At 36.2% G+C, this 65,229-nt stretch overlaps 4 protein-coding genes across 5 annotated transcripts; 2 read left to right on the forward strand and 2 right to left on the reverse strand.

Moving 5' to 3' along the window:
* Positions 1-13,143: 13,143 nt before the first annotated feature.
* On the reverse strand, positions 13,144-19,091 carry galm (galactose mutarotase). Its single transcript, XM_082153469.1, has 7 exons — positions 18,683-19,091; positions 15,268-15,422; positions 14,949-15,155; positions 14,205-14,286; positions 13,972-14,122; positions 13,711-13,885; positions 13,144-13,331 (listed from the first exon to the last, which is right to left on the reverse strand). The coding sequence occupies exons 1-7, from the start codon at positions 18,861-18,863 to the stop codon at positions 13,254-13,256; spliced, it is 1,029 nt and encodes a 342-aa protein (XP_082009595.1). The 5' UTR covers positions 18,864-19,091; the 3' UTR covers positions 13,144-13,253.
* A 1,928-nt stretch (positions 19,092-21,019) lies between these two features.
* On the forward strand, positions 21,020-36,826 carry atl2 (atlastin GTPase 2). Of its 2 annotated transcripts, none has more exons than XM_082153388.1 (13): positions 21,020-21,178; positions 25,864-26,201; positions 27,384-27,518; positions 27,608-27,712; positions 27,831-27,881; positions 27,964-28,020; positions 29,948-30,040; positions 30,119-30,257; positions 30,347-30,474; positions 32,407-32,463; positions 32,738-32,809; positions 33,168-33,599; positions 35,941-36,826. In XM_082153388.1, exons 1-13 carry the CDS (start codon positions 21,106-21,108, stop codon positions 36,058-36,060), a joined length of 1,800 nt encoding a protein of 599 aa, XP_082009514.1. In that variant the 5' UTR covers positions 21,020-21,105; the 3' UTR covers positions 36,061-36,826. The 2 variants fall into 2 exon arrangements, with proteins under 2 accessions (XP_082009514.1, XP_082009515.1); XM_082153389.1 differs by having other exon boundaries at positions 21,134-21,239.
* A 463-nt stretch (positions 36,827-37,289) lies between these two features.
* On the forward strand, positions 37,290-40,193 carry cccdc110 (coiled-coil domain 110 molecular ruler complex subunit). Its single transcript, XM_082153378.1, has 3 exons — positions 37,290-37,625; positions 37,724-39,513; positions 40,056-40,193. Exons 1-3 carry the CDS (start codon positions 37,525-37,527, stop codon positions 40,106-40,108), a joined length of 1,944 nt encoding a protein of 647 aa, XP_082009504.1. The 5' UTR covers positions 37,290-37,524; the 3' UTR covers positions 40,109-40,193.
* A 90-nt stretch (positions 40,194-40,283) lies between these two features.
* On the reverse strand, positions 40,284-50,016 carry hells (helicase, lymphoid specific). The gene is made up of 23 exons (XM_082153325.1): positions 49,696-50,016; positions 49,514-49,611; positions 49,300-49,403; positions 48,864-48,986; positions 48,428-48,481; positions 48,321-48,345; positions 48,176-48,237; positions 48,055-48,093; positions 46,226-46,450; positions 45,678-45,860; positions 45,408-45,551; positions 44,870-45,066; positions 44,661-44,754; positions 44,353-44,514; positions 42,931-43,082; positions 42,696-42,840; positions 42,524-42,607; positions 41,834-41,953; positions 41,628-41,744; positions 41,349-41,508; positions 41,131-41,227; positions 40,928-41,004; positions 40,284-40,782 (listed from the first exon to the last, which is right to left on the reverse strand). The coding sequence occupies exons 1-23, from the start codon at positions 49,701-49,703 to the stop codon at positions 40,691-40,693; spliced, it is 2,562 nt and encodes an 853-aa protein (XP_082009451.1). The 5' UTR covers positions 49,704-50,016; the 3' UTR covers positions 40,284-40,690.
* Positions 50,017-65,229: the final 15,213 nt, after the last annotated feature.

The following is a 65,229-nucleotide window of genomic DNA, read 5'->3' on the forward strand; positions in this document are numbered from 1 at the left end:
AGTTGCTTCAAGAAATGCTGCTGAATATTGCACTGGGTAAAATATCGCTTTTAATGACCTTTAGATGTTTTGAATCTTCCTGGTTTGCTGGCAGGGTGCACAAACAGCATACAAATATTGCACCTTGTTAGTTTAAAAGCATGTTGTTTTGCTCCTTTTCGATTAAATTAAAGTCCATGAAAATTCAACATCAACAACAGGAATTGAAACATACCTGTGGAGTTTACAGGAATGATTAATACCCCTGACTGTAAAGCTAGTATACAGAGACTGGTGTTCTGTACACACACAGTTGAGGAGTCGGTCAGGCAGAATATTAAACAGAGACACCATCATTGATAAACAAGTGGAGCATTCAGGAGAAACATCTGTTTTATCACTTAGAAACATTCAGCCCAGCAGAGGATTTACCAAGGACAGGGATTAAAGACGGATTGTTGGAAAAGTGTTAAAACTGCTAAGCAGATTTATGCCAAGACTCTTTGTCAATTCTTCTCCTGTGAAGACTATGTTTATACGAGTCTCTTTAGTGTTGAAAATAGCTTCTCAACAACACCCTCATAGTATTTGAGATCAGATTTGATTAATAACTAGACATTTGAAGTAATTTATGCATTTTATATCAAATAAATATCACAAATTAAATCTTAATAATATCTCAATTATCTATAAATCTTAATACTGTCAATATTAAATTGAGAGTAGATTGAGAGCTTTAGGAAGGATCCTAATTTGCATTTCAAAGTAAGAGATTTCAATATGAACTCTTTCAACATTTCTCATCACATTCTCCCACTACCAAATGATCTATCCACATTTATGTTATAGTTCTTCCTTACTCTTATGTCAACTGTCCCATTTGTCTGTTTTTTTTTTAAGAAAGTGGTTTGAAACTAAGTTGAATCACAAATTAAACATAACTGTGGATTTTGTTAAGTCTCCTTATATGAAAAAGCAACCTTTAAGCAGTAAAGCGGTAATGCAGATCAAGAAAAATGGTGACTCAGCAAGAGAAGGATTTTCACAAAGGATTCTTAAAGGAACAGTTCCGCCCAAAATGAATCTCTAACTTCCGTCAAACACACACAAAAAAATTCCAACGTAAATTGTAGTTTTCAAACTTAAAAGTGATGCAAAAGCACTATAAAGGTAGACTATCATTAATACTTGTGTCATATATTTGAAGTATTTGTTCTATTATCGAGACTCGAATGAATCCGAACCATTTGAGTGAACGATTCAATGACTCACTCATGAAGGCAATCCCTTGTTTCATTTATGATTGAATCACTTTTTTTAACTAATCAGTTGAGGGAATGATTTAATGGCTGCATTCGAAATTGCATACTTCCCTACTATAGGAGAAATGTATGTGACAAAAGAAGTGTGTCCGAATTCTCACTACTCATAAAAGAGGCAAAAAGTACCCGAATTACCTACTACTTCCAGTGAGATTCTGAAGTGTGCACACTTTACAATCCCATGAGGCCACTGGAGAGGATTTATGAATGGCAATTAGGCGACGAAACTGACACTGCGTCACGTGATAATGAGAACATGACAAATGTAGTACATTAGGATTACATTCACACTACACACATAGAACATAAAAAATATATAGAATTTTTATATAGACTAGTAACTTATTCAAAATAAGTACCTACTGAAGAGAGTATGCGAGTCATTGACTCATTCATATTGTTCCTGAATGAATCGTTTTATGAATGAACGAATTAATGAATGACTCACTCATAAAGAGCCATTTGTTGCCACCTACTGATGTAACCTGCAGAAATAGTCACTTAAAGAATATTGGTAACACTTTACAATAAGGTTTCATTGGTTAACTACATTAGTTACCATGAACGTATAATGAACTGCACTTCTACAGCATTTATTAATATTTGTTAATGTTAATTTCAATGTACTAATACATTATTAAAATTAAAAGTTGTATTTGTTAACATTATTAATGCACTGTTAAGTAACATGAACATTAAAGAATAACAAATACAGTAACAAATGTATTGCTCATTGTTAGTTAATGTTAGTTAATGCATTAAATATTGCTAACAAATGAATAGTCTATAGTACAGTACACATAGCAAGTTTCTTTTTATTATATATATATATATATATATATATATATATATATATATATATATATATATATATATATATATATATATATATATATATATATGAAGAGTTCAGATGCAAAAGCCTCTCTAAGTGCCATCTGAAATTTTCTTCTAGAATGATCATTTTTATCAGGCTCGTATATTTAAGTTCAATAATTTCACTTAAATGGCAATGCAAATTACCTATTAATTGTCATTTAAGTGAAATCACTTAACCTAAATATACAAGCTTTATAAAAATGATCATTCTAGAAGAAAATTTCAGATGGCACTTGGAGGCTTTTGCATCTGAACTCTTCATATATATATAGTAAGTGTTTGTATTAATGGGTCAAGTGTTGACCCGCTCGGGTTGAGTTAAGCAGGCGTATACACTGGTACTGTTGATCTTCTGGCATTAGTTTTAATGATTGAATTAAAATATATAAAATACTAAAATTACAACAGCTAGCTTGAAACTAAACAATAGTAAGTTTCTTTATAAAGTTGAACCATTTTAAAGCATGTTATTTTGGGCTGCAAAATAATAATCAAATTAGCATCAGCCTTTGTGCGATGATGCCAATGGCTCCACTGGTTTCGAAAGTTAGAAATGTTAGACCCCCTTGGCTTAGATAATGCAGTTTTGTTTATTCATGTACAAACTGCTGTGAGCTGTTCAGAGAGAGAGAGAGAGAGAGAGAGAGAGAGAGAGAGAGAGAGAGAGAGAGAGAGAGAGAGAGAGAAAGACAAGATGGTTGGTGACAGATGCCATAATGGACTGTACACACATGAAAAACACACAGCACTAACAAAACCCCAGTGTTATGACATATGATATCCACATATACATATGAATGATATAATACTGCACTAGCAAAGTTTGTAATTTACACAAATGTCATTGTCTAAATGTCACAAGGATGCGAGGCAAGAAGTGTTTGCAGAGGGATCAGGAAGCTCCTGCTTCAGAATTCTGCATGCAGACCTTAGTTTGAAGAAGATATTTACAGACACGGCCTGATCTGGAATGAAAAGAAAACAAAACATGAGTGACATTTGATTGCTATGTTCCCTCTGAGGGAAAAGATATTTTCGCTCTGGTAAAATATTGTTTGTTTTGATAGGTACACTGTGGCTGTGATTCAACAACAAGTTTGTTCTTTATAGGCTGTTCTCTAAAATGAGGTGAAATAAAAAAAATGCAAATTCCTTTGTAACCATTATTGTTGATAAAAGGCATGTTTTGTGCCGTCCCTAATACATTTTAAATGTTCTAGAGGGGTAAAAGGTCAGTGCGAATTGTCTAATAATGGCAAAAATCATTGCACCACACACAGGAAAAATATCCTGTTATTTTTACAGAATAAAAACTGAAGCTGTGGTTGCCAGAATAATTCTGCAAAATAGTTTTGTAAAAATGTTAACATATTTACCAAACAACTTGTAAATGTAACTATTTAATACTGTATTTTACAAAAAACAGCAAATCCAGCAGCCCTTTTTTGTTGAATTAGCAAGGCCATGCTGCTATTAAACTATACAAATCTGTTTTGTAAATTTTACATATACTGAAAACCACAATAATAACACAGGTGGTAAAGAGAAAGCCATATGATGAATCAAAGGTCATCACTAACAGCTTTACATAAGTGTGCATGAAACTGTGTGCACCTTAATATTTATTATGTAGAAAGTGCTCTCAGTTTCATGCATACAAATACAAAACACCATCATGGTAATACACGACACTAAAATAATGTAAATAATACATATTTATTTAACAACATAGGATGTAACATAAAACCTAAATGTACATAACTGATAAGAAAAAAATAAGTTTACAGTTTTTCCACCATAAATTACTGTAAAACTACTGTTTATTTTACTGTAAAATTACATTAAATGTAAGTTGTGCTACAAATGTTATATATATATTTATTTTTTTTTGCAAGGGAAATTTTTACAGTCTTTTACAATTCCTGCTTTCACTTTTTACAGTACACTTTTTTCTCTCATAACAGAGTTGAAGTATTGAAATGCCGAAGCATAATGGGGTTAAACATAAAGTGAGGGCAAAAAGGCAACTTCTGCCTTTCCAAATGACACTGCTTTCATAATGACATCGAAAGCATGTATAATAATGCTTCAAATGAACAGATTCAAATGCACAAATGTAGGATATGATCCTGTGCGAAAAAATGTAAATGCAAAATTTTAACCAAATGGCAGAAATCAAATTTCATATCCGTTCACGTTGTGCTTTCTCTGCGTACAGCAACTCATCTCATGGTGTTTTCACAACTCGTCTGATGAGGTAAACGTCCATTTAAAATTCTCCTGCACTCGCGGCCTTCAGCTAATGTGTTGAATAAAAGACTTTCAGAAAATGCTTGGAAAGGTGACATGATTGAATAAATTCACATGTGCCCTGAAGTGAGTGTGGCGTGCTAAATTCTATCATGGTCGAGCAGGCATGGAAGATTTGATAATGCATATTTAATTGTGCTGTTTTACCTCGATGCATTTTTAAAATTCCATTTGGTACTGGTCCTGTATATACAGCCACGTGATCAACCCGAATGACCTCAAGTGTTTATTTTGTCCCTAGAGAGAATGAAACAAGAAAACATCAGAAACTACAACAATAACAACACATTGATAGCTTGACACATTGATACACAAAAAATTGATAGCTGCTTTTGATTTTTTTTCTTGAACAGGTAAGATTTTTCTGTTCTCTATTCACTGTAAAAACAACAACAACAACAAAAACCTGAATTGCATGATGAATTCTATGGATCAGTAAAGGATAGTTCGCCCAGTTAACAGCATGCGTCAATTATAAGAGGTCTGATAACTGAGTTTTCAAAGCAACGTGAGGCTAAAGACTGAAGAGTTGGTACCAAATTGTGCAGGTGCACAACTGTATGTGAAGCTGAAATTCTTTTCTATTACGTTTCTACACCTACGGGATTTCTGTGCCCTACATTTCTTACGGTAATCCCTGCATGACAAGATGCTCACATGGGTTTAAATGCTCACAGATGATCCTGATGAAAATCTACGCTTAATAAGAAAAAGAACTCATGAGTGCAGATGTGTGGACATTCTCTGCCAAAGAGATATTTTGGATGACAGAATATAAGATTATGGGATGTAAAATTGGCTGACGTGTGTGTGGAACCTATAGGAAAACATCTATTGTAGGCTTCGAAGGCTACATTGAATATCATTTGTACCGTCTATGCAGTACAAGTTTCTTCACAGTTGCTATGGGGACATGCATTTATATTTTGCCATGTATAAAGGTGCATAAAGGTTGTCAGGTTTTTGTGAAGTTTCCATCTTTCAGCAGTGAGAGTCGGGCAAGCAAGTCTGAACACACATTCACATTCTCTAGTTCAAGATGTTATTAATAGTTATATTTACAGTAGAACATTTCTAATTTACATTTCAAATCAAATCAATTTTTAATTAGCAGTTTGTTGAATGGATACTGTAAGCCCGTTTATAAGTCCAATGGCGGTCTCCAATAATACGGGTGAAGGTTTTTGCGCGTTATGTCTTTCCTTTTACGCAACACAACAAGATTAAAGGAAATACATTTTCTCCTCATGTATTTTCTCCTCTTTCATGTATTACCTCGTTATTTCACCTGACTCCATAAATGAAAAAGGTTTTAATGATATCTGAGCATCATTAAAAGTGAGCGAATGTTTGATTATTCTTTTTAACTCTTTTAAGTATATTTTACCTGTTCCAGATTAGGAAACTATCTCGCTCAGAGGTCTTCTGTTTAATGCGGGTCTCACGTTCACAAGCTCATCAGTTTTGATCATCAAACAGAGGTAATGGCTATATACCTGAGATCGGTCACATTCACATTTACACAATCAAAGATACTTCGGTATAGCCCCCATGGAATTGCATACACTTAAATTTAACTTAACTTTTACTTCAGTAGAGTTATGGCCACTATTACAGATATAAGCTGACCAACATTACTTCTCTTATAATAGCTTTGGATTGGCCATGCCGTGGTTTCCCACGTACACTTATCTAAAGTAACATTAAATTAAAACAGAGGTAAGACACACCCAGATTTAGACTGGTCAAGCAGCATTTGCTGTTATAAACGGAAATTCAGTTCTTGTCTTTGCAAACCAAGTACACCTCAATTGATGCCAAATATTAGTCGTCACTAATCTGACGCAAAACTTGCAGGAACATACGAATCCGTTTAATCTACTTGGGAAAACAATTTCAGAGTCAGTCAGAATAAAATCAAATGTTTACCATTTATTATGTCAGGTAAATGTATCATGCCAATTTCATAATCAGTTCAAAGATAATAAATACAAAACATCAAATGCTCTGGAGTAAAGAGAAAAGATGCGAACCTGACATTAGAAAATACATGATGCTGAGAGTCTTGGCCTTCTTCAGCATCTCCCTAAATATTCAGACCAAGGCAGAAACCTCTTTTCAAATGTAAACATGAGTTCACAGTGGGAATTTGCATTAATCACCGTCCCAGACTTACTGGGGACAGAGGTTGATTTACATAGGGGACCACCCACAGCAGTTAACAAGATATCTCTAAACTCTCCACACCTTATTACCTTTTTGGTTTACTTCTGTGGGAATGAGACCTTTGTACCAGTCGCACTGAGACATTTCAAATGATACCAAACATGTATAATACTGTATGATAATTGTTCATATTAACCTGTTAACTGCCCAAATCCATTACATATTTAAAACAGTAATATCCTATACTAAACCTAAACTAATCTTGGCAAACTATATATCATTTGAAAGCTTACAATCTCTAGTTTTCATATTTGGTGACTGATTTTCAAAATAAATTACAGAGGAGCCGTAATTGATCAATTTGCAACAAGAATATTTTCATATTCCTAAGGCGTGTTCAGACCTTTATTTTGAAATAGCAATGAACATTTTTATGTGTTTCTTAGAGGTTGAATTCATATCAAAATCTGCCAAACTTCCCATATTACTTCTGAATAGAATGTCTACTTCATAAATTGTATGAAAATTGTGGAAATAATGGTTCAGATCACTCAAACCACATATGGAAATGGAGGCGCCCTTATATGGGCAGTAATGGAGTCTGGTTGTCACCTAGTGAAAAAGTTTGGTACTGCGCCCAAACAAAATCTTACTGAAAGCTCATTTTTTGAGATATCAACCTACATTTTGAAAAACAACTTGTTCAGATTTTTGACTTTGATTTTTTTGCAGTTTTAGAGTCACCCAGGTTTTAAAAATATATATTTCATATAAAATATGAATAATTAAATTTTTTACATTGTACATTTCCATAAACTCAAACTTATATAACTTTTTTTTCTTTTTCACTTTCTTAATTTATTTCACTTCTACAAAAATCTGCCAAATGTCTTCTTTAAAACAAGACCAATTGTACGTCTATACTCCAAAGCATTCTTTAATTACAACCATTTAAGTTTGAAATGTGCATTTTCATGTCTACTCAAAAAAAGGGGGGTGACAGTTAACAGGTTAAACCATATAGATTTTTGGGTGAATTCAGGTAGGGATGGGTGAAGGGAATGATGTGTAAATTGGGAGGTGATCAACTCAAGTGTGATCGTGTCTTGAATGGGGATGGTAATATAGCAAGAGAGTTCAAATGTTAATTTCCTTGGTTTTCTCAGAGAGTAGCCCTCTCTTCCAGTTTCTCCAGTCTTACAATACACTGTCATGCAAATAATTAAGTGTGCTGGTATTAGATTAATTATTTGTTGTGGTCAGTATATTTAGAATATGTCCCATTTCCATCTTCAGAGCCTCTGAACATGGAAATGGTTCGGCAACATTTATTGCTAAAAAACTATGAAAGGAACAAATTAAAAGGGGGATTTGTTTTTCTCCAGGGGGATGTTTGAGAGAAATACTTGAGGCGTAAAATATGCACATTAAAATCTAGGCCAAAATTCTAGGAAAAGGAATACGTTTTGTATTCATATTTTCTCCTCAAATAGCAGTGCATTTTGGTTTGTTTTGACACACTTTCTGTTCTTCCAGCAATTACATTCTTCATCTTTTGTCCGATTCCCTGGGCGCTAGATGTGAGGTGTTTCTTAAACTTGGGGCACTTTTAACTCCCAGGAGTTGATTTTAAACAGTCTACTTTATTTATTTTTTATATTTATATTTTTATTGCACACTGTAAAGCCAAATAAGTTGACAAAGCTCAAAGAAATCGAGGTAATCAATTACATCAAAATCTCAAAGTTAAGATTTTTTTTAAAAGTTTAAGTAAGCAGAACTTGCATATTTTTATTTTGTACTCTTTTAGACATTGAGTAAGGTCATTCATTCAACTAAAAATTATCATGTAATCTCAACTTAATTATCTCAACTTAAATGCATAAAACTTAAGTAAGCAGAACTTGCATATTTTTATTTTGTACTCTTTTAGACATTGAGTAAGGTCATTCATTCAACTAAAAATTACCATGTAATCTTAACTTAATTATCTCAACTTAAATGCATAAAACTCAAAGGAATGAAACAATTCAGATTACTTAAAAACTCAAAAAAGTGAATTTGATTGAACTCATTTGTTTAATTTAAGTTTACCCTCAAATCAATTAAATATTTTGTGCGTTGGGGAAACGTTTGTGTGCTGTCCTGAAAATTCACACCATGGATTAGGAGTTGACTTGATGGGCCACTCAATCAGTTTTTTTTTAAGCATTCAAGTAGTCAAGGTTTGGCTGGTTAATGGAACAAAAAGTGGAGTGTGAAAGCCCTTTATGATCCGACGGTCTGCTTGCGTCTCAGCTTGCCTGACACACGTCTTGCTGGATGAAGGACCACCACCTTCAACTCAACCATGCAAAGACAGAGCAGCTTGTGGTCTCAGCCAATCCAACACTTCATCACAACTTCTCCATTCACGCTCATCAACCATAACTCCTAGGACAGCCAGGAACCAGTTGTGATTAATGATCAGTTCAACTTCACAGACCCCATTGCTAGAACTGCCCGGTCCTGCAGATTTGCCTTATTATACAACATTAGGAAGATCAGACCCTTCCTATTGGCACATGCAACACAACTTCTTGTCCAAACTCTTGTTCTATGCAGACTGGACTATTGTAATGCTCTCTTGGCAGGTCTTCCAGCTTGCACTGTCAAACCTCTGCAACTGATCCAGAATGCTGCAAGAAAGTGTGGTCTTTAACAAGACGAAGAGAGCACACATCACACCTCTCTTCATCAATTTACACTGGTTGCCAATTGCCGCTCGCATCAAATTCAAGGCACTGATGTTTGCCTACAGAACAACCACTGGCTCTGCACCCCTATACCTAAACTCACTACTTCAGACCTAGTCTGCTCCAGAAGCTTGAGTTCTGCAAGTGTACAACGCCTTGTGGTGCCATCCCAGAGAGGCACAAAATCACTTTCACAGACCTTTACTTGGACTTTTCCAAGCTGGTGGAATGACCTGCTTAACTCAACCCGAGCGGGTCAACACTTGACCCATTAATACTAACACTTACTATATGTATATATTAAAAAAATGCTATGTGTACTGTGCTAGACTGGGACTGGTCACAGGACTTATACATGTTTGCATTATTGTTGGTTTGATTGCTTATTGTTCTCCTCATTTGGATGTCACTTTGGATAAAAGCATCTGCTAAATGTTTAAATGTAAATAATAACCAATTAAAAAAATTATATTTCCTGCAGCTAATTAGTCAGAATTTATGGTTTATGTGATTGGTTAATATATTTGCACTGAACATCTGTCATGTGCTGATTTATTGACTGCCTAACAAATGTTTTTGTTTAGTTTTTTACATGTGCACTGATCATTATGGTGGTAAAAAATGGAGAAAAACTGCAGGTGGAGAAGAGGGAGTCTTGTTTGTACAGATAGAGAGAGATTTAAACTCGACACATATATTAGGTCAATAACAGAGTGGTGCAAAGAAGACGTCAAAAGCCAGAAGACTAATTCGCCAGTGGTTCCCTAAAGATTTTAATTTACGTTGTAGAGCAAAACATCAAAGTAGCGTCAAGTTATGTTTACCCCATCATATAAGAAAATCTTGAGGGAACCACTGTGTTCCAGATTTTGACGTCATCCCTGCAGGCCTGCACCACTCTCTATCTGCCTGATCCAGTCGTGTGACTGCTCCTGACTCATCAGCAGAGCTATAAATAGATGGTTAAGCCTCAGTTTCGTTTGTTTTGAAATGAAATGTAATCAAGATTAAAAATGTCAACATCATGTTTCATTTCCTTTCACAGTTTATGTGTACTATTATTCCAATAAATGTGTAGAGAGAACATTTTCTCAGTAGCATTTGTCCTCTTTTTAATTTTTCTTTTAAAAAGTTTTGAACAGGCACTTTTGCCCTTTTATTTAATAAAGAAAAGTGGATTGTATATTTCTTGGAGTAACATTCCTTCTCGCACTACTTATCCATGCCCTCTTTTATCTCTGTATTTGATGTTATAAACCACAGGAAAACACAGAGGACACTTCAATTCTCAAATGCACAGTGCACAGCAAATAAAAAAAAAAGAACTGCATAATTTACTAAATAAATGACTAAATAAATGCAACAAACCCATTAATTTAAGTACAGCTTTGTGTGAAAGTATGCCATCACAGCTATGGTTGTGATGGCATACTTTCATACTACTCTTATTTTTGCAGGAATTTTAATATTGGTATTCTTGTATACTAGAAAGTAATTTGCAGTAGGCTTTACAACCAGAGCACTGCATGTAGGCTTTATGCAATGTGCTCAACTCAACCTTCCATTTCCAGTGACAGAAAAGAAGAAATATTGTGATCTCTTGCATGACTCGTTATTTGATAAGATTGCTAAATGTCAAGGCATTTTACATAAAAATGTTTTAAATGCAAAATAATTTTTTTTTTTTTTTTTTTGCCCACATAATGATAACTGGAAATCACTCACAATATGTTGAGGTCACATGTGACAACAATGTAGCTGTTACTGAAGAGTAGAAAGATAGAATGTCATTAATGTGAGTAAATGATGACATACAGTACTTAAAATTTTTGGCTGAACTATTTCTTTTGTTTGACTCACAAAAAGCATTGATATATTTTTTCCCCATCACCATGTCCCTTTAGGGGCTCCATACAATTGCACCCAAAAATTCAGGCTACAGCGTAAATTCATACAGGTATAAATGCCTTTTTAATTAATTATTAAATTGTTTAATTAAGGTTTATACATGTTTCCATGTTACAGTTTCCATGACAGAGTTATTATAAAGTTAATATTTGTATCTTACTGGAGCTGCCAATTAGCTAAGTTTCAAATAATTATTAAACAGCAAGCACAAACTATGCAAAAGTGGCATCCCTTCTTATTCGTTTTCATTCACTCCCTTAAGTGAACTATATTAATGGACTAATGTAGGGAGTAGTGAATGAGGGCATAAGGGGTGATTTCGGACACAGCCAAGGAGTGAGGAAGCTTCCTAAGGAGTTATGAATGAGGATACACAGGTGCATTCTTCCCTCACATGCAAAGGGGTTGGAGCTAAAACACAGGGAAAGGAAACGAGGAAAAGTAAACAAGGATGCACAAATAAGAAATGAGAAGCACCCACTTGCCATGTTCCAGAATGAAACCACCGTTTTGAACAATCCACTGGAATGAATGCTTTACTCATTACGACAGCGATTTGCCGCCACCTACTGGCAGTTTTAATTTCATAATTAAAAGTGTCATTTAATTTTTCTATATTCAAAATTCACATTATTTATACTGTTGTAAATGCAGTGTAAATGCATTCACCTCTAAGATTACGTATACATTAATGGGGTTTAATATAGTCATGGCCTGATGGTCAGAGAGTCAGACTGGTAACCCGATGGTTGCGGGTTCAAGTCTCAATACTTGCAGGAAATGACTGAGGTGCCCTTGAGTAAAGGCAAAACCACCAATCACTCTCAGTTGCCACAGCAAAAATGGCTGTGTGTGTTTGTATGTTCACTACTCACTGCTACTAATGTGTGTGCACTAACTTGGATGGGTTAAATGCAGAGGAAAATTCAGAGTATGGGTTACCATACATCGCCTTTATGTCATTTCACGTAAAAAGGCCTCTGGAAATCAATTTAAGGGAATCAATGGGAAAGTTTATTTCTGTCACTTCCCTAGTGATATTTCATAGAAAATATACAAGCAAAGTTTCAAAAAGCTTTGGTCTTTTTTCAATAGATTCCTATTGGACTGCTTAAATGCAATATTACAGAAATAAGCACCAACACCAGGCATGTGCATGAATCTTAAATGTATGGCATGAGGCATATGCAAGTATGAATTGTCAAATATAAAATACATTATTAGAGTTTTGAATGATTAACTTCTTTGATGATGTAGGACTACAATCGAATATGTCATTTTGCCAAAAAATGCATTATCAAATGTATTTAGAAAAAAAACATTATATTTTATATAAATTTAATATAAATGTATATAAATTTAATAAAAAAAAAACGAATTGCAAAATGTTCTTAATTTAGACGCACTTCCAACCTTAAGCACTTTTAAACGTCTTTTGCAAATGTTTTACAGGATACTTGTAATTGTTTTAATTGATTTGCTTTAACCTAACTTTTGATTGTTGTAAATTGTGGTGTTGTCTTATTGTTATTCTTTTGTGTGAAACTCTATGTGCCGCTATCTTCGCTGGAAGAAGAGATAATAATATCTCAATGTGATTCTCCTGGTTAAATAAAGGAAGATAATAAAATAATAATATAAAATAAAACATCATATTAGATCTGTGGATATTTTTATTTTTATTTATTTAAAAATTAACAGATTTTCTAACAGTTTTTGCCACTTGTGTTACAAAATAACATTTGTTTAATTTTATCATGTTGATTTAATTTGTGCAAATGTCAAAATGTTATAGATGCACTTTTTATAGAACATTTTTCTCTATTATAGTATTCACCCAGACATCTCAAAAGTTTGTTTTATTTACTTAGTAGCAATACATGTAATGTTCTGTCAGGAAAAAAAGTGCAGTTGTATAATGTTGTAAAAGTAAAATTCACATGCTCATGTAGTTTCACACCACAGAGAATGTGAAGCATGTCGTGTGTGTGTACGTCTCTCCTGGTCTCAGCAGAGCATCAGGGAAATGAGGCTGATGAGAGACAGAGAAAAGGTAGAAAATCTCATTCATTGAGAACCATAATGCTTTTAACTAAGCAAACACATTACATAAATATAAACATGTTCACAAATAGGCTCTGTATATGATGTATAGTATAATGTGCACTACCATTCAAAAGTTTGCAGTTGGTATGATTTTTTAAAACATTTTTGAAAGAAGTCACCAAAGCTGCATTTGATGATCAAAAATACAATAAAAACAGTAATATTGTAAAATATGATTACAATTTAAAACAATTGACTGCATGTCAATGCATCCTTGCTGAATAAAAACATTAAAAATTAAATCTTACTGACCCCCAAATGATCAGTGGTAGTGTACATTGTACATGTTCTTTTAATTACATTACCTGGTTAACAGCATCTGGCCAGTTTTGGGTCTCTAAACAGAAGGCACTGTGTTTGGAGTAAGCAGCTCCACCCTTCCCTTTCAATGTCCCATCCAGGAAGTTGGAGGTGTAGAACTGAACCCCAGGCTGTGTAGTGCTCACCTCCAGGACACGACCCGTCCCAGGATGCACCACTCTACAGAGACCAACATGTGTGCTAATATTAAGATGCATAAAGTGTTATATCATGAAGTCAATATTCCAATACAAATGACACGTTACCGTGCACATTTTCTCTCCAGTGGCGGTTCACCAGGCGAGCACAGACAGAAGTTGTGATCAAACCCTGGACCAGGCAGCTCTTTCAATCTAGAGCCAAGAAGAACAGGCTTTCTCAGGTCGAACAGGGTCTTCTCCACAGATTTCACCTCTCCTGTACATAGTAAAGAAACCACACAAAACCACGTTTGACAGTTTGAATTTGAATTTGAATTTTTTAATTTTTGAATTCAGACCTGTGGGGATCATTGTATCATCCACAGGCAGGTACGACTCCGCTGAGATGGTCACCTCATGGTCGTAAATGTCTGGTGATCCCTGCAGAACGTGGGACATTAAATAGCAATTATTGATAGTAGGAATACACCAGCTGTGTCCACAAAAGACGATTAATAAAATCTTAAATATAGTCACCAAGAGTCCTGTAAGTTCATAACAAATCACACTGTACGACATGGATCTAATAACATGTATGTAGACTGTACGATGATGACACCTATTGAATCGTAGGCTACGACATGTCATCAGCATGTGCTAGTGGTAAACAAATAGAGCAAGATGAATCGCACTTTGGCAATTGTGGTTTTTATGTCTGCTTAAAAAAAGAGGATGAAGCGAAAGAGGAGAATATGGACACGGAAACGAGGCCAACTTGACATGTCAATCTTGCAAATGGAGCTTGAGGTAAGTAGTTTTATGTTTTAGCGCCATGTTGCGTTGATCAATACGCCATTTCATGTTGCATTTTTATTGGCTAGTAAGTAGACGTAGGTCGTAGCAGCAAACACACTGTGATCATGCTAAATTTCTGACACTTTTAGAAAAGTATTGAAGGCTATCTTTGGTCGCAAGAGGCCGTCTTTGAACCTCTCTCACTGTACGATGTAGGACCACCATTTATGAGCCACGACCACAGAAATCGCCACGATTTATCATGTTTTGTCTGGAACAGCCCAAAATCTCTGAGCATGTAGCCCTACCTGTCCAGCCAGGTTGAAGTATGAATGGTTGGTGAGGTTGATTGGTGTAGTATGGTCAGTCTGTGCGTGGTACAGCACACTCAGTGTGTTCTTCTCCAGTGTGTAGGTGACACAAGCGTTTAGGTTCCCAGGGTAACCCTCATCACCACCTGGACTACTGTGACGCAGTTTCACTCCGTTATCCACAGCCTCTGTGGTCCACACGGCCTACAACACACAAATGTCCTTAATGAAATGCCAGATGCGACAACTCACATGAAAGAAATGACAAATAACATATAATGGGACAAAAGGGACAGACATATATGCATTTGTTAACCTTGTCAAAGCCCTTCAGTCCTCCATGCAGAGCATTGGGTCCATTGTTTATAGCCAGTTTATATTCCTTCTCATCTATCACAAACCGGCCCTTGGCAATGCGGTTTGCAACCCGGCCTACCACAGCTCCAAAGTAGCGAGGGTTTGAGAGATAACCTAGAGTGAAATAAAGGAAATGAATCATTATTTTCATTCAGTATCTCTAGTTAGTTATGCCTAGCGATAGACGGATATGTCAACAAGGCTGATTAATACACACACATTTGGTTATTCTGAGATCATCTGCACATAACTTTGCCTGCTTGGCTGATTACAGCGGTGGTTCTCAACCTTTTTGACTCCAAGGCTCACCTATTGTCCACAACAATATTGAAAGACTTGACTCTCCTAGTTTCTGTTAATGAAATTGTCAAGATTCCAGAAGTTTTAAGGGCTGAACGTTCTTAAAATATCTCTGGTCTGGGGAAATTCAACTCAGTGAAGAAAGTACATGGATACTTTTTTGGGGATGTCTAGGCGTTGTATTTCATGTTTTGTTTTTGTTAATCTTGATTTCTCACAACTTGTGTGCTTTTCTGAGCAAATTAATTTTTATTTTGGGGAGACCTAACCCTTGAAGACCAACGGCCAAAGTCAGGATTTTCGTTTATTAATACATTACATTTCATAGCGTATACCCCCAGAACACTTTGACTATACGGCATGTGACGCATGGGATCATTCTGTGATACTTTTGAGTCTTTTTTAAAAAGCTTGATGCTGGTTGCTATTCACTGCCATTATATGGTTGAGCACGAGCGGGACATTTAAAAAAAAATCTTCTTTTGTGGTCCATAAAAGACAGAAGGGCATACAGCATTAGAACAACACCAGGGTGAGTAAATTATGACTTCATTTTAATTTTAGGGTGAACTATCCCTTTAAGGGTTCCCAGTCTCTTTAACCAATGAATTTGCAGCATTGCATGACTTTTATAGATGCTCATTTACTGGATAAGGATTTCTAGATATAAATATTTTAGAGCTTGGCATTGCTAGAAAAATGTCTATTCTATATAAAAATGGCCATGCCATTATAAAGAAAGATCTTGATTTTAGTTGTTTAAAAAGCTTGTTTTGTCTAATTTTAAAATTATTTTAAGTCATCTTGAGGCCCACTAGGAAGTCTGCTGAGGCCCCATGGTTGAGGAAATGTGGCATTGGATTACAGATTTTCTGGATTACAGAAATGATAGTTCCCCTTGTGTTTATTTCAAAATCTACGAACAATCTTGAATAGTGAACATCTGTTTTCAAAGATTTTTGTGAAATGAGTAAATGTTGTGCAATTGTTCATCACTTCCCACAATTACATACACTCACCTAAAGGATTATTAGGAACACCATACTAATACTGTGTTTGACCCCCTTTCGCCTTCAGAACTGCCTTAATTCTACGTGGCATTGATTCAACAAGGTGCTGAAAGCATTCTTTAGAAATGTTGGCCCATATTGATAGGATAGCATCTTGCAGTTGATGTAGATTTGTGGGATGCACATCCAGGGCACGAAGCTCCCGTTCCACCACATCCCAAAGATGCTCTATTGGGTTGAGATCTGGTGACTGTGGGGGCCATTTTAGTACAGTGAACTCATTGTCATGTTCAAGAAACCAATTTGAAATGATTCAAGCTTTGTGACAGCCATCAGAGGATGGGTACATGGTGGTCATAAAGGGATGGACATGGTCAGAAACAATGCTCAGGTAGGCCGTGGCATTTAAACGATGCCCAATTGGCACTAAGGGGCCTAAAGTGTGCCAAGAAAACATCCCCCACACCATTACACCACCACCACCAGCCTGCACAGTGGTAACAAGGCATGATGGATCCATGTTCTCATTCTGTTTACGCCAAATTCTGACTCTACCATCTGAATGTCTCAACAGAAATCGAGACTCATCAGACCAGGCAACATTTTTCCAGTCTTCAACTGTCCAATTTTGGTGAGCTCGTGCAAATTGTAGCCTCTTTTTCCTATTTGTAGTGGAGATGAGTGGTACCCGGTGGGGTCTTCTGCTGTTGTAGCCCATCCGCCTCAAGGTTGTGCGTGTTGTGGCTTCACAAATGCTTTGCTGCATACCTCGGTTGTAACGAGTGGTTATTTCAGTCAAAGTTGCTCTTCTATCAGCTTGAATCAGTCGGCCCATTCTCCTCTGACCACTAGCATCAACAAGGCATTTTCGCCCACAGGACTGCTGCATACTGGATGTTTTTCCCTTTTCACACCATTCTTTGTAAACCCTAGAAATGGTTGTGCGTGAAAATCCCAGTAACTGAGCAGATTGTGAAATACTCAGACCGACCCGTCTGGCACCAACAACCATGCCACGCTCAAAATTGCTTAAATCACCTTTCTTTCCCATTCTGACATTCAGTTTGGAGTTCAGGAGATTGTCTTGACCAGGACCACACCCCTAAATGCATTGAAGCAACTGCCATGTGATTGGTTGATTAGATAATTGCATTAATGAGAAATTGAACAGGTGTTCCTAATAATCCTTTAGGTGAGTGTATATTTCAAAAAGGGCATCAGCAACTCTGCTTTCTCAATATCTGTAGTGTTGGCCTTTTAAAAGCACAAATTGGGCAATAAAGAGAAGATTTATTAGCAGCCTTTCTGTTGGCACAGCCTCTGCAGTGATTCAGTGCTCTTAAATATGATGTATAACATTTTTAATTAGATTAATTCTGATAATGACTTAGCCTTTACTACACTGAACTTTCTTTTTCAAACAAACACCTTGATTAAACTGCAAAGAGGTTTTTTTTTTATGTTTTAGCCTATGAATGAAAGAATCTAAAAGGATGTTTTAGTCAGTTTTATATTTTTTTCAAAGACATTACAATTTTTATTGGAACATTTTATTACTTACAAGTTGCTTTTTCATATTGAGAAATCCCTGAAAATATCATTAAGTAAAAAATATGTTTCCAAAAGTCAATTGTTGACACTAAATTTAACACTGTAAAATTAATGTGTATTTTGCAGCTTGGATTATTTGTTTTTTGGGAGAATTTCATGAGCAATGCCTGACTAACGTTACATTCTTAAATGTTATAGGCTACAAACTAGATGTTGCACAAACTAGAATTAATCTAATAAAACTCTAAAAAGCAAAAGCCTTCGTGTATTCTCCATTTAATCAACTGGACAATTTCTGAAACAATTTCTCAGAAACAGTTGAAATTAAAGAACCATTATTGTTTCTTAATTTCTTTCTCTGTACAGAGAGGATACATCTGGCAGGAATAAGCAAATAAATTGTTAAAACCGGTCAAGAAATTATTTTAAGCTGTCTCTAATCAACATGTCAGTCTAAAATACCTGTTATGCACAATAATGAAACGCTCTCATTAACTGAATGATAGAACTTGCCTTCTAAATCATCGTATCCTAACACTAAATCCGCACTTTGACCGCTGCGATCCTCTGTTGTGATGGACTTTATCACACAGCCCAGAGAGATGATCTCCACACACACACTGCCGGACCGCAGGGTCCATTTCTCCACTGGACCCACTGCAGTGCCGAACTCCTCTTTACACACCTCGGTCATTATGAATCAACCCGTTTGCTTTAGACGGGACTTACAAATCCACCATTGCAAAGAAACTTACAACACGGTAGTACAAATGACTACACTTTGAGTTAATAAACTACAGAGTACCGCCCACTAGTCTTGTGATCAACGCTTTCGAAACACGCTTCGTGAAGCTTCAGTTCAAAACCTTTGTGAATCATTTGTTTCGAACCAGTGATTCGGAGCGTCTATAAAACTGACAAAGTCACATGATTTCAATGTAAATGTTCAACGAAATGTAAATGTCAATGGTTGATGTGAAAAAGTTATGGTATTATGTGTCTATGTGTCTTTAATTTAGATTTTGCTATGATAATTAATAACATATTTTTAAAGTATGATAATTAATTTTGTAATTAATCTGTAAACTTTAAGTCAAATATCACATTCATAAGTTTAATCATGAGTACCAAAATTACTTTTCTACTATTCAAACTAGTACTAATAGAAAAGCTATTAAACTAAACTAAACTGTTCATCAGTTCAAAATATTTGAATGATACAATTTGAATGTATGTTTTATTTTATTTTGTGTGTGTGTGTGTGTGTTTTATTTTTTTCCACCTAGCTCCAAAATGTATGTTGAATTGTTTTGTTGTTTAAAGCATAATAATAATAATTATTATTATTCATAAATTAATAGACTGTAAAAAGTTATAATTATTATTATTATAAAATCAGTGGTTGATGATTATCTATGTAAACCTAAATTTGTAGACATTTAATGACACATTTGTATAAGAAAAATGAAAAATTGCTATTAGAAGTCTCTTATTGGTATGATTAACCAAAAATCTACATAAAACAAACAAAACAAGTCCTACAGTTTAATAAAATAACACATATTATAAAGACACTTGATATTTAACGGTATTGGATTATTTGTATCGCATCTAATAGATTACACCTTCAATAAAACATTTGCAATTGTTTTGTAAAAGGTGTTTTTATGAATGTTTGAGCTGAGTTTTCGTTGCATTATCTCGTTCTGACCAGCAGGGGTCACCAGCGTGTGGCGTTTCGAGCGCTTCGAATCAGTGAATCATTTTGCGAGGTTCAATTGATTCGATTCAAAGTGACGAAAAGCTTCGTTTCTCTCCCATCACTACCCTATGATCACTACCGTCCAAATCGCTTCTGTTTGTTGGTGTCATACTGCCACTATCTGGATTGGGGCAGTACTGCGCATTTATGTAGAATATTTTGCACCAATATTTGGTGCTGCTGTTCTGACTTTGTAATATGCATTTTTAATTGCAAGATTAAACGTTGATGCTAAAATAAAATAAACTCATAGAATCATAAACTTTTGCACACTGCACAGACTACAGACTAAAGACTGAAGCTCTGTCTGATCTGAATATATTAATCTGTTACAATGACTATAATTATAATAATAGTTGGATAGTGATCAGTAATTGTTGTAATAGAATTACTGTTTCACAAACCACATTAACCACAGTGTCATTTGCTAATGATTATCAGACATTAGTATGTTTGTTCCCTTTTCAATTTCTATGAATTCATAATTTATTTATTTGTCAATAATTATTTTCTGACATTCTGGCCTGGAGAGTTATGAAACAGGGCAATGTGTGCAAATGGATTTGAAATGTGTCAGTCTAAAAATAGAACAGTTCTAGAAATGCTGTCTCTCTGAGGGTTCCTCCTTTAAATTTTAACACCTCTTTTGTTTCCAATAATTTTCTCAGAAAAAAAAAATTGCACTATGGTATTCCGTGCACATTGGGCTCCAAAAGTCTGGGGCCATGCATTGCATGCAAATGCATTCTTTCTCTCTCTCTCTCTCTCTCTCTCTCTCTCTCTCTCTCTCTCTCTCTCTCTCTCTCTCTCTCTCTCTCTCATGAAAAAGTGATGTAAAAACACGATAATCATGTTGTCCAGCATGACTTGAGATGATCCAAAGAGCATTGTGGAAGAAATCTGGTCATCTTAATAAAGAGTGGAGTCCCACATGGTTAATGCCACACATTTGCTAAGGCAGAAATGATTAAATGCATTAAATATATTTGTTTGTTTTGTTTATTCTGTAACATATCATTTATTCTAAGTATTGTATTGTAAGTTTATAATCAACAAAGACAAACCCATCTTCGTTAGTTTCCCAAACGTCTCTGAATGAGAGCATGAAGTTGATATACAGTACGAGAGAAACTGGGGCTGTTACGTCACGCAGCAAAGTTTCAACAGAACCAAGATGGCGGAAGACAGCGGACCGAGGAATCGGCATTTCTCAGCAAAGAACCACAAGTGCCACAACTTTGATGAAGGTGACTCATTTTATATCTCGAATTATCGAAAAGCCGTTCTTCAAAGTCATTGTGTTTCACTGTAAGTTTGAGTTTGCCTGTGTTTATTGACACGTTAAAAGTTAAAAACAGGACTTGAACTCGTGTTATTTCTGGTCACGGTCAAATTTGACCAGGTGTGTATCAATTCGCGCCCGAGAGCAGATCGCTTATGCGTTGAGAGCTGACATAGAGAGTTTGACAAACATTTAGCTCTTGTTGACTCGCATTACTGGAATTAAAAACCTCGTGAGACGCGCTTCGTGGAGTTGAGATACCTGTCATTTTGACACCGTAACGGTTTTATGAGTGAAAGACACACTCTAAGCGCATGATTATTAGTAAACTGTAGTGTTCTCGGTGAGTTCTTCGGTTATTTTTATGCCAGCTATTATTAGATGGCTTAATTTGCAACCGTGCAAACTTTGGAGCCAGGCTTTTTTTTTTCACTTCTTGCTTTGTCATGGCCGTTCAGTATGGGTTATGTGTTAAAATCCAATTTAAATATAGTTTGTGAGTGGAGATGTATTTGACAGTCATTTTAAATTATTTTAGTATTTCACTGAATTCTGCCGTTGTTTTGTGATTGACGTGCTCGTGCTCGTGCGCGCGCGCGCGGAAACGAACCGGTTTTCAAAGATTTCGTACAGGAAACTATATCAAAGTCGCTTTAAGGAATCTTTTGTATCCATATTCATCTCAAACGCTTTTTTGGGGGGGCATGAGTTGAGCGTTTTGTTTGCTTCCTTAAGCTTTAGGGTGGTGGATGTCCTGTATGCCTGTGTGTTTAGTCTCAGATCTTACCACGGTAATTTGCCATGTAAATTTACTTTGAGTTTCGCTGGTGTGTCTAGTAAATCAACATCATAGCATGTTTATTTACTGGACACAGGGCAATTATATTAAGTTACTTTTTATCTGGGCAAACATATCAGTCAGTTAAAATCTGATAAGAAACTGATAGGCATGATGCAGGACAGGTTGTACCTGTACCCATGATTTGTACCTGTATGTCTCATGTTAGTAGTCTGCATATTGGGCCTTTCAAAAGCTGATAACTAGCAACATTTTCACTTTGGAATTAATCGGAGGAAAGATATATATTGCCGTAATATGCATGTTGGTAGCACTTTACCGATAAGGTTTCGTTTATTAACATGAACTTTAAATAAACAATACTTCTACTGCATTTATTATTCTTAGTTAACAAGAAGTTTATGAGTGAGTCATTAAACGGATAGTTCGTCTAAAGGGAATTTATTCATAATTTACTCATCCTCTAATTGTTCCAAGCCTGTATGAGTTTCTTTCTTCTTTCTCTTTTTCTTTCCTGGTAACTAACTGTCTGTTGACCAACATTCTTCAAAAATATCTTCTCATACAGAAAGAAATTCATACAACTTGAGGGTGAGTAAATTATGACAAAAACTATCACTTTAAATCATTCATTCAAACTGATAAAAAATATATCAATTCAAATAATTACATATTTTTTAAATAGACTGCAGAAATTAACATCACAACCCCTAATAAATTCCATGTTATTTTTTTTAAATATGCTTAATATTCTCAATTTATCCAGAATGTGTATATAAAGCAGTCTTGAATGAACTGTCCCCTGTCCAGTGTGTCCTTGGTGTGTGTTAACTCACTCTGACACTGCTTGACTCTGATCCAGGAGCTCAGTTCATCTGGCCGTGAGCCTGAAGAGACTAAAGTGAAGGGGAGAGGGTGTTTGTTTTGTGTTACATATGTCTTAACTAGACGACAAAAATGACCAAATTTAGCCCTGTGGCCGAAGGGATCTAGGCTTATCACAGCTCATGGATAAAGTGCATGGGGTTAGAACAGAGACCCACACACTCCTGGAATAGAAAGTGACCACAGTAATGAGCTGCTAGTTGAGTGATAAAAAGCAAAGTTGCGAACGTCAGAAAACCCATGTCTGACCATCAAGGACTGTGTTCAGTATGTGGGTTTTTCTCATTCATGCATTGGCCAATAAGCACAAAATAAGCGGAGATGGAGACGATTACTTTTGACATTTTAAACAGAGAAAAATGTAAAGCTGCCTTATATATACATATATATATACATATATATTATACACACACACACACACACACACACACACACACACACACACACACACACACACACACACAGAGTGAGGAAAATAAGTATTTGAACACCCTGCTATTTTGCAAGTTCTCCCACTTAGAAATCATGGAGGGGTCTGCAATTGTCCTCGTAGGTGCATGTCCACTGTGAGAGAAATAACCAAAAAAAAAAAATCCAGAAATCACAATGTATGATTTTTTTAACTATTTGTATGATACAGCTGCGAATAAGTATTTGAACACCTGAGAAAATCAATGTTAATATTTGGTACAGTAGCCTTTGTTTGCAATTACAGAGGTCAAACGTTTCCTGGAGTTTTTCACCAGGTTTGCACACACTGAAGGAGGGATTTTGGCCCACTCCTCCACACAGATCTTCTCTAGATCAGTCAGGTTTCTGGGCTGTCGCTGAGAAACACGGAGTTTGAGCTCCCTCCAAAGATTCTCTATTGGGTTTAGGTCTGGAGACTGGCTAGGCCACGCCAGAACCTTGATATGCTTCTTACAGAGCCACTCCTTGGTTATCCTGGCTGTGTGCTTCGGGTCATTGTCATGTTGGAAGACCCAGCCTCGACCCATCTTCAAGGGATACTCCACCGAAAAATGAAAATTCTGTCATCATATACTCACCCTCATGTTGTTTCAAACCTGTATGAATTTCTTTCTTCTGCTGAACAGAAAGGAAGATATCTAGAAGAATGTCAGTAACCAGACAGTTTTAGATACCATTGACTTCCATAGTATATTTCTTTCCTACTATGGTAGTCAATGGTATCTAAAACTGTCTGGTTACTGACATTCTTCTAGATATCTTCCTTTCTGTTCAGCAGAAGAAAGAAATTCATACAGGTTTGAAACAACATGAGGGTGAGTATATGATGACAGAATTTTCATTTTTCGGTGGAGTATCCCTTTCAATGCTCTAACTGAGGGAAGGAGGTTGTTCCCCAAAATCTCGCAATACATGGCCCCGGTCATCCTCTCCTTAATACAGTGCAGTCGCCCTGTCCCATGTGCAGAAAAACACCCCCAAAGCATGATGCTACCACCCCCATGCTTCACAGTAGGGATGGTACTCATCATTCTTCTTCCTCCAAACACGTTTAGTGGAATTATGATCAAAAAGTTCTATTTTGGTCTCATCTGACCACATGACTTTCTCCCATGACTCCTCTGGATCATCCAAATGGTCATTGGCAAACTTAAGACGGGCCTTGACATGTGCTGGTTTAACCCTTTCGCACATACGATCACACCGGTGTGATCAGTCTAAGCTGGTCCCTGGAGCGTACGATCACACCGGTGTGATTAGAACGGTCAGTGCATGACGTGATCAACTGCTAAATTCAAATGGGCGTTGGCTGGCGCTAAGCCAGAGACAGGCGTGCTCAGAGCTGTCATATATCACAACTTTTCAGTGTTTTCAACCACATAATGTTTATTTTAGGTTTCAGACATATAAGTACTAAAAAAACAATACATTTAGAGTTTATAAAATACACACTGATGTCAAAGGAAGAGGCAATAATAATCCTTTCCATTATAATTAGTTTTATTCATCAGATACACATTGTGTAAGTAACTTTAAAGTTTACACTATTCTTCTCCCAGTTCACCTGCCACTTACTTGTTTTATGTATTTCGGGAGAAGTGGATGAATTCACGTGTTGTAAATCCAACAGATCCGATTCTCTGAACTGCGTCTGCGGCACAAACTAAGATGGCGGCGCCCATCGCGAATACAGCTGAACTAACGCGATCGTTATAAAGGTGTTTAAACAACAAAATACTTCCACTTGCATATATTTGTCAATCGGAATGTCAGATATTTCATGTCATATCTAACAAATTTGTGAATATTTTGAATGAAAAATGACATAAAAGCAGATCGTCATTCATTCAGCTCTGTTGTTGCTGCGGTGTGTCACGTGACAAGCAATGACGCGTCACCATGGAAACCATAAAGTGACACATTCTAAATAACGGTCATTGACCAGCTCCTCCCGTGTAGTTCTGGGCTGATTTCTCACCTTTCTTAGGATCATTGAAACCCCACGAGGTGAGATCTTGCATGGAGCCCCAGTCCGAGGGAGATTGACAGTCATGTTTAGCTTCTTCCATTTTCTAATGATTGCTCCAACAGTGGACCTTTTTTCACCAAGCTGCTTGGCAATTTCCCCGTAGCCCTTTCCAGCCTTGTGGAGGTGTAAAATTTTGTCTCTAGTGTCTTTGGACAGCTCTTTGGTCTTGGCCATGTTAGTAGTTGGATTCTTACTGATTGTATGGGGTGGACAGGTGTCTTTATGCAGCTAACGACCTCAAACAGGTGCATCTAATTTAGGATAATAAATGGAGTGGAGGTGGACATTTTAAAGGCAGACTAACAGGTCTTTGAGGGTCAGAATTCTAGCTGATAGACCGGTGTTCAAATACTTATTTTGTTATTTTATTTCAATTAACAAAAATGTTTATAGTATTTTAGTTGTAGTTAATGATAATAACCCTGCTAATGACTTTTTACTTTTTTTTTCTTTTTTTTTTCTACAGATATGACCGGTGTGGAAGACGTTCCATTGTGCCGGCCGGTTGATGCGTTGAGCTCATTGGAGGAGTTCAGCTCTGACACTAATGGTGTGGCACCATGTGCTGTAGCGGAAGAGCTTGAGCCGGAGGAGGACCCGGTTCCAGAGGGGGCACGACCCATTCAAATTGTGATTGCTAATGAGGACGATCATAAGTTTGAGTTGGATGCTGTTGCTTTGGAAAAAATCCTGATGCAGGAACATATCAAGGATCTCAACGTGGTTGTGGTGTCTGTGGCCGGTGCCTTCCGCAAGGGAAAGTCCTTCCTGCTGGATTTCATGCTACGTTACATGCACATTCAGGTTAGAACATCAGTGATGTAAGCATATTTTAGTCATTTAGATTAAATGTGTATATTTGTAAATGAGAACTTGTATATTTTTAGATGCTAAAATTGGTCACTGTTTTATTCCTTTTTTTCCCCCTGTTTTTTAATCTACTTTTGATTGATATGATATAACTAGTGATGTGGCAATCTCCGAAAATTCAGGATACACTTGGCCAAGAACAAAAGCGTTACGAAAATAATGTTTATTTAACTAATTTAATCAAATGTATTTAATAATCAACACTCAAATTGAACAAACTGAGTTGTTCAAACATTCAAATGGCACATAAGGTGTTTTTTATATAATATAATATATAATAAAAACAGAAATATTTGTACTCCAATTTGTTGGTGAAATATAAACATTTAAACAATAATAAACTGTAATAACTTGTTTACATGACAGATTTATTCAAGCATAAAATAATGACAACACTAACATGTTAAGTAAGTATGTAATGAAAATTTTATATAGTGCATATATTTATCAAGATACTCCTATCTAGAGTAATTTTTTTTTCTAACTAACTAGTTTATGGTCATTAAATAGCTTTCAATATATAAACAGTATACAAGCTGTTTAAATTGACGTTTCCCCCGTTTGAAACACTGATTGAGCGATCACATGAGACATGATACATTTCAGTGAGTTGTACTGTTTCTTTCAACATACCTTCTGATGTTCATTCATTTTTATTTCATGCTGTAAGTAGTAGTAAACAGGAAGAGATGATTGGTTCATGTGGCTTGAACTGAGGCGCTACAGTGATCTGTCACGGCATATGAAAGAGTGACAAAATTTATTTTATTGCTTGTATTTCATGAAAAAATTGACATTTGAAAGTTGTGCATTGTTACTTTTAATATGAAACAATCTTTTAAATTTGCCCTTATCTGTGAGGAATGTAAAATAACAGGTCAACTACCCTTATGCATTCAAATATGCAAGACATGTGAGCTACAACACATCAGTGAAAAATAAGTCTATCTGAATCATTATTCCTGAGAACAAGTTCCTGATGACTCCTATCCTTGACATGTCTAAACATGCGGGCTGTGTCCTGCATGTACAGTATAAAACCAGCTAGGTCACGTGTGCTTCATTACGTGCATTTCGGGACGTTCATATTAACAATCCCTTTTTTTTTCTTTGTAGTCATCTGAGTCATGGATGGGTGGAGATGATGAGCCGTTGACTGGTTTCTCCTGGAGGGGAGGCTGTGAGAGAGAGACCACAGGAATCCAGGCCTGGAGTGAGGTGTTTGTTGTGGAAAAGGAAGATGGAACTAAGGTGAATGGGTTTATCAGTTGAAGATGTGTATTATGTCACTGTCAAGATATGTTGACTATGTGATAAGGCTAATCTATGTGTGTCCTTAGGTGGCTGTGCTGCTGGTGGACACTCAGGGAGCCTTTGACAGTCAGTCCACCATCAAAGACTGTGCCACTGTTTTTGCTCTAAGCACCATGACCAGCTCTGTGCAGGTATGTAGAAGCATGTTAGTGATGCACATGCATAAGTAAAGATTGACATTACATGGGGCTTTGTCATACATTGTGGGCTTTATCATATAATGTGACCCAATGACCTTGTTTGTTTTAGGTTTATAATCTTTCTCAGAATATCCAAGAAGATGATTTGCAGCATCTCCAGGTAGCAACTTTCTTTGTTGGTGTATGTTGTAGTGGTGTGTTTATAGTGTAAGTGGGACAGTAACATCATGTGTCTTTTATAGCTTTTCACAGAATACGGCCGACTTGCAATGGAGGAGATCTATGAGAAACCATTTCAGGTAGGAAAGCTACTTGTCATGGCCACAAATGAACCAGCGCTCAGGGCAAAAAGTGCCTCACATGCCACAGATGTTTAAAATGTTTCAGAGGCCATTTTAAAGCCGTTATTGAAGAATCATATAATTTGATTAGATTGTATGGAATGTATTTGTGCTGTATTCTCTGTGTATCTCAGGGGCGTCACTAGACCCATTTTATGAGGCCTTTAGCCCCCCGAAATTTCCACCCAGCCCCCCAAAATTTGCGATTAGCTCCATAATATGTACATTAATTCGTGGTCACCTCTGTCCCATTTAAAACTCGTATGAAAACGGCGGCAGGCTTGGCTCCTCCCCGTATTTTAGTCCATGTTATTCAGCGTGTTCTTCAATCCGCAGCAGCGCGGCGCCAACGTCAGAAGCAGAGGACAAGGTGTGTGCATTTATTGATAGATTGTCATGACGTATACAACTGTAGTTATTTGTCATAAATGCAGTTTACATAATATGATGCAGGAACAATACAAGATGGGTTTCCCATCTGGGCTTTTTTTTTATTAATATCATTATTATTTTTAAATGTTCCTTTCATCTAAATGGCATGAGACTTTGTGAGGCTTGTTCACACCAACACCAGAAAATAATAGTGTCTAAAACATTACTGTACATGTGATGAGAAAAATATTTTACCCACAAATTACCACTCATTACAGTAATATAAGGTTTGTCTGTATTCTTAATGAATATTAGCTGGTTATTTAAAATGATTAGAAATTAAAGTAATACTCAGGGATTGACTTGAAAGTGTAGAACCTACTGTATTGTTCATGCCTACCCTAGTATACAAACAATATATAATTTTTTTTTAATCACCCTCGTTGGGGGCCGCTGAGCCCCCCTAATATTTAAAATAATTCTAGAATCGCCCTTGGTGTATCCACTCAAGAAATGAAAAAATCTAAGTGCTAAATTCAGACACTAGTGCCCATATTTAATACATATTATACCATAGATTATCATATCTGACAAATATCACTAGTACATGGTGTATAACATTATATCTAAAGCATCTAAGAAAATTACAAAACGAAAAGAAAACATACCACTCTGAAACTGTGAAAGCTGTGCTTGCATAGTCTGTGATTGAAATCCGTTCTGCACAATCCGCTTGTTTGACTATTATTATTAAGTCTAAATCAGGCTTGAATTGTTTTGAAATTGACGATATCCTTAATAGGCAATTTACATCTGAGTGAGTAGAGCTTGCTATTATGAAGGGGCGGGACATTTCCTGGACACACTCTAAGCAGTGTCAATCAGTCACACTGGCCCAGCTAACTACTTGCAGCACATATAGAGGGTCTTCATCGAAATGGCGCGTTGTAAAAAAAATATGTGAAAAATAATGCGATTTTCTTTTAAACAGTTGAGTACATCCCAAAAAACTAAATCAAGACTTCGTAAAAGGGCATAATAGGACCCCTTTAATAATTTTATTCAGCAAGGACTTGATCAAAATTAATCAAAATAAATCAAATTGATCAAAAGTCACAGTAAAGACATTGGGCATGTTACAAAAGATTGCTATTGTCTATTTCTCTAGAAAAATTTTTTTTTTAAATTGTAATAATATTTCACAGTTACTGTTTTTGTTTTTATCAAATAAATGCATTCTTGGTGAGCATAAAATAGGTCCTTTTTAAAATAATAATAATAATAATTCACTAAGTCTAATGTGATTTTTCCATATCAGAATAATTCACTATGAAATCTGAAAATGGATATTTTTTCAGAAGAATTTTTTGGAAATAATATTTTCTTTATTCTCTGAATAAAGTTTGAATGATAAATTGGGCATCGATTACACACCATCATCAGTATTTTTGTTTTTCTAATTTTGTTGGTCTTGAGATTCACTTTTTAATTATTTTTTTTTACTGTTTTTCAGAAACTATTGTTTCTGATCAGAGACTGGTGTTTCCCTTACGAGCATGACTATGGGCTCAAAGGAGGGAATCACTTCTTGGAGAAGAGACTACAGGTGAGATGAAGCACACAATAGATGAACACGGCATCAGCATGTTGAACAAATTGTGAATGTTTCATTTGTGCTATGCAGGTGAAGCAGAATCAACACGAAGAGCTGCAGAGTGTTAGGAAGCATATTCACAGCTGTTTCTCCAGCATAGACTGCTTTCTGCTGCCACATCCAGGTCTGAAGGTGGCCACCAACCCTCACTTTGATGGCAGACTGAAAGGTCAGGATAGATTTCTCTCAGATACCGACATGCACATGAACGTCCGAACTCTAGGCTTATCATGAACTTCTACTTTTCTTATTTTGCAGACATTGATGATGCGTTTAAAGAGGAGCTGCAGAATCTAGTGCCTTTACTGCTGGCACCAGAGAACTTGGTAGAGAAAGAGATCAGTGGAGCTAAAGTCACATGCAGAGACCTGCTGGAGTACTTCAAGGTCAGATTTGATTACTTTAGCTGCACTAACAGCTGTAAACACAAATCAGATTAGCTGTAAATTGTGTCAGGATTTAAATTGAAGAGGCTCTATTCAAGTGTTCCTGTAGAATTTGTGTGGCAAATGATTTATTGATAATAAGGCAAGAAACAAGATAGTTTCAATTAAAGGGTTAGTTCACCCAAAAATGAAATTTGTGTAATTAATTACTCACCCCCTCATGTCGTTCCAAACCTGAAAAAAATAACGACTTCATTCAATTTCTTCTCTTCCTTTTTTTGCGCACAGAAAGTATTCTCGTTGCTTCATAACATTAAAGCTACACTGTGTGATATTTTCCCCCATCTAGCGGTGAAATTGTATATGACTACCCAGTGAATATTAGTTTCTGTTCCTTTCAATTCAGAGGGCGTTTTAACTCCTACGGTGGCCGTATTATTCCAAGATTAACATGGCTTCCAGTTCGACTTCGTCCATGAGTGTTCCTTCAAGTGATGAGGTTACTTTAGAAAACTATTACAAAGTGTATTTAGTTATTTAATCAGTTAACATGTAATACGTCTAATAACAATAATATGTCTAAAATGAATAAAACTACAGGACAGATGTCAGGAGGTAAACGTCACCCTTGGAATCGGCTATCCCAGCATAATCAGATTAGGCTAACGTTACATTGTGTACAAAGTAAAAGCAATTAAAAATAACTAAAATTTACAGTGTCCTTTTTTTTATATAGCTTAAAAAATTGCGCCTTTAAAACTATTCATCACCTGTGATCCGTCGCAGCACAGATTTATGTTACAAGGTAAACAATACTTTTTCACCATTGACGCGAGGAAAAGTAACGCAAGTTATACTAGAGGTTATATGAGCTCTTTCCATCTGGGAAAAGTTACTCCAATATTGACTTTAGTCTTGCTGATTTGCCTGTCGCGTTGACGTTTTAATTCTCTCTTTCGCTTCCTTGGCGACTCTGCTACATGTCCTCGAAAATAGGCGTGATCCTCCATCAGCAATCTTTCAAATCTGCCGAAAGTCGCGAGTAATCTCCCCCTCGCATTCGTCACGGTGTCACTGAGTGTAAAACGTGAAAGGCGAAGCTTGAATTTCCAGGTATGTCCCTCTTTGGCGAATGTATTTTCAATTTCAAGATGGAGGCGCAACATGGTTGCCGCCATTCGAGCGACTCGCTCGTATGTATTATAAATGGCAGATTTTACGCTTACGAGAATACTTTATTAGTTGGTGGAAGTAATTACACATGAATGAGCACATATACTTTTGTTAGAACAAAGTGTTTTTTTGCTAAGAATCAATTAAAAAAGTTACACAGTGTAGCTTTAAGGTTGAACCACTGTAGTCACATGGACTATTTTAACGATGTCTTTACTACCTTTCTGGTACTTGAAAGTGGTTATGACGTCACGTCGCTGTCTATAGAGGGGTCAGAAAGCTCTCGGATTTCACCAAAAATATCTTAATTTGTGTTCTGAAGATGAACAAAGGTTTACAGGTTTGGAACAACATGAGGGTGAGGAAATGATGACGACAGTATTTTCATTTTTGGGTGAACTAATCCTTTAAGTAAATGATTAATCACTGAACAATTATTGTGTCAAACAATATAGTTAATTAGCATGACAGTGGCCTGTTAACAGCTGTCAAGGGCAATTCCAAGCAAAACTGTCACATCCATAACGCCAACACAATGCCATGGTATTTAGTTGGCGTTATGGATGACAGTTTTGCGTGGAATTGCCCTCAAGCAACATGAATGCATTAATATTGACTTCAGTTGGTGTGAGGTCACAGGTGTGCCTTTTTTTACAGTGCCATTGAACATGCCTCATCCCATCAGGTTGTAGATCCATAACATGTTCTGCTTTATGAACATCCAGTAAAATACCCATGTTTATATTCCTTTGTTTGTAGGCATATATCAAAATCTATCAAGGGGAAGAGCTTCCACATCCCAAATCCATGGTGCAGGTATGTTCATCTCCATCTACTTATAGTCAGTAACTGTACAGTTCAAAAGTTTGGGGATGAAAAAAAATATATATATATATATTTGATAAAAAATACTGTAATAATTTTGAAAACAGTTGTGCTGCTTAATATTTTTGTGGAAACCATGAAACATTTTCCCCCAGGATTCTTTGATGTATACTAAGTTCAAAAGAACAGAAAAAATCCTACTGACCCCAAAACATGGTTGTTTATATGGAAGGTATTAAATGCTCACTGTGCCTCTTTTACTCAGGCAACTGCTGAAGCGAACAACTTGACAGCTGTCGCTGGAGCGAAAGACACTTATAACAGAGTCATGGAGCAGGTAGAGTTACTTTGAGACACTATTATTTCTTCTATCTGACAGCATGCATGCAGACAAAAAGGAAAGAGTGTGAGCAAATGCATCCTGCATATCGAGTGCATTCAGTCAAGATTCTTCACTACTAAATGGATCATGGATGGAGAGGGACCTAAATTCTATTTAAATATAGCAGGATCGTGACGTGAGATGAGCTAGCCTATATAACTGAAAATAACTTGAGGCCATTGCACTAAAATAGTAGGTTTGGCCTAGATAACTCAAAGAAAATGCCCTGTTATGGTTTAGTTAAATCTACACCTGGTCATTAGATAGATTAGGAAATGTGTCTGAGCTTATCATTTTGTTGTGTGTGTCACAGGTATGTGGAGGAGACAAACCATACATCGCCCCAGTTGACCTCCAGCGCTATCACGAAGAGTTTAAGAAAACCTCCGTTGAGAAGTTTTGCGCTGTGAAGAAAATGGGAGGTGTGGAGTTCTGTCAGCGCTACCAGCAGCAGTTAGAGACAGAGCTGGATGAAGTGTACACAAATTTTGTGAAACACAATGAAAGCAAGAACATTTTCTATGCGGCGAGAACTCCGGCCACTCTGTTTGCTGTCATGTTTGTCACCTACATGGTCTCCACTGTGACAGGTTTCATTGGTTTATCAGTAATCGCAGCTCTGGCCAATCTTGTGATGGGGGTGGCTCTACTCTCGTTGTGTGCCTGGGCGTATGTCAGATACTCAGGAGAGTATCGGGAAGTGGGCGTGGCTATAGACCTCATAGCAGAGGCACTGTGGGAACAGGTGAGTTTTGCTTGTCCATTCTACGTTCTCTCCACTGCCCCACACATTGTTGTTTCAGTTGCTTTCCGGTCTTCTTTTGTGTTCATCTCATCCTATAAATCATTATCTTTTAGTCTTGTCATAACCCATGTTTCTAAAGGTGAGACTGTAATCTCACTCCCCATTTCCTGGAAACTTCTAGCATTTTTCTAAGCCCTGAGATAATGCGAGGCCCATCATGCTCCTCTTTAGTTTAGCTTACTTGTAGAGTCCAGGGAAGAGAAAGAAAAGAAAATATTTTTTTTTTGTCATAGGACCCATTAATTTTAGAGCCAGTCCTGATTCTAATGCGGGATTTGCATCCTGTGTCCTACTGGCAGTGTCAAGATAGGGCTTGATTTATAGAATAGAATGAATGAATGAATGAATAGAATGAGGCATTTATATAGTGCTTTCATATGTACTACTGTACACCCAAAGCGCTTTACAGTCATATCAGGGGATCTCCCCTCAACCACCATATTATATGCAAATTCACACGGTGAATCTAAATTATTCTCATATGTTATATACATTATGAAGTGCTTTTGATTTCTGCATTGTTCTGGGGTTAGACTAAAATACTATATGTGACCTTGGATCACAAAACCAGTCATAAGTCGCACGGTTATATTTGTTATATCAACAATACATTGTATGGGTAAAAATTATTGATTTTTATATTATGCCAAAAATCATTAGGATATTAAGTAAAGATCATGTTCCATGAAGATATTTAGTAAATTTCCTATCGTAAATATATATATAATGTGGATGCAGCAACATCGAGGACTTCATTTGGACAACTTTAAAGGCAATTTTCTCAATATTTCGATTTTTTTTTTTGCACCCTCAGATTCCAGAGTTTCAAATAGTTGTATCTTGGCCACATATTGTCCTATCCTAACAAACCATACATCAATGGAAAGCTTATTTGTTCAGCTTTCAGATGATTGACCTTTATGACTGATTTTGTGGTCCAGGGTCACATATAGAATTTAGCATTTCAATTGGTTTTATTTATGTATTATTACTATAGGTCTTGCTTTGTTAAAAACATAGTTCATTATCCCGTTAACAAGGGGTACACGTTATTCCACACCCATAAGATCTTCGAAACAGAAATTAAGATATTTAAAACTAACTTGAGAGATTTTTGTCCCTCTATTGAAAGTGCATTTCACCAAAATTTTAAAGTAATCCATATGAATGGATCACTTTATATGATACACAAGATTAATTTAGGCTTTTATTCGCATACAAGCATTGGTCAACATGCATAGATCACATCAAATATGGTAAACGGAAGCTCAAATGTGTTTGCTTGATGTGCAAGAACCAATGAGGCTTGTGCTTGTTTCAGGCAAGCACATTTAAAGGGTTAGTTCAAATTATCCAATAATTTGCTCACCCTCAAGCCATCCTAGGTGTATATGACTTACTACTTTCAGCCAAACACAATCAGATTTTTATTAAAAAATATCCTGGCTCTTCCAAGCTTTATAATGGGAGATTTTGAAGCTCCAGAAAGCACATCCATCCTTCATAAAAGTAATCCATACGGCTCCAGGGGGTTTGATAAAGGCCTTCTGAAGTGAAATGGTGTGTTTTTGTTAGAAAAATATCCATATTTATAACTTTATAAACTATAATCACTGTATTACTTTACTGCCTGCTTCAAAAACTCAGGCTCTATTCACTCCCATTATAAAGCATGGAAGAGCCAGGATATATATTTTTTTTAAATAAAACTGATTGTGTTTGGCTAAAAGAAGAAAGTCATATACACCCAGGATGGCTTGAGGTTGAGTAAAGTATGGGGTAATTAAAATTTTTGAGTGAACCTTATTGATTCTTAAGTTTCATTAAAAATATTTATGTTTTGAAGATGAATGAAAGTTGTAAGAATTTGAACAAACTCATAACCTTAAGTCCAGGGTTCTCCTAATACCAGAAAATATATTGAAGGTAATACAATCACATAATTGTTGACAACATTTTTTTAGTAGTAAATACTATAGTAGTAATACTTAAAATAATTCTTACATATTATATAGTAATTGAGGCAAGGTTACTTTAAGTAATTGGACTGGTCAATGTTTGCCTGGTGATTGATAAGGTGTGTAAAAAAATTCCAATAGATTTACATATTTTGGGACTTGTTGGTGGACTCTTTTTGACTTTGTCCTGTAAACACCCAGCCTGAACACCCTAGCAAGCAAGCAACCATTTGGCAACAGGCTAAAACTGTTCAGATAAGCACTGTTCACATTTTCTTCAGAAAATCGAATTCTTAATGTTTTCTTTTCTTTGTTCATTCTAGGTGCTGAAGCCACTTACTGAGCAATACATGGAAGAAAATGTCCGACAGACTGTTGTGAACTCTATAAGAGCCACGCTTACAGATCAGGTGACACAAGCCACGAAGTTGAAGACCAACTGACAGTTTGCTGTGCCTTATCTGCCTAGTGTTTGAACAATCACTGCTTTTATGTTGTGTAGTGTTTTTTTTTTTTTATGTTTGGTCATGTAGACTCTAACCAAAGTTTACAGCATAATTTGCCCTGACCAATATCCACACCACCAATATGACGCTGTTAACAGCAAGGAACATCATTACAAATGCTTATCAATTCAGGTTTAAGTCAGCAGATACACATGCAGCGTTGGATTTCTCTTGGTTTGAGGGATTATCAGGGAAGCACTACAACTGTTTTATAATCTGAAAGGTAATTTAAAAACTAGATGTTAAGTCCCTTATATGCTTAACGGTTTAATTACTGCTCTCAGTGGATGAACTGTAGCATTTTCAATTTAGCCTTCTACCACATCCAGTTACTCAGTGTGAAAGCATACCAGCTTTTTTGCTGGGTTTTTTTTTTGTGAGATATTTTTAGAGCTTTTAAGGAATGCTGAAGTTGTAAATCCATCCAAGTCACTGCTCTACTGGGCCTCTTTCTGTACAGTGTCGTTTTAGACTATCATAGCCTCATGCATGTAAATGAGTATCTGAATATCAGCTGTAGATCATTAGAGGATGTGTATGAATGTGATCTATTTGCCTTTTGTTGTACTTCTCTAAGATCAGAGCCCCTTTTCGTTCGTGTCTTCTGACCTATTGGAGTGCTCATGAGATGACTTGATTTGTCAGTCTTTTAAGGTCATGCCATTTAATTTATTTTTTAAACAATTAAAATATTTAAAATTGCTGTTTCTGACTCCTTCAGTATTGTTGTCTGCATTGTTGCCTGAACGTCTTGCAGTACAAAGAAATTTTCAACTCAAATGGAACCGGAAATCAAACAGACTTGAAGTGTAATAAACCTGATAGCATTTGTGCCTTAAAAAAACACACAAAAAAAAACATTACTGGTGTGCATCTTGAGACAAAATAATGGCACTGACATATTAAGATGTCAGTGCATATTGCTTTCAGTTAAAACGGCTCAAACATGCATTTTAGTCTAGGACTGGGCTTAAGCCTTGTCTGTGAAACTGGGGATAAATGTATTATGAGTAACATGAATATGATATAAACAATAGTATGTTTAACTATTAACCTAGATAAATAAATGGCAAGTAAGTATTGTTTATGGTTCATAATACCTAATGCATTAATTTAACCAATTCAACCTTATTATAAAGTATTAACTATTAAAAATTAACTTAAAAACCTACACAATGTCAAATAAATCTGATATTTGCTCTTATTTTATTCAGCTAAGTTTCAGTAAAACATGCTGGACTTTACAAGTGTTGCATCTCACCAGAGTGATAAAAGAAGCTTTTGTGCTGCAGCTCTAACGTTACAGCCATTCAAGCAGAACTGGTTTGGTTCAAAACCATTTTTATAACGTCTTTCTTTTTTTCCCAAGCGCTTGGCGTTGCCAGCACTGGTCCTGTTTCTATGGTGATAGACATTTTAAAACATTTTAAACAATGGGGATTGAGTCGCACAGTAGGCTTCTGTTGCAGTTCGTTTGGATGGTGGGAAGTAATGCAAGTAAGGTAAGAGCTTTTGAATAAATGTATTTTTTATTTAATTTCAGCATCAATAAAGTGCTTCTTATTACAAGTAAAGCTTTGTTTGCCTGAATGTCTTGCAGCACAAAGACATTTTCAACTCAAATGGACCCGAACGTCAAACGGACCAGAAGGTCTGTGCACAAGTGTAAATTTGATGGCATTCAAGACGCACAGCAGGGCTTAGACAGACCAATTCCTGATAAGTTAGGCAGCCATCAGCCAGGAGCCACCAGCAGCGAAGTGCAATCAAATGATATGCTTTTTAGTGGGTGGAAGAAAGGACAAGAACTCCCATGTGCTAAATCTCAACATGCTTCAGTGGATACCCTTGAGAACAGGTTCCTCAACGTGCGACAGAGTTTACTACAAAACACAAATGGAAATGTCAATCAAGATTTTAATGAGCAGACGATGGAATCCCTGCACAGAATTCTAGCCGGAGCAGATGTGCTTAAAAAAGAAGAGGCTACAATGAGTATCCTCGGGTCAAAATATGATTTACAGATGGGCAGTAACTCTGAAGCTTTACACCTACCATTCGCTTACTTGATTAGATCTAATTCAACAAGATCTGTTGAATGTTCCTCAAACCCACCCAAAGTCATTTTGAAGGAAATATCTAAGAGCAGAGAAAAAAGCAGAGCTGACAAAAGTTCATCTTTCAAGGGCAAACATCTGGACTTCTTTGAAGTCGTGAAGGAACAACTGCAACAGAAGGATTTGGAAAACCAACATCTTGTCCGTTTGTTGTTGGTCAAGCAACAAGAACTGAAAGATATGAAAGCGAAATCAAAGCAAAAGGAGAGAGAAAACCAACTTATTACTGAAAAGCTGAAATGCGAGGAGCAGAAAAATACAGAGATCACCACCAGATTCGATCATACCTGTGAAGATATGAAGGAGGAACTAGCTGAAGCCAAAAGTAACAACAAAACTTCGATGAAGCAGCTTAAAGCACTGATGGATAAATATGAGCGTCTCAAAACACGTGCTGTCACGATGAAGGACCAGCTCAACCAGGAGCTCAATGAGAAAAGGAGCTGTCAAAAATCATTAAAGAAGCTTCAGGAGGTGTCTCAAGAGCTGCTAACCAAGCAGAAACTACTGGAAGAGCAGAGAGATGTAGCGGGACGAGATCTCGCTTTGTGTAGAGAGACCTTGCAGTTGATGGATGCTGAACACAAGAAGAACATCAGCATTAATCAGAGGCTTGAAGAGGAGGCATCGGCCATGAGAAGTGAATCTGCAAACCTCAGAGATCATTTACGTAAAGCTCAGGAGAAGAATAAAGAGCTCATTCAGTCGACTCGCTCCAAAGAGTCCGACAATGAGAAGAACGTAAAGGAATTTCAAGACATGGCTGAAAAACTGAACGCCGAGCTGGAGAAGTGCCGAACAGAAAGAGACAAAGCACTTCAGCAGGTGGAGACCATGAAGTATGAATCGAAATTGATTCATAACAAGCAGAGAGTGGAGATACTTCAACTACAGGAGCAGCAAAACGCCTGTCTGCAGCAGTCCGATGGTTTGAGAAGAGAGTGCGAGACCTTGATGGAGATGGTCAATAAACTCAAGACAGACAAGCAAGTCCTGACAGAGAAGCTGCAGAACATTCATAAAGACAAGATGGTGTCTCAGATGGCAAGCGCCAGGGAGGGAGAACGACTCAAAGAGGCCATTGGTTTGCTTGAGCGAGAGAGGGAGGTGCTGTTAGCAGAGATGGAAGACTTGCGTAAGGATTACCTCGGCATCAGCGACAGGATCACACAGAAGATGGGCCACATGGATACAGCCGATCCTCCCATGACCATTACTGACATCACATCAAAACATCAAAGAAACGCACAGAAGTTCTCACCTACTGATGATGGTATGATTTCTGATTCCTAATATATATAATCTGACACCACTTGCTTTTTTTATTTTAATGGCAAATGTATTGCAAATTACTATTAAATGAAATTAACTCCAATATCTGAATGTATTAGCACTTGAGCTGCATGAACTCTGACCCTTTGTTCAAGAAGTTGATGTTTATTTGATGTCAATTTGAAAGTGCAAAATCTTAAGTTTTAATTTTTTTTTTTAAATGTCCCAGTTTAAATTAGCTTTTTAAACAGATCAAAAGTGATATTTAAGACATGTAATTTAAAAAAATATTTCTATTTCAAATAAATCCTGTTCTTTCGAACTTTCTATTAAATCAAAGAATCCTGGGGGAATTTTTTATCAAAGGTTTCTAAAATTAAGCAGCACAACCGTTTTCAACAATGTTAATAATAATTGTTACTTTGAGCACATGCCCATTAAGTCAAAGACACTCAACTATATGAATCCTGTGTTTGTAATGCAAATATTTTCTCGTAATATTTTGCATTGCATTTTTTCAAATGACTTGTTTCTTTCCTACAGTGATCCAGGATATAAGAAGAAAACTAGAAGAGGAGAACAAACAGCAAAAATGAACTTGAGTGATTTTGTCTTCTGATGGACATTAGCTACATGCCCTGTAGAGCGAATGCAGGCATCTGTTGGTTTGTTACCATCACTGCTATTGTATGCACACGCAAACTTCCATGTAACAATGCAGTCACACTTCTGCATCATATTCTAAATGCAAAAATTAAATAAACTTAAATATTGAATATAAAATATTTATTTCAAAGACATGAAAAAAACAAAAACAAGGAACGTTTGTGTTCTACAGTATTCTAGCAAAGTGCTTTGAAGCAGTTAGCATGTAAATGAATCCTATTCAGTCAACTACATATGAAATGTACAACAGTATTTACAGAGAAGCCAAAGTAGGGGATTCTTTTCGTTAGTGCAAATCCCCCCTCAAAAAAAGAGACATGAAACAAAAAAACTACATTAAAACTGATCAAATAAAATTCAGAACCAAGGATGGACTGATTAAAAGCAGCAGTGGTGGTTTACATAAGTCTAAAATAGAAAAGATCTCAATCTTTCTGTATAACCAGCAGGCAGCTTTTATACCAGTTTAAGCAGTGGGAAAAACTCAACTTTGGCCTAAAGTGTCTAAGCTCTCAGGACAGACTGATGTCAGCATTGTCATCTTTGGTCTCAATAACTTTAAACACCCTGTCCTTCTCCTGTTTCAACTGCTTCTTGGCTTGATCTGAAAAGGGAGATTTGATTAGCATTAAAGGGGCATTACAATATCCAAGTATCACTACTTATTACCACTACTATGCAGTGGACTGAACAACCATTACATAGACAAAGAAACATTAAGATCTGAGATGTGAAGGACATCTACTTACTCGTTAAATCACTGCGGTCCAGCAGGATCTCCAGATCTTTGTCACTGATGACCTTTCCTTTAGTGCCTTTCACTGCCCTGCAACAGCATGAATCATGTCAGGACAGCGTCTAATGATGCAACTTACAATGCAGAATTTGGCAACACTTTGTGATGGATAAAAAGTCTTGCAATAGTTGAGATATGCAGTATGAATATCTGTACCCGTCGTAGTCTCTGGACTTCAGCAGTTCTACAAGCTCATTTACATCCATGCAGCTCTTGGTCTGTTTGAGATCTGCTTTATAACCTTTAAATTTATCTATAATTACAAACATAAGTGGGAGAAAAAAAAAGTCAGTCATTGCAAAAACTAGATCAATCCTTAAACGGTTTAATTAAATTCCAAAGTTGGTAATGTGGCCATCTTAATAGCTACATACTTTTATGAATGACCATCTTCTCCAGCTTTCTCTTGGCAGAGGCTCTCTCCAGGATCTTCTCATCAATGGTGTTGGCCGTAATGAGGCGGTAAACCACCACAGGCTTTGTTTGCCCAATACGGTGACACCGATCCTGTGCCTGCAAATCTGCCTGAGGATTCTGAAGATGAAATTCACAAAATATTATATGCTGAAGAGGCTTTTTCACACTAAAATTATTGAAAGAACAGAATTCTAACTTTGAACTCTAAATTGGTTTAAAAGCATGCAAAATCATACCCAGTCACTGTCAAATATGATGACCGTGTCGGCAGATGTGAGGTTGATCCCGAGACCACCAGCTCGAGTGCTCAGGAGGAAGAGGAACACCTCTGGATCAGCAGCAAACTTCTTCATCTGCATGAAAAATAGTGTGGGTTGTGTTCAGTGAACGGCTGACTAACTGTAATGCAATGGCAATTTGTGTTAACCAAACTGCTGCTCACATTCTCATCTCGGTCTGAATAACTCATTGAGCCATCCAGTCGGCTGTACTCATAACCCCGGAGATAACAGTAATCCATCAGAATATCCAATATGGAGGTCATCTGGCTAAAAATCAGCACCTGTTGAAAAATAAACAAGGATGTGGATGCAATTAATACAGCTACAACCAAAATAATAAATTATAGTTTTCACCATTAAGTAGCACAACTGTTTTCAATATTGATAAAGAAATGCTTATTGCAAACCAGCATGTTAAAATGATTTCTGAAGGATCATGTGACTCAAGACTGGAGTAATGTTGCTGAAAATTCAGCTTTTTCATCACAGGAATAAGTTACATTTTAAATTTCACATTTTTACTGTATTTTTGATCAAATAAATGGAGCCTTGGCGAATGAGACTAATTTAAAAAATATATATATATATATATATTTTGAATGGTAGTGCAGATTCAAAATGAATGCAGAAAGCATTGAACATCTTAAGGAAACTCAATGGCCGTATAAAGTGCCGTCCTGTTAGCACCAAATATCCAATGTATCACTCAGTCCTACATATAATCCACACATACAACAATTTTATACAGACAATTAAATGTGTGCACAATTGGCTTACAATCACAATGGATTTTGACACTTACTGATAGAGCGGTTAATCATTAAAATGCATGCATGAGAAGTGATCATTACCTTGTGCCCTCTTCTTTTCAGTTCAGGAAGCATTCGATCCAGGATGAGAAACTTCCCTGATGCTTCCACCAACTGCTCATCAATCTATCACAATGAGATGATTATTGCACTTGTTCTATTGCCTTACAAATGTGATCACTCATAATTCTAGATCTAGTATTAAGTGAAGTACCTTGAAGTCTCCAGTGGCGGGGTCCAGAGGATACTCGATCAAGTAAGCATGGTTGCAACACCTCTTTAGCAGCATCAGTACGTTCTGCAGTTTCAAGTTGATTTGAGCATCAACCGGCACAAACACATCCATCACTGGACTGGGGCTAAAGAGAAAGTAACCATGTCATGTCAAAAACATTGTTTGTGACGTTAAACAGCTGAGTTTAGAGCAGAGGTAAAATTAGTAAACAGACCTTTCCTGACTCTCCATCTCTTTCTGAACTTTCTCTAGATATTTCTCAAGGTCTTTCACAGAGTCAGTGTCCTTCTCAGTATAGTCCACCAGCTTCCTGGTCCTGCGCTTTGGCCGGCCACTGGACGTCAGCTGCACAGGTCCCGAATCATCCTTAAAGATGTGTAATAAAAGACATAAATCAATCATGAAGAAATACTCAACCACAATCTAATTTTCAAACTTTCATTTAATATTTAAAAGCCCTGTTCAAGAGATGAATTTTCAGCACAAACATTTTAAATTAAATGAGCAGCATCTTAATGCATCTGTTCATTTGGTGTTCATAGATTTGTGTTCGCTAAGGTCTTGTATCATACATCAAATACGAGCGGCTGTTTTGAAAATATGTAAATACAGCAGAGCTTTCTTCTCCTGGTGACAGAAACAAAAGTTTCAGTACTTTATGTACTGGAGTAACCAAGGTATTTCTGCTTTTCCAGAAGCGTCACCAGAATGATTTGCATTTTCATTCAGCCCATCTGCCATTTTTCACGTATTGGTCTGAATAAATTGCATGATAAACCGGACTGCATTTTCATGCTGAATATTCGTGTTTGTGTGAACAGGCCTTAAAGGTGGGATCAGTAGATTTTGAAATATGCTGTTTGGATGTTAGTCGGTCCGACACCAACAACAAATGTGTCAGCCAATCAGCATTAGGGCATTAGCCAATCAGCGCATGACGGTGGAGGAGAGTGAACGAGCAAGAGGGAGATTTGAACTGAATAAAGATGAGATGAGACAATACAAAGAGAAAAGCTCAGAAGAAATTAATGGAAAATAAAGGGTTATGTCTTGGGAAGATCTTAGGACCCGTGTTAATATAAGAAACGCTGTCCAGCGCTGGAGAGAGCTGAGCGGGAAGGCCTGAAACGAGACACGGAGGTTGCTTTGTTTCGGGTCCACACGTGAGTAACACTGGGTTTGAGTGTCATTGTGTGTCTGGAGCTGCTGTGTTGTTGGCAACTAACCACCAACTCGTTTATAATTACTATTGTGTACATTCATTTTTTGTGCTTCCTTGTAATTCGTTCATCATCTGCGCTTTATTTTTCGTGAAGCATTATTCTGTTGCGCTTCTGTATATACAAACATCCACTCTTGGATTGCGTGCGTAACGGAGGCCAGTTAATGAAAGTCGCGCAGACGACGGCTAGTGAATGCGGTGTATAGCGTCATTGTTAGAGCACTCGCCTCGCTTGCAGGGGGATCGGGGTTCGAGACCGACTCGGAGAAGGGCTGTTAGGATTGGATTGTATGTTTTGGAGGCGGAGCAATGTGGAAGGGGTGTGTTTGTTTGGTTTGATTTCAAATATCAACATTGGCCAACAGCATATTTCAAAAACTACTGATCCCACCTTTAACACTGCATAAAACTAACCTTCTCCTGACCCAGCATCTTTGCTATAGTCTTGTTAACAATGGCCATGTAAAAGGCCTCCTGTTTGTTGGTGAGGGGTGCGTACACAACAATCTCTTTCTTAGGTGGAACCTCCAGTGTGACATCTGCCTTCAGTCTTCTCAGAAGAAAGGGTGTGAGTATCTGAAAAAGTTAAAAATGGCATCAGAACCACAAGCAAAAGAACAGCAAAATGATATATTTACAAAACGGCTAGTTATTTACTAGTTTACTAGTTATTTACTATTTACTTTAGTTATCAAAACTTTATTATTGTCAAGTGAAGATACCTGATGAAGCATGTCAAGGATCTTCTGCTCTCGCTCACCAGCCACAATATTTTCTGTGTCGGAAATGGTGCTAATGTCAAACCAAGACTCAAAACTGCAGGGAAAAATAGTGTCAAATATTAAATACAGAGTTTGAATTTACATGAAAAAAATATATAGAATCTTCTATTCAAGAATAATCTGCATGATAGGAGCCACATGTGACTTACCTTCTCAGGTCATCAAACACATCTGGAAGGAGGAAGTTGAGGAGAGACCACAGTTCAGACAGGTTATTCTGCAGGGGGGTTCCTGTCAGGAGCAGTTTGTTATCAGCTGGCAGCATCTTTAGTTCTTGCACCAGCCGACAGTTCAAGTTTTTAATCCTGTGGCCCTCATCCACAATCAGATAGTTCCAGTGGAAATGCTGAGGAAACAAACATAAGAACTCATTCATTCAAAACTGCTTGGTCCTGCCCACATCTTTGGTTAAGTGGCACATACTTCCATGTTGAGAAAATTAAGACATTTTATGAAAGATTAAATGTACAAAAAGTCTTGTCCTGATGAATTGTGCACAAGACGACCAGGGGCATAAACATAGCCACTATGTTAAGACGCCCTTGGCTAACTGCTAGTTGGTCAGACTAGTTAACCGGTCTTACTTTTCAGATTCAAAGTAGGCCAGTCTATGTTTTTATGCAAATGACCAGCTGCAGATTCATTTTTGTATGAGAGTACCAAATATGCAATTCCAGATCAGTTTACCTGAAGAGACTTCCGGTCTCTCATGGCTATTTCAAAGGATGTAACAACAACAGGGCACATTCTGAGGGTACCCTGGTGCTGACGGATCTTTTTCACCAGGTTCATCCTCTCTTTTTGAGGACCATGATACAGCAGGACGGACACCTTAACATTGAGAGCAAGAACAAAAAAGACGATCAATAGTTAAATGGATGAAAGCTGTCAAATTGTTAGCTCTTGTCTTATAAGTAAAAATTTCACTGAAGATGAACCACAGCTATTGATTCACACCTCTGGGGTGAAGCGCTTGAATTCTGAGATCCAGTTTGGAAGAGTGGACAAAGGAGCCACAACTAGGAAGGGTCCAAGGACCTTCTTCTCAACCATCATTGCAATATGGGCAATGCACTGTATGGTTTTCCCAAGACCCATCTCATCAGCCAGGATACCATTGATGCCATTCTCCCATAACATCTGCGGAGCAGACAAAACGGTTTATTAGCCATTATACAAACATAATATACATTTACACAACTTCCTTGTCTTCCAACTCACAAGTATGAGAGCATTAAGACATGAGTGTTTGGTTAAAATTTAACCAGCATACACAACTTCAAAGCATACACATAATATTGAGATACATATTGAACATCATCCAGGGCTGCATTTCCCAAAAGCATTGCAAGCTTAAGTTGATCGTAGAACAATTGCCACCAATGGTCTCTACGATCAACTTATGATGCTTTAGGGAGAAACAGCCCAGCTCTCTTCAGACACTGAGGATTCCTATACTGCCCTCTGCTGGTCATTACTCATTCAGGACTGCTCAATGCACTCACCCTGAGCCACTCGATGCCTTCCACCTGGTACCACCTCATCACACCCCCGGAGAAGAGACTGGGTTGCTGTGCAGGTACCGGTTGGCCGTTCACAGATCTCTCTGGATCCAGCATCTGCTTGCTGTTTTCCCGCAAAGTCTCAGACAGCCTGCTTTTAATGTCTGAGTTTGTGTCACTCAGCAGCTCTATATCCTCAGCTTCCAGTTTTACTGATGCGTGTGCCTCCTTTACAAGACAGATCAAGAAAAGTAATGTAGTTCATTAGTCTAACTGTAGGTTTTATAAGGTTGCCAAGCAATGTTGCAACTTGGCCTTAATACAAAGAGTGCACTCATCAGCATTTTACAACAGCTTCAAATGCTGTTCATCCAAGCAGAGTAAAGTCCAAAGTATACCCAAGTATATATATGTTTTCTACGCGTACGCTAGGGTATGCATACATGACAAATTTTGTCAACAGCACAGTACATGCATACTGTAGGCGCACAGCTTGATTTTTCTAACTGCGCAAAATGTTATTGGCTTCACAGTCAAGAAAGAAATGGAGACAACAAATTATTACTGGACACCAAGAACAGTAGATCATAGGGGTAAAAAGATAAATGCAACTGTGTGCATGTTTAAACAAAAAAAAATTGTATCACTCATAACTTTTAGAGAGAAACAGTGTAGACAATGACATGTGAAACCTCAAACATGACTTATATAGGACTATTTTATTGATTCATTTTTATATAATGTATATTTATTTTGTTTGTGTTTTCATTCAGTGTTAAGGCTACTTGTCCGTTGGCCTGATAATGTTTGCACTGATATTTCTCTTTTAAGGGTTTCAGTTTGCTGTATATTTATTTGTTTGTTTATGATTTATATTTATGCCCTACATTTAAAAAATATTTTCATTAAATTTAGGTTTTTTTTAAGATAAGGCTGTAATTTAGATTATAGGTTATTTATTTGTATGCATTCTGATCTCAGTAAAGTTCAAGCGATGTTTACCCACGACGCTTTATCCACGTGCTGGAGCGCAAATTTAAAGGGCATTTTAAATGCTCATTATTATGGTTTAGAATTTCACCCCCAAAAAATTACTTAAATGAACAACTAAAAGCCGACTAGGATAAACTTTAGTCGGTGGCAGCCCTAATGTTGACCGCATGTGTTTGTGCATGGCACGCTATCAAATGAAGTATACTATAGCCCCTTTCACACAGCGCTTTGAACCCGGAAAATTGCCAGAACACCTTCTGTGTGAACGCAAACACGACCCGGGATCGATGCCGGGTTGGGGACCTAGCAACATTGCCGTGTTCAGTCCCGAAACGCGCGCTGTGTGAACAAAAGCCGTAATAATGCCGTGTTGTAGTGATGACGCTGAAGCCGGGATCGTTCGCCAGCTGTGAAACGGTACGTAATGAGCAAGTTTATGATCGAATCAGAGAAACAAATGCACAGGCGTGGTTTCTCGAGAGAGAGAGAGAGAGATCGCAGCTCATAAGCAAACTTAAGACGCTGCTGATACATTACAAGTCACATCGATGTCACGTGTCTTTACGAAATTTTTACGGGTTGTGTGTGAACGCACTCTCTGATTCCGGAAAATCACTGGCAGTGTGAATGAACCAAAATCAAATGAACCCGGGTCAAATCCCGGGTCACTTTATCCGTGTATTTTCCGGAATATCTGTGTGAAAGGGGCTTTTGAAAGGCTATTTTTGACTGTGTGCACAATTATACTTGAGTATAATTTGAGCTTTAGAGTTAAAACAATGTCATAAACTGATTTTACAATGCCTGAAAACAAAAGCCATAAAAGAATAAAACTTTACCTCCTCCATTTTTGGCTTTTTAGCTTTTGACAGAATTTCCTTAAAAGAGAGAAAAATCCACATCAGTAATTAAAATCCACATTTTTTGGTGTCATAAAAACAAACAAAACTGAAGACTCACCTCTTTGGAAATGACATCTGCGATTTTGTAATCCTCCTCCCTTTCACGCTTCTTTCTCTCAACTATAAACAATAAACAGATTAATGTATTGCACACCAAACACTGTATAAACTCACTTCTTTGAAATGCATTCTGAGGGGCCTACCTTTCACGGTCTTTTTAGCATTGCCCTGCGGAAGACATGAAAATCAATAATTACACCTTTACTTTTATTTAAATGGGTCAAAATGTTGTAAGCAGGATCACACTTACCTTTTGCTTCTGACTAGTAGCTTTCTTTTCCAGTCTCTCTTTTCTAATTTTTTCCTGCATTTAAAAAAAAAAAGTTTTTAATTTCTGAATTAAAATGCAGCAATCAATAATATATTGTGCATAATGTTGATTATGTTGAACAGAATCATTAGATTTCTTTAGTGTGGTGGATATCACACTTCAATGAAGAGTGAAGAAAAAAAAGGCTGGTCTTAAATCTCTCTTAAATGCCTTTAATGTCACTGTGGGGCAGGTGGTGCATAACTACTATGGCATTTGATTGGTACACAGTTCTCTGCTCACACACATCAACATCCGCGCCATTCCACCATTTTACAATTCATTTCAGATAAACACATTCAAGTTAGATTTACGTCCGGAAATCATAAACCTCCAGCAAGACAACTCTTTCCTGTCTTTTGAACACAATTCGTACCTCTTGCTGCTGTTGCTCCATCTTTGTGAGCAGAAACTTTGAGTAAATGTTGCTTTTCTCCAAAAGGTGCTGAAGTCTTTTAAAACGCATGTCTTGAGAGTCTTTTTCCCATGTCTGCCTGGCCTGTTAAAACAGCATTATTATAAAAAAAATGAGTGTAAATAGTTTTTAATTTAAAATAATAGTGACTTGTGCAAAACACTGTAAGAGCCTCAAGGGTCTATACATTTGATGTCTTTTCCATTACATTTACAGTATATTATTAATGGACAAGAACAAAATATAATTTAATAGGGATAGCAGTTGCAATTATAAAGACAATGACATTTTGGCGCTGAATACAACTAGATATCCAAGCTTTTTCAGGATCTATTTTTAAATTTCCCTTATATCTCCAGGTTTTCATATCAATAAGGTTCTTTATATAACGGGTTACCTCCTCCATCATTTCTCTTTCTTTCTTCTCTCCCTCCTCCACTAAATGCTTCTCCTCCTCCTCCATCTCTTTGGTAATAAGCATCTCTTCAGGCTGGCTTTTTTCTGTAACATGCAGGAGATCAACTGAATGTTGCATGGACTTGCACAGACAGGTCTGCCACCGTTTCTAGAGGATTTACTGTGAATGTGTGTGTGTGATCAGTTTTACCCACCCATAGCTGTCTCCTCCACTGCAGTACCTTCTGGCTCTTCAGATTCATTAGGTTTGGGGCAGTGAGGAGAAACACTGCGGATCTCTTCTTTGACAATGCTGCAACGTAAATGTGAAGTCAATTCAAACATATGGCTCTGCCAACACCTTAAGTTATACTTCATGCACAAAGAAGGCACTTACCCACTCATTTCTGCAGCTTTCCGGGTAAACTAGGTGTAGAATTAAACGTTTCCGAAACCTTATCAAATAACTGTAGTGCAGTTCAGTGGGTAAAGCAAATATGTCTAACTAATGACCGGATTAGGTAACATACAACAATGCCTTACACAACAAAAATAAGAAAGCGTTTTGTAACTGCAGAAAGGAATGCAAATAGCATAAATGTACCCGAAACGGGGCCTTTTCTTTGCAAAAAACTTATACAAACACTCTCCTAAAAGCACATGAGTTCCAAACACACCGCCAGCAGATGCACCAACCGCGCGCCTGTAACGTGAAACTTTGCAGTAGGGCGCGAGGCGTTTCGCGCCACTGTGGACGAAACCATTACAGCTCACATTTGGAGGGGTGGACGTCTAAACTTTGGTCGTTTAATGACTCGCTATTATTGCAATACTATATAAACATATTGTTATGAACCGTTGAATTACAATTGAAAAAAGACTCCCTATTGCTTATTTTGTAGGCAAGCTTTAAAACAATTCTAAGTGCTTGAGATTAATTAATAATTAATTTGAACCCCTTTTACTGCGGTGCGAATGCAAACACCCTAGTTGATATTTCCCGCGAAAGTACAGTTCATTCGGTGCAACAAAGAGGAATGTGGATGTTGAGCGTAACAAGATTGTTTGATCTATCCGACACACACACACACGCACAGTATTTATGTATAGAGCTGTTCAGTCCTAACAAACACCCTGAGGGGAATTAGCTTTTTTAATCGATGGGTTTCCTAAAAGAACGTCATTTGGGCAACTAACTTAACGTTACATTTTAGAAACGGTGGCGCTTCAGATTACCCTTGTATGAATGACTGTGAGTGTAATTGTAATTACACAGTAAAGTATCATTTCTGTCGTAGAACAAAACGTGCAATTCGTTTAAGGCTAAACTTTTCCAAAAGTAGTTTTCTTCTACATCTGACCTTTGACCTTTTTTTAGGGTGCCGTGCCGTCATTTATGACTGACTTTGTCCTGGGGCTGGGGTAGAAGTTATTTTTGGCAAATTGTCTGAAACTTCACACACATTCAAATGCATTTTCACTATCTGAAAATAAGTGAAAAGTTCTGTGTTTAAAAAATAAATTAAAAAAACTTAAAAAAGCTTTATTAACATTCTAGTTCATCTTCTGCTAGGCTACTAGGCCTATATTTAATTTGGAAGTATATTTCACCTGTCTGGAATCTAATTATGTAATTATCATTATATATAATCAGTTACTATACCCAGCATATATATATATTTGTTTGTTTATTTATTTATAATAGATAGATAGATAGATTTTTGTTCTTCAACACACCTAATGCAATGGTCTGAATCAACCACAAAGTGTCAGTAGAGAGTTGCTTTTCTGCTTTTCTTTGATTCCCAGTTGAGTTCAAATTAGGTGAGCCTGGCCCTGCTATTGGCTGCTGAACCCATATTGTGTAGTGCGGTGGCGGCATTTATAAGGAAAAACTCTTATGAACATAATATAGGCTACATACTATTCTTGATTTGTTTCACATTCTGTAATTAACTTTCTACACTTCTGATCTGTAAAAATTGCAGGCTTAATTATTTTATTGCCTATGAATACTGTCCTGCTTTTCCCAATGGTTTAATTCAGAAAAGCAATTTGAAGACATGTGCTTCACAATGTGTAATAAAGTGTGTTTCTGGATTATACATTTCAGTATAATTCTTTAAGTTAATCTAACACATGTTCATTTAGAAAAACGTTTCTGCAATCTTAGTAATGCATGATCAATGAACATAATTGAGCTTTGCTGAAAAACACGTCAACTCATGCTTTATTGCTTTTAATTTGATTTTGAGTGAACACTCAGTGGACTCTGAGCATAAGCCAACAGCAGTGAAACAAAGGTGGCTCTGAAATTCTTCACGCTTGATAAGAGCAGATCCATTTACAAAACAGCTTTTCGTCAAAGGACAGGACTCCCACTTGAGCACTGTCCCAGAGCAGTCTTATCTTTCCTTTGGGAGAGTGTGTGCTCTGCGTCACGGCCTTCCTTCCTTTCTTCCATCTTGAAGAATGAACCGCTGCAGATGCCACAGAGCCTGAGGCCAAACCTGTCCAAATTATGTTTGAAATCCAATAGCCTCACATCCAGTGATAGGACAGAATGTGTCAGGGAAGGGTTTCATTAATTCAGGTCATTGTAAAATGTAAAAAAAAAAACAAAAAAAAAACAAAAAAAAAAACAATAGGCCTGAGTGGCTTTTGATCAATTTACATTTCATTCTGTATTAAAGGAATATTCTGGGTTCAATACAAATTAAGTTCGAGTGACAGGATATGTGGCATTACGTTGATTTCCACAAACAAAATTATTATATCTTGTGCCTCTTTTTCTTTAAGATGAAAAATCGCTAACTTTACAATAAGGTCTCATTTGTTAACATTAATTAATGCAAACATGAATTAACTTTTTCTTTTTTTTCAGCATTTACCTATATTTTAATCTTTGTTAATGTTCATTTATAAAAATACAAATGTTTATGTTAGTTCACAGTGCATTAACTATGATTAACAGATACAACTGTAAATGTTGAAATTAACATTAAAATTAAATGCTGTAAAAATATTGTTTATTGTAAGTTCATGTTAACAAATGAAACCTTATTGTAAATAGGTTACCGAAAAATCTCTACCATTCATGCATTCAACATTACATACAGACAGTATATATAAAAATATATATTCTGACTTTGCAAACCTGCTAAGATAAATGTTATATGGATGTAATATGTATTTATCATTCCAAAAAAGTCAGTTTGAACTGAAAAAGCATCTTTATTAAGAGTAGAATGTGGCGTATACGGAGTCCCGCACGTGACGAGGACAAATAATATATATATATATATCGTGATAAAAAAAAAAAAATTCTCTCGTTTTGGGGGCGGTTTACACAACACTGTTTTCAACTTAAAATAAATTTTCCGTTTTGGCCGTTCATTTACACGGGGGTTTGGAAAAAAATATGAATTTGTGTGTTGTGTGTATGCTTATGCTTTATAGACCCCTGGTGTTTCCTTACAAAGTGACATCGCCATCTACTGGCCTGGCAGCAGAATACAGCATTTTCAGTCATTTTCAGGGATCCGTGAGAACGAGGACCGTTTTGATAATGTTGTTGTCTTTTTCCTTTTTTAGTAGGCTACATCATTGTCATATAAATGTTCGTTCCCACAACTCATGACGTTCATGAGTAGGCTAAAATGTGTTGTGGAGGAAGTCAGAACTGTTTAGGATATAGGCTACCTGAAGTGATGATGTCATGTGTGTGAGAACAGAAGTGAGTGAGTTAAAGGGATAGTTCACCCAAAAATAAAAATTCTGTCATCATTTACTCACCCTCAAGTTGTTCCAAACCTGTATGAGTTTCTTTCTTCTGCAGAACACAAAGGAAGATATTTGGAAGAATGTTTTAATCAAACAGATCTCGGTCCCCCTTGACTTCCATAGTAGGAAAAAATATATACTATGGTAGTCAATGGGGACCGAGATCTGTTTGATTAAAACATTCTTCCAAATATCTTCCTTTGTGTTCTGCAGAAGAAAGAAACTCATACAGGTTTGGAACAACTTGAGGGTGAGTAAATGATAACAGAATTTTCATTTTTGGGTGAACTATCCCTTTAACAAGATGGATTAAGTTCGCTTCTCCTGTCCCTTCTGCTTCATTGCTTACTAACTATTTCGTTAAGAGTGGAACATTTTTGAACATTGTTTTTTTTATATATATATATTGATTGACACAACCAAACAAAGACATAAAAACGTAATATTCAACTAAGTACTGAAAAATTCAATAGTCAATTTGCACTGACCAAACACTAGATGATTTACATATTTTGGTGTAACAAAGAGCCTGACAGTGAGGTCAGCGCAGGGTAATGTCACCTTAGCAAATGATTGACCGAAATTTGAAATTTGTATTGGGGAGATATCCAAACAATGGAGTGTAAGTGGAGACTTTGAGCTATGCATTCTTTCAGGATAATAGCATGTGGGTTGAAATTGTGGTGGCCATACATGTGCAGGGCGTGTTAAGTTGGAGTAGTGGGGGATCCATCCGGGTTATCAGGAAGGTTATCATGGACAGCTGGCTGCCTGTAAACATATGGAAACGACCTATTAACCCATTTCCTCCATTGCAGCTCTCTGTCTGTAATTTTAGCCTTAAAGTGTGCCACTTTATTTTACTCTTCTCTCACTGGAGTATTGCTTCAAACCTTATATTTACATTTGTAATTATGACCTGTAATATGATATCCCATGTGAAAAAGAAGTATAGTCTAGCACACTTTTATGGAAATAACTTACAAATATATACTTAAGTGTGAACTGAATGAAATGTTTTCAGACACTTAAGTTACAAATAAATGAAAATGTTTTTTAGTCAATTTATACTGAATGCAATAAGTTGAACTTAGTGCATTTTGACCCACTTAAGCAGGACTTAAGTACATATTTTGTAATTTAAAAAATGGTTAAGTGTACAGACATATACTAACAAGTAAACTGAAATATACTATAATGCCATTTCATTGAAACTTGTATGTCATGTCACCTATTAAAATATACTGAAACATTTGAAATTATGAAGTTGCAATTTAGTACATTTAAAATATATTAACTTCAAATGTTATATCAAACAACATAGTACAACACAACACATCAAAAAAGTGTATTTCAAATATGACAAAATATTATAAAACTCAAAGATTTAAAATGTACTTTAAAGTAAAACTTTTCATTTGAAATGAAAACAAAGTGCACTTTTCAAAGTGTACTGAAGTGTGCTAAGAAACAATCTTGAAAGTGTACCTTTTTCAATATACTTAGGATTTGAAGTACACTACAAGTACAATTCAATACAATTAAACACTTATCCTTAAAGGACTTTCCTGATGAAAAGTGGAAATAAAAAAAAAATAAAAAAATCTGTATCAAAGACACTTTTTATCTTTTTTCTTGCTGCAAATATTGCTGTTTAAAGAGGTGTCAGCCTAATGTAAGCCCACTTTGTTCCCTGCCTTCATTTTTCTACTAGAGCGCAGCGCCGCCATTGTCCTTGATTTTGTGGCAACACTCAGGGAGTTCACATGAGGGAACTTGTCTGAGTCTTTGTCACCAACACTTCAAGGTTTCCTGTACTCATCATAAATCATCCTGTTTAAAGGCTGGCTTTATTGTCCTCTCATTGGAGATAAACATAGGTTTATTCACTGTTTAAGAGATCAAATAACGATGTGCTGAAGACATGTGTTGATGCTGGAGGAAAACAGCACGCAGGTGTAGCCAGTGATGTCATCATTTTAAATGTGCATAGACAGCAGGGAGATTTTCACAGATATTTTTATATTCTCCTGTCTTTGTTTTATGAACGGGAGATGGGGAAAGCAGCTGCTCTTACCTTACTCTTCTGTGCTGTTGCCAACAAGGCTCAGCTGATGAAGACTAAATAAGTCCTGACAAACAGGAAAACATTTTGTCAGAAAAAAAGTTTTGTGGCATTTTATATTGAGATCTGGTTCAATTCTCTTCTGAATTTTGACTAAATTAACAACGTTCTGCGCAATTCTGAATTAAATTGAGAATGCTTTCAAATTACTTTTACTTTTAATATTTATGTAATTTTCATTCATAGAGCATTGCACTTTAAATATTATAAACAAACATTACATGAAAAAAGAGAAACCAAATACAAATCTATTTTGTATTTTTATATGTTGAATGTTTTACATTAACTGTTCTATTTATTAAAACCAAGTTTAAATCTCATCAAGTTAGTGTCTTTAAGCATTTTACATTTGAAATTATTATTTACATTACATTATTCCAAAATAATAACTAAAGGCAGTAACAATTTAAGTAATGTGAACTGATGTTCAGCTGTTCCTTTTTAAAAAGTCTTATTTATTTAAGTCTAACTTATTTTCATCAATCAAGTTCAATAAACACTGGTCACAGACACAAAGATGTACTTTTAATTTCATCAAGCTGATTGCTTACTAAAAACCCCCACAGTTGTCATGTTTTCAGGCCATTTCAAGTTTGATTTTGACGTGACAAAGCGATGGCTGAGTTGTTTACTTACTTTTTAATTAGTCTTCCCATTTTGACACAAAAATAAGAGGCAGGGTTTATCGCATGAACCAATCATATCCAATCACAGCGCGATGGAGGCATTGCCTCCTCTCACGTGACTTTCCCCCCATTCATTCTCAATTACCCCCCACCAAATCCATCACACACTTTAGTGTGTCTGTTAAAACTCAATGGGCTCAGCCAGGGGAGGCAAGAGAGGCATGATCTCCCACTGTAGAAAAATGAGCGATTTATACACTTTTAATGTCACATTTTGTCATTTTTGCATTGTTTATTTTTGTAATATGGATTTTTTTTCCATCCAGTTTTTTTGAGGAGGCACTGCCTCCCTTGCCTCCTCGGAGGAAAGCCCATTTGGTAATGTTAGGCAGTTTTGATTGACTGTATATGCTGTTTAATGATTGCGTTAGTGTAAGCAATGCTTCTATCACTTGTTTCTACTTTTTCACCTGTGTTTTGACCAGGAGATTCTGTACTATTTCAGAAAATGCCTAATAACGCCCCCTACCGGATACCTTAAAACACTACATGCATTCTACCAGCACGGTGAGAATTCTGGGTGGAGAACGGTTTTGCCGAACCAAGCTCAAATGGAAATATAACTGGAACCGTTCTTATATTTGGACTAACGGTGGGAAAGCGGCTTTGGACTGCTAGAAATTTCCGTCAAAGGCAGAGAAGCGCTGTGTCATAAATGACGGAATTTTCTGTTAATGTCGGGGAAAGAGTTAATGTCAGAAACATATTTAAAAGAATATTTCACTTAAAATTTTTAAATAAAAGGTCGAGAGACACATTACACGGTTTGATTTTATTGTGTGGAAAAGAGCAGCTTGGACATTCTGCCGAAGACCTTCTTTTGTGTTCCACCAAAGAAAGAAAGTCATACAGGTTTGGAACGACATGGTGGTGAGTGCATTTTATTTTCATTTTTGGGTGAACTATCACTTTAGCACAACGAAAACAACCAAAGTCTGACAGAACTAAGCAAGCCACAGTTATTTATAACACATATTTTCAGCATTTTCTCAGCTTCAAGAGAGACTTCTTAGTTTGGGGAGAGATTGTTTTTCTGGTTTTCCAGTGATGCACCCTGGAATGTAGAAATTCACGACTATGAAGTCATGATGCTGAAGTTTTGGAAAATCGAAACTTTTTTTTTATCCAAATGCCGTCAGCAGACACGTTTATTAAAAGTGCTCAGTGTTAAGATAACATAGAGAATAATTGAATAACTAAGGTCACGGATATCTAACAGAGTGTGTGAAGCCTCCGCCCCATCTGACCCAATTCCTGCAATATTCATGTAAACACTGGCCTGAAGTAAAGTCAACACCTCTGAAGCGGAGGAAAAGCCAAATGTAATCATGCCAGATTTGGGAAGGCAGAAGTACTGATAGCTCTCATGTTTTTTTCTTAGGAGAAAAACATCAAAACAACTGTATTCCCGATCACCCAAAGTGGCAAGTTTTCTGGAAGTAAATTACCACTAATTTGGTTATTCCTGGTGTAGGCAACATCCTCTTCTCTTTAATGTCAAGCACTTACACTGAAATTAGACTGATCTGAGCAGTTGATAAACACATGTAAAAGGATGCCTTTCCACAAAATAATAAAAAGGAAAACCCCAAATCTGCTAAACAAATCCCCAAAGAAGAAAAATACATCCTCTCTGGCAATGTGCTGAAGGACATGTCACCATAGGAAAAATCAACTTTCAACTGATGCCCGCTTTTCATTTGATGTCTTTGTTGCACGGCCCTCGATTTGAGGAAATGAGATTAGGGAAAATGTTTGGGGAGTTTTGGGAAAATGGTGTTTGGGGTGTGACGGGGGGTCTGTCCGGCTTCATCGCAGCTGCAAAAGCTGAAAACACACTTTGATTTAAAATCATGTGACAGAATATCAAACAGGGTGAAGGTGCTCTGGGACTTGGTGACTAAAGGCTGGATGAATGTTGTTGTGGAACATATCTCTGGGTTTCATCAAAACAGGGAACACCTGAAACTGGACCATGAAAACCATCTGATATAAGTTTAGAAAAATGGAAGTGTGTCAAACAGGATAAAAATTAGGACATCTGAACCAGATATGCCCTTACTATCAGCAAAAAAAAAGTATTAATTCAAAAGATTGGAGGCCCATATGGTTCTGCTTACCAGGAATCTGCTTGGACTGTAATATTTAATAAACATGCCAAGATATACAGCTCTCAAGTCATTTATAAACATTTTGCTCCCTGAGATGTTAGAATCTCAGGAGAATGACGGTCTTATAGAGTAATAAACTGCTTTGTTGTTCCCACAGGGCGATGTGAGGTTTGGAGGGAGATTTAAGATGACATGAACGTGAAGCGTTGAGAGATAAACAAGGACAAAATTACAATGTAATTTGGTCAAAACAATGTCGTATTATCTGAGAAAATCCTGTAAAAACTAAAAAGTAGTTCTAAAATTCCAAAAATACGGGGGACACTGTTGCACTCTATTAAATAATTATTGTCTTATTATTTATTAAAGCTATTTAAAGACCTCATATTACAGTTTTTTACAATCGCTATGACAGTTTTTTTCAATACATTTAACAAGTTTCCTAAACTCTTAACGCACCAACACACCTAAAACACACAATTGGCAAAACGGTTAATTTCATGCTCAAAATCACACATTGTAAACTAAACTCCAAAACTAATTTTCAAAATACAATAATACACTAACACAATACACTATGTCTAACAAAACACTGCAAACATGTTTCAAAATCAAATAATTATTCAAAACACTAACACATGTTCTCTTCCAACAGGAACATTTAGTCAATCATAACAAAAAACCGAAATTACAGAAACTGCATTATTTTATGTGTCAGGTCTGCCCTTATACAATAGACAGTATATTGTATTGATCATAGATTGTGTTTTGCACTGCAGTTTCTTTTGAAGCCTCTCTACATTTTTGTTTTGTTGGGTTTAGTAAATGCATGCATTTTGTTTCTTTTGCTGCAGAAATTCAATACAAAAAAAGAATGACCATCTCAGAGTAGCTTTATAGAATGTACAGTTTATGGAAAAAAAGACAAGAGACAGAATTGCTGCAGTAAAGACTTTATTTGCAAAAGGACATTACTGCAAGATAACAAAAATATGCAATATAGCTGCCATTTACAGTTTTTTACGATTGCTATGACAGATTTTTCAATACATTTAACAATTTTCCAAAACTCTTAACACAGTTAGCACTACATCCGTCTGTGTAAGCTCTACTATTAACACATTTCTTGTTGCTTTAACACAAAATGCATACAATTAACACAAATTTAAAATGCTTGAACTTCTTTTACACACAAGATCAAACAAGAACAAAACAATGGATTTTTACTGCCAAATTTACCAATGCTTTAACACTGTATGTCAGAACAGATAACACCATGTTCTAAACCTAACCTTACAGGCTAAAGTCAAGGTAAACAGCTGCTTATATTGTGAACTGAAACACAAATATATCTCCTGTATTTTATTCTATTCTTACTGAGAAACAGCTGATTGAATTATGCAAATAATTAGAAGATCTTTTTTTTTTCTTCTGGTGCTTTTTCTGTTCGCATATTTTGTATTTTCACATTATTCCATTGCTAGTGAGAAACAGCTGATTGAAGTTATGCAAATATGGGACAATGTGGCATTCCACCATTCCCGTCTATAGTCACAGCCTGGTTTGACGCCCATCAGAGGATGATGACCATTTTCCTTGCCCCTTACTTCCCTTTCCTCAACCCCATTGAGGAGTTTCCTCAGCCTGGAGATGGAAGGTTTTTGACCATAGTCCACAGGACCAAATGTCCCTCCTGTATGCAAAAGATGCTGCATACCAAGACATCACAGCTGAACACTGCCAGGATAAGGCATGTTACTGTAAAAGATTATTCCCAAGATGCCTTGCCAGGGAAGATATCAGGTGTGATGTGGATGAGAACATGTGGACAAATGCAGAAGACCGGGCAGATTAGAAGATGACCTTTTCTGTTTGTATATTTTGTATTTTCACATACAGTAATACTGTAAATGGCAGCTATATGCATATTTTTGTTATCTTGCAAAAATGTCCTGTTGCAAATAAAGCCGTTACTGCAGCAATTCTGTCTCTGTCTTCTTTTTTTCATAAACCATACATTCTATAAAGCTACTCTAAGAAGGGGCATTTATTTTGTTGTATTGAATTTCTGCTGCAAAAAAACAACAACAAAATGCATTTACATTACAAACAAAACAAAAATGTAGAGACTTCAAAAGAAACTGCAGTGCAAAACACAATCTATGATCAATACATTATCTATAGATATAATAGATATAGTATAATATACCTATAGAATAATATGTCTGTTGTATAAGGGCAGACCTGACACATATAAAATAATGCAGTTTCTGTAATTCCATCTGATGTTAGTGTTTTTTATGACATTGTGCTATGATTGACTAAATGTTCCTGGTGGAAGAGAACATGTGTTAATGTTTTGGTAGACATGGTGTATTGTGTTAGTGTATTATTGTATTTTGAAAATTAGTTTTGCAGTTTAGTTTATAATGTGTGATTTTGAGCATGAAATGAACCGTTTTGCCAATTGTGTGTTTTAGGTGTGTTGGTGCGTTAAGAGTTTAGGAAACTTGTTAAATGTACTGAAAAATCTGTCATAGCGATTGTAAAAAACTGTATTATGTGAAAATACAAAATATACGAACAGAAAAAGCACCAGAAGAAGAAAAAAGAGAGTAATCTTCTAATGATCTATTTGCATAATTCAATCAGCTGTTTCTCAGTAACAATAATATAAAATACAGGGGATATATTTGTGTTTCAATTCACAATATAAACAGCTGTTTGCCTTGACTTTAGCCTGTAAGGTTAGGTTTAGAGCATGGTGTTATCTGTTCTGACATACAGTGTTAAAGCATTGGTAAATTTGGCAGTAAAAATCCATTGTTTTGGTCTTGTTTGAGCTTGTGTGTAAAAGAAGTTCAAGCATTTTAAATTTGTGTTAATTGTATGCATTTTGTGTTAAAGCAACAAGAAATGTGTTAATAGTATAGCATACACAGACGGATGTAGTGCTAACTGTGTTAAGAGTTTTGGAAAATTGTTAAAAGTATTGAAAAATCTGTCATAGCAATCGTAAAAAACTGTAATTGAGAATCCTTGCATTATTTGTACTTAAAAATTCAATATGAATGTTCCCCTATATGGGTCAATGACGTGACGCCTACATTTTCTGTCCGACTGCATTTTTTCAGGCAAAAACGGGTTTAAATGCATAAAAAGATACTGTATATTTGTAGTACCTCTCCTATGTATGTACTCACTTTAACTTTTCAAAAACCTTTACCTATTTTTTTATTTTTTTATTTAAAGTGTCAAAACATCATGTGGTGCGACCATCAAGGAACTACCATTTTGGGACTTTTATGTTGAAAACTATTCAAACACAGGTAGTTACATCATATACCAATTTACCAAGGACCCATGGAAGCAGCAAGCAGATTTGTAATTCTGTGAAATATGTATAAAATCTAGTTTAAATAAAAATGTTTTAATAAAATGTACTGTTCATTGATCTCTTTAAATAGATTTTTAACTATAAGGTCTTCGTGTCATTTGGAGCGACCACTCATCATGTGGTGCGACCAATAAAAGCAATCAGTGTATTAAATTTAAAATAAAATATAATATTTCTGTGGCTGAAATATGAATCACTGATACAGTATGCTTTAGTAAATTATATATTTTAAAACATTTGTATCAGTTTTATGTGATTTACAGGAAAAAGAAGTCTGTTAACTAGATTTAAGAAGGCAACAAAAAATGAGATCATTATTTACAAAAACTCAAAAGAAATGCAAATACTTGGTTTCTAAACACTTTAATTACTAAGAACTTGTAAAAAAAAATGTAAGCATGTTAAGGAAATTAATTAATTTTAAGATAAATCACGGTCGCACCACATGACATTTTTTAAGGCTACGGACAATTCATATAGATGAAGAAACACTAAAATCACTTAAATAATTTTTTTAAAATGAATTTAGGTGTATACAACATCCTTAATGTTTGAACAATTGCAACAGGTTTTTTTTTATTTTTTTTTTATTGGCCTGTCGAAAATCCTTATACGTCATTGACCCATATATAAATATTAAATATTAAATTTGACCACAAACTTTAATTAAAACTATTAAGAAAATTAACTAAGCATCCTTAAAAACATGTAGAAAATTGTTCCGTAACAAAAATCTTCATGGAAATTTGGTGTATATATGTTTTGCATCGAAGCTGATACTGTATTGATCTGCATTAAGTTTTATACATTTTGATTTTAAGGGGTCTAAGGGGTGACTGTGCAGGTTGAAACAAGAAAGGTGATACTGATCTCTCTGTATCTTGCTCCCCCTCTGACATATTTTCCATTTACTCTCTGTGATTATTAAGCAGAATTCTCTTCTGAAATAATAGAATCACACTTGCATCATGCATGACATTTAGATTTTTAATTCTAGACTCATAGTTTTTGAATCAGTGAATTAGTGACATTACCAGTGAAGCAAAACCAACATCTAAAGAAAATATTCAATATACGTCACTTCCGCAATCTGAATGATTAACCTCTCAAACCTTCATATGGCCACTTCTGCAGCAAACAAAGGAATGAAAATAAGCAGAAATAAAGAACATATGTTATTCATGTGAGACTATATTACTCACCTTCGGTTACGGTTCAGATTATATCAAAACACAAGAATGATTCAGACAGCTGAACACCTGTATAGAATTCTGAGCGAAATTCAATATTGTCAATTGTGAAATCATAACAACTTAGTATTGCCTAATCACTGTGACCTTCTGGCTTTTAAAAATGACCCTGTTCACACTTTAGTCTCCATTAGGGAAATACTACTCCTCTGCATATTTAATCTTCAAATAGATGATGTAATATCAGATCACTGTTAAAACATTCCACTCTCTCAGAGCTGTTTCTCATGACAGGAATGCTTCTGTACCCCCTTGTGAGTCTTTACGAAGCAATGCCGCACACCCATGAAGCTCCGAAACAGCATGAAATGTTCCACAACAACGCTTTTCAAAGTCTCACTTATATAACAATACGAAATACAGAGCTTCGAATCTGGAGAGATAGACGTCTGCAGAATCCAAGACCAACAAGACATTGTAAAAATCACATTGTAGGTTCCCAAGTAAACATACATTTGTCCAACTTTTCCTTTATTATTATACATCCTATCTATGTGCGGCTCCAAAAGACAACCAGATGTATTTGTGCACAGTCTTCAGGGAGACATTTCAGAGATGTGTTCCCATCATGGAACTGTGTGTAGTAACTGATTACATCTGGATTACGTAATCCCATTCCAAAAATTAAGTACTTGTCCTTTTTAAATGACTTGTAATCAGGGTTACTTTTTATCGATTACATGATTACATGTTATTCACACACAATGGCAGTAAAACCATTCATAATTTATTGATTGTTTGTTATCAACAACATGAAGTGCATTAAACATTACATTACATCAGGGTTTTCCTAACTGGGGTTTGTGAGTTCAATAAAAAAATAAAAAATAAATAAAAAAAAGTAAATAAAAAATGCAAAAATAAACTTTTTTTTTCAATAAAAAATGTTTTTGAAAGAAAAATACTTCCAAAGACAGCAATACATGATTAAATTACTTACTGAGTGATAATTAAAATAATAATTATTGTGTCAGGAGTTGATTAGATATGCAATGTTGCAATGCTGATAAATGATTTGTGTAAATCCAGTGGTCAAATGCTTTGTAGCCTCTCAATTTTCCTTATCCACACGACAAGTCTCTGGTCTGTGTATGCAATTTCAGAAAAAACTAGAAGACTCTCTGAATTTATATAAGCTATATGTTTTTTAGAAAGGAAAATCTAAAACATGAAAAAGAATAATTAGGGAGAATCGAATATATATTTGCTCTCTTTGTATATTTATATCAACGTGGTCCAATATTATCCTATTCAATTCATTGAGAGATACGAGGTCAAAAGTAATCTAAAAGTAATCAAAAACATTACATTAGATTAAATTACCTAAATTGTGTAATGTCATGTAATTTGTAATCAGTAATGGATTGTATGTTATTACTGATTGTATGTTATTTTTAATATGTAATATATTTATTTGAATTATAAATGATTTATTTAAAGTCAATTTAACAAAAATATAATACCTGTAGATAGTAGCTGAGAAAATCCTGTAAAAAATAGTTCTTGTAGACAGGTAATTTGTCTACTTATTACAAAAGCATTTTTTTAAGACCTCATATTAATTCAGAAACGGGTTATTTGTACTTAGTCTCTTCGCTGCTGTCGTCATTTTTAGAGTTGTGGTTTTGTCGTAACAGTTGTTTTGGGAACTTTGCGTGGGGTCGGGAACTAAAAAACATAATCTTTACAGTAAAAAGCCAGATTTTGTGTAATGGCTGACTGCATAACAAAGGTTTCATGCAAGCTAGTGGCAAGTACATAATCATATTCAACAGGCATTACAAATCCAGGGAACCTGAGGCTTTCATGCTCTTCATTTGGTTTTACAATGAGACTGCATTTGAAGACCTCAGCATTGTCCAGGCCTGTCTGAGGTAATTACCCATTCTTAGCTTCATCTTCTAGCCCAGGGCGATCTCTAACCACTCGACCGTGCCCGTCACCCAACCAATGTCCTCACCTGTTCTTTACCAAAACAACTGAGAACAAGAACGGCTTCGGATGTCAGCAGCAGTGTCAAAAAAACAACCTTATCTGCTATTAAAGATATAATTAGGCTGTGATAAACATTGCAAAAAAGTGACAAATTACTGCATTGTTTATTTTCACAGAACAATGGGACGCTTCATTTATTTCTGCATTACTTTTCTAACTTTCCCTCCCACGTCTGAACTAAGGAGCGGCTGAGAAAGCCTTTCATTGTGACCCTGAAAACTGTAGTGTGTGGGCGCATCTGAATTCCATCCTTTTCTAAGAAAAGTTGGACACATTTTTACAATTCAGTATTGCATAATGAAATATGAGCAATTTAGCTATTCACAACTCAGAAAAAGATAGGTTTAAATAACCATGACTGATGTTAAGTTTTTAGTAAATACATTTTCTTTACATCTCAAAGTCTTTAATATGCCCGAATGTGTTTGTATATGAGAAGACATTTTTCAGTTTCATGTTTCTTGGTTATTTTCTTTTAGTAAAATGTTGGCTTTACAAAATCTTGTCTAAAAGTTAAAATAGGTTTAAAAAGCCCAGGAATTTTAAGCATACTGAAATATAGCCTACTTTAAAAGAATAAGCTT

This window comes from Leuciscus leuciscus, assembly GCF_965113295.1.
Source record: "Leuciscus leuciscus genome assembly, chromosome: 22".
Taxonomy (NCBI): domain Eukaryota; kingdom Metazoa; phylum Chordata; class Actinopteri; order Cypriniformes; family Leuciscidae; genus Leuciscus; species Leuciscus leuciscus.

Coding starts and splice junctions, on each gene's coding strand:
- galm (XM_082153469.1), bottom strand. CDS start 18,863: ATGACCGAGGTGTGTAAAGAGGAGTTCGGCACTGCAGTGGGTCCAGTG. Junction 15,156..15,267: donor GACTGAAGGGCTTTGACAAG/GTTAACAAATGC, acceptor TGTGTGTTGTAG/GCCGTGTGGACCACAGAGGC. Junction 13,332..13,710: donor GGCCAGATGCTGTTAACCAG/GTAATGTAATTA, acceptor GTCTCTCATCAG/CCTCATTTCCCTGATGCTCT.
- atl2 (XM_082153388.1), top strand. CDS start 21,106: ATGGCGGAAGACAGCGGACCGAGGAATCGGCATTTCTCAGCAAAGAAC. Junction 28,021..29,947: donor TCTATGAGAAACCATTTCAG/GTAGGAAAGCTA, acceptor ACTGTTTTTCAG/AAACTATTGTTTCTGATCAG. Junction 30,041..30,118: donor TCTTGGAGAAGAGACTACAG/GTGAGATGAAGC, acceptor TGTGCTATGCAG/GTGAAGCAGAATCAACACGA.
- cccdc110 (XM_082153378.1), top strand. CDS start 37,525: ATGGTGATAGACATTTTAAAACATTTTAAACAATGGGGATTGAGTCGC. Junction 37,626..37,723: donor TGGGAAGTAATGCAAGTAAG/GTAAGAGCTTTT, acceptor AATGTCTTGCAG/CACAAAGACATTTTCAACTC. Junction 39,514..40,055: donor GTTCTCACCTACTGATGATG/GTATGATTTCTG, acceptor TCTTTCCTACAG/TGATCCAGGATATAAGAAGA.
- hells (XM_082153325.1), bottom strand. Junction 48,346..48,427: donor CTACTAGTCAGAAGCAAAAG/GTAAGTGTGATC, acceptor TGTCTTCCGCAG/GGCAATGCTAAAAAGACCGT. Junction 45,067..45,407: donor GAGACCGGAAGTCTCTTCAG/GTAAACTGATCT, acceptor TTGTTTCCTCAG/CATTTCCACTGGAACTATCT.